General features: G+C 43.0%; 1 protein-coding gene across 2 annotated transcripts; it reads right to left on the reverse strand.

Annotated features, from left to right (window-relative positions):
* Nucleotides 1-18,368: 18,368 nt before the first annotated feature.
* On the reverse strand, nucleotides 18,369-58,765 carry LOC128659172 (zinc finger protein 239). 2 transcript variants are annotated; one of them, XM_053712858.1, is made up of 4 exons: nucleotides 58,706-58,765; nucleotides 35,501-35,630; nucleotides 23,499-23,611; nucleotides 18,369-20,475 (listed from the first exon to the last, which is right to left on the reverse strand). In XM_053712858.1, exons 3-4 carry the CDS (start codon nucleotides 23,578-23,580, stop codon nucleotides 19,397-19,399), a joined length of 1,161 nt encoding a protein of 386 aa, XP_053568833.1. In that variant the 5' UTR covers nucleotides 23,581-23,611; nucleotides 35,501-35,630; nucleotides 58,706-58,765; the 3' UTR covers nucleotides 18,369-19,396. The 2 variants fall into 2 exon arrangements, with proteins under 2 accessions (XP_053568833.1, XP_053568832.1); XM_053712857.1 differs by lacking the exons at nucleotides 35,501-35,630; nucleotides 58,706-58,765 and adding an exon at nucleotides 32,689-32,788.
* Between the last annotated feature and the right edge of the window lie 3,436 nt (nucleotides 58,766-62,201).

A 62,201-nucleotide genomic window follows, 5' to 3' on the forward strand; every position in this document is an offset into this window, starting at 1 on the left:
ATAGGTACTTCCTACTAATACTCACTGTCTGATAGGTGCTTCCTACTAATACTCACTGTCTGATAGGTGCTTCCTACTAATAGCTATTGTCTGATAGGTACTTCCTACAAATAGCTACCGTCTGATAGGTGCTTCCTGCTAATGCTCTTTGTCTGATAGGTACTTCCTACTAATAGCTACTGTCTGATAGGTACTTCCTACTAATACTCACTGTCTGATAGGTACTTCCTACTAATAACTACTTTCTGATAGGTACTTCCTACTAATACTCACTGTCTGATAGGTACTTCCTACTAATAGCTACTGTCTGATAGGTACTTCCTACTAATAGCTACTGTCTGATAGGTACTTCCTACTAATTCTCACTGGCTAATAGGTGCCTCCTGCTAATAGCTACTGTCTGATAGGTGCTTCCTGCTAATAGCTACTGGCTGATGGGTGCTTCCCACTAATACTCACTGGCTGATCGGTACTTCCTACTAATAGCTACTGTTTGATAGGTGCTTCCTACTAATGTTCATTGTCTGATAGGTGCTTCCTGCTAATAGCTACTGTCTGATAGGTGCTTCCTACTAATACTCACTGGCTGATCGGTACTTCCTACTAATAGCTACTGTTTGATAGGTGCTTCCTACTAATGCTCACTGGCTGATAGTTACTTCTTACTAATACTCACCGTCTGATAGGTGCTTCCTACTATTAGCTACTGTATTATATGTGCTTCCTACTATTAGCTACTGTCTGATAGGTACTTCCTACTATTAGCTACTGTCTGATAGGTGCTTCCTGCTAATGCACATTGCTTGATAGGTAATTCCTACTATTGGCCACTGCCTGATGGGTGCTTCCTACTATTAGCTACTGCCTGATAGGTGCTTCCTACTAATAGCTACTGTCTGATAGGTGATTTCTGCTAATGCTCACTGTCTGATAGATGCTTCCTACTAATGCTCATTGTCTGATAGGTACTTCCTGCTAATGCTGATTGTCTGATAGGTGCTTCCTGCTAATAGCTACTGTCTGACAGGCACTTACTGCTAATGTTTATTGTCTGATAGGTGCTTCCTGCTAATAGCTACTGTCTGACAGGCACTTACTGCTAATGCTTATTGTCTGATAGGTGCTTCCTGTTAATAGCTACTGCCTGATAGGTGCTTCCTACTAATAGCTACTGTTTGATAGGTGCTTCCTACTAATAGCTACTGCCTGATAGGTGCTTCCTACTAATAGCTACTGTCTGATAGGTGCTTCCTGCTGATGCTCATTATCTGATAGGTGCATCCTGATAATGCTCATTGTCTGATAGGTGCTTCCTGCTAATGCTCATTGTCTGATAGGTGCTTCCTGCTAATGCTCATTGTCGATAGGTACTTCCTGCTAATAACTACTGTCTGATAGGTGCTTCCTGCTAACGCTTATTGCCTGATAGGTGCTTCCTACTAATAGCTACTGCCTGATAGGTGCTTCCTACTAATAGGTACTGTCTGATAGGTGCTTCCTGCTAATGCTCATTGTCTGATAGGTAGTTCCTGCTAATAGCTACTGTCTGATAGGTGCTTCCTGCTAATAGCTACTGTCTGATAGATGCTTCCTACTAATAGCTACTGCCTGATAGGTGCTTCCTACTAATAGCTACTGTCTGATAGGTACTTCCTACTAATAGCTCCTGTCTGATAGGTGCTTCCTGCTAATGCTCATTGTCTGATAGGTGCTTCCTGCTAATGTTCATTGTCTGATAGGTACTTCCTGCTAATTCTCATTGTCTGATAGGTGCTTCCTGCTAATGTTCCTTGTCTGATAGGTACTTCCTGCTAATGCTCATTGTGTGATAGGTACTTCCTGCTAATAGCTACTGTCTGATAGGTGCTTCCTACTAATAGGTACTGTCTGATAGGTACTTCCTACTAATAGCTACGGTCTCTGATAGGTGCTTCCTACTAATAGCTACTGTCTGATATGTGCTTCCTACTAATAGCTGCTGCCTGATAGGTGCTTCCTGGTAATGCTCATTGTCTGATAGGTGCTTCCTACTAATAGCTACTGTCTGATAGGTGCTTCCTATTAATAGATACTGCCTGATAGGTTCTTCCTACTAATATATACTGCCTGATAGGTACTTCCTACTAATACTCACTGTCTGATAGGTGCTTCCTGCTAATGCTCATTGTCTGATAGGTACTTCCTACTAATAGCTACTGTCTGATAGGTGCTTCCTGCTAATGCTCATTGTCTAATAGGTACTTCCAACTAATAGCTACTGTCTGATAGGTACTTCCTACTTATAACTACTGTCTGCTAGGTACTTCCTACTAATACTTACTGTCTGATAGGTACTTCCTACTAATAGCTATTGTCTGATAGGAACTTCCTACTAATACTCACTGTCTGATAGGTACTTCCTACTAATAACTACTGTCTGATAGGTACTTGCTACTAATACTCACTGTCTGATAGGTGCTTCCTACTAATACTCACTGTCTGATAGGTGCTTCCTGCTAATGCTCTTTGTCTGATAGGTACTTCCTACTGCTACTGTCTGATAGGTACTTCCTACTAATACTCACTGTCTGATAGGTACTTCCTACTAATAACTACTTTCTGATAGGTACTTCCTACTAATACTCACTGTCTGATAGGTACTTCCTACTAATACTCACTGTCTGATAGGTACTTCCTACTAATAGCTACTGTCTGATAGGTACTTCCTACTAAAACTCACTGTCTGACAGGTACTTCCTACTAATACTCACTGTCTGATAGGTACTTCCTACTAATAGCTACTGTCTGATAGGTACTTCCTACTAATACTCACTGTCTGATAGGTACTTCCTACTAATTCTCACTGGCTGATAGGTGCCTCCTGCTAATGCTCATTGTCTGATAGGTACGTCTTGCTAATAGCTACTGTCTGATAGATGCTTCTTGCTAATAGCTACTGTCTGATAGATGCTTCCTACTAATAGCTACTGTCTGATAGGTGCTTCCTACTAATAGCTACTGTCTGATAGGTGCTTCCTACTAATAGCTACTGTCTGATAGGTGCTTCCTACTAATAGCTACTGTCTGATAGGTACTTCCTACTAATAGCTCCTGTCTGATAGGTGCTTCCTCCTAATGCTCATTGTCTGATAGGTGCTTCCTGCTAATGCTCATTGTGTGATAGGTACTTCCTGCTAATAGCTACTGTCTAATAGGTGCTTCCTACTAATAGCTACTTTCTGATAGGTACTTCCTACTAATAGCTACTGTCTCTGATAGGTGCTTCCTACTAATAGCTACTGTCTGATATGTGCTTCCTACTAATATCTGCTGCCTGATAGGTGCTTCCTGCTAATGCTCATTGTCTGATAGGTGCTTCCTACTAATAGCTACTGTCTGATAGGTGCTTCCTATTAATAGCTACTGCCTGATAGGTACTTCCTACTAATACTCACTGTCTGATAGGTACTTCCTACTAATAACTACTTTCTGATAGGTACTTCCTACTAATACTCACTGGCTGATCGGTACTTCCTACTAATAGCTACTGTTTGATAGGTGCTTCCTACTAATGCTCACTGGCTGATAGTTACTTCTTACTAATACTCACCGTCTGATAGGTGCTTCCTACTATTAGCTACTGTATTATATGTGCTTCCTACTATTAGCTACTGTCTGATAGGTACTTCCTACTATTAGCTACTGTCTGATAGGTGCTTCCTGCTAAAGCACATTGCTTGATAGGTACTTCCTACTATTGGCCACTGCCTGATGGGTTCTTTCTACTATTAGCTACTGCCTGATAGGTGCTTCCTACTAATAGCTACTGTCTGATAGGTGATTTCTGCTAATGCTCACTGTCTGATAGATGCTTCCTACTAATGCTCATTGTCTGATAGGTACTTCCTGCTAATGCTGATTGTCTGATAGGTGCTTCCTGCTATTAGCTACTGTCTGACAGGCACTTACTGCTAATGTTTATTGTCTGATAGGTGCTTCCTGCTAATAGCTACTGTCTGATAGGTACTTCCTACTAATAGCTCCTGTCTGATAGGTGCTTCCTGCTAATGCTCATTGTCTGATAGGTGCTTCCTGCTAATGTTCATTGTCTGATAGGTACTTCCTGCTAATGCTCATTGTGTGATAGTTACTTCCTGCTAATAGCTACTGTCTAATAGGTGCTTCCTACTAATAGCTACGGTCTGATAGGTACTTCCTACTAATAGCTACTGTCTCTGATAGGTGCTTCCTACTAATAGCTACTGTCTGATATGTGCTTCCTACTAATATCTGCTGCCTGATAGGTGCTTCCTGCTAATGCTCATTGTCTGATAGGTGCTTCCTACTAATAGCTACTGTCTGATAGGTGCTTCCTATTAATAGCTACTGCCTGATAGGTACTTCCTACTAATACTTACTTTTTGATAGGTACTTCCTACTAATACTCACTGGCTGATCGGTACTTCCTACTAATAGCTACTGTTTGATAGGTGCTTCCTACTAATGCTCACTGGCTGATAGTTACTTCTTACTAATACTCACCGTCTGATAGGTGCTTCCTACTATTAGCTACTGTATTATATGTGCTTCCTACTATTAGCTACTGTCTTATAGGTACTTCCTACTATTAGCTACTGTCTGATAGGTGCTTCCTGCTAATGCACATTGCTTGATAGGTACTTCCTACTATTGGCCACTGCCTGATGGGTGCTTCCTACTATTAGCTACTGCCTGATAGGTGCTTCCTACTAATAGCTACTGTCTGATAGGTGATTTCTGCTAATGCTCACTGTCTGATAGATGCTTCCTACTAATGCTCATTGTCTGATAGGTACTTCCTGCTAATGCTGATTGTCTGATAGGTGCTTCCTGCAAATAGCTACTGTCTGACAGGCACTTACTGCTAATGTTTATTGTCTGATAGGTGCTTCCTGCTAATAGCTACTGTCTGATAGGTGCTTCCTGCTAATAGCTACTGTCTGACAGGCACTTCCTGCTAATGCTTATTGTCTGATAGGTGCTTCCTGCTAATAGCTACTGTCTGATAGGTACTTCCTACTAATACTCACTGTCTGATAGGTACTTCCTACTAATAGCTATTGTCTGATAGGACCTTCCTACTAATACTCACTGTCTGATAGGTACTTCCTACTAATAACTACTGTCTGATAGGTACTTCCTACTAATACTCACTGTCTGATAGGTGCTTCCTACTAATACTCACTGTCTGATAGGTGCTTCCTACTAATAGCTATTGTCTGATAGGTACTTCCTACTAATAGCTACTGTCTGATAGGTGCTTCCTGCTAATGGTCTTTGTCTGATAGGTACTTCCTACTAATAGCTACTGTCTGATAGGTACTTCCTACTAATGCTCACTGTCTGATAGGTACTTCCTACTAATAACTACTTTCTGATAGGTACTTCCTACTAATACTCACTGTCTGATAGGTACTTCCTACTAATACTCACTGTCTGATAGGTACTTCCTACTAATAGCTACTGTCTGATAGGTACTTCCTACTAATACTCACTGTCTGATAGGTACTTCCTACTAATAGCTGTCTGATAGGTACTTCCTACTAATACTCACTGTCTGATAGGTACTTCCTACTAATTCTCACTGGCTGATAGGTGCCTCCTGCTAATAGCTACTGTCTGATAGGTGCTTTCTGCTAATGCTCATTGTCTGATAGGTGCTTCCTGCTAATGCTCATTGTCTGATAGGTACGTCTTGCTAATAGCTACTGTCTGATAGGTGCTTCCTGCTAATAGCTACTGTCTGATAGATGCTTCCTACTAATAGCTACTGCCTGATAGGTGCTTCCTACTAATAGCTACTGTCTGATAGGTGCTTCCTGCTAATGCTCATTGTCTGATAGGTGCTTCCTGCTAATGTTCTTTGTCTGATAGGTACTTCCTGCTAATGCTCATTGTGTGATAGGTACTTCCTGCTAATAGCTACTGTCTAATAGGTGCTTCCTACTAATAGCTACTGTCTGATAGGTACTTCCTACTAATAGCTACTGTCTCTGATAAGTGCTTCCTACTAATAGCTACTGTCTGATATGTGCTTCCTACTAATATCTGCTGCCTGATAGGTGCTTCCTGCTAATGCTCATTGTCTGATAGGTGCTTCCTACTGATAGCTACTGTCTGATAGGTGCTTCCTATTAATAGCTACTGCCTGATAGGTACTTCCTACTAATACTAACTGTCTGATAGGTACTTCCTACTAATAACTACTTTCTGATAGGTACTTCCTACTAATACTCACTGGCTGATCGGTACTTCCTACTAATAGCTACTGTTTGATAGGTGCTTCCTACTAATGCTCACTGGCTGATAGTTACTTCTTACTAATACTCACCGTCTGATAGGTGCTTCCTACTATTAGCTACTGTATTATATGTGCGTCCTACTATTAGCTACTGTCTGATAGGTACTTCCTACTATTAGCTACTGTCTGATAGGTGCTTCCTGCTAATGCACATTGCTTGATAGGTACTTCCTACTATTGGCCACTGCCTGATGGGTGCTTCCTACTATTAGCTACTACCTGATAGGTGCTTCCTACTAATAGCTACTGTCTGATAGGTGATTTCTGCTAATGCTCACTGTCTGATAGATGCTTCCTACTAATGCTCATTGTCTGATAGGTACTTCCTGCTAATGCTGATTGTCTGATAGGTGCTTCCTGCTATTAGCTACTGTCTGACAGGCACTTACTGCTAATGTTTATTGTCTGATAGGTGCTTCCTGCTAATAGCTACTGTCTGATAGGTACTTCCTACTAATAGCTCCTGTCTGATAGGTGCTTCCTGCTAATGCTCATTGTCTGATAGGTGCTTCCTGCTAATGTTCATTGTCTGATAGGTACTTCCTGCTAATGCTCATTGTGTGATAGGTACTTCCTGCTAATGCTCATTGTGTGATAGCTACTCTCTAATAGGTGCTTCCTACTAATAGCTACTGTCTGATAGGTACTTCCTACTAATAGCTACTGTCTGATAGGTGCTTCCTACTAATAGCTACTGTCTGATAGGTGCTTCCTACTAATATCTGCTGCCTGATAGGTGCTTCCTGCTAATGCTCATTGTCTGATAGGTGCTTCCTACTAATAGCTACTGTCTGATAGGTGCTTCCTATTACTAATACTCACTGTCTGATAGGTACTTCCTACTAATAACTACTTTCTGATAGGTACTTCCTACTAATACTCACTGGCTGATCGGTACTTCCTACTAATAGCTACTGTTTGATAGGTGCTTCCTACTAATGCTCACTGGCTGATAGTTACTTCTTACTAATACTCACCGTCTGATAGGTGCTTCCTACTATTAGCTACTGTATTATATGTGCTTCCTACTATTAGCTACTGTCTGATAGGTACTTCCTACTATTAGCTACTGTCTGATAGGTGCTTCCTGCTAATGCACATTGCTTGATAGGTACTTCCTACTATTCGCCACTGCCTGATGGGTGCTTCCTACTATTAGCTACTGCCTGATAGGTGCTTCCTACTAATAGCTACTTACTGATAGGTGATTGCTGCTAATGCTCACTGTCTGATAGATGCTTCCTACTAATGCTCATTGTCTGATAGGTACTTAATGCTAATGCTGATTGTCTGATAGGTGCTTCCTGCTAATAGCTACTGTCTGACAGGCACTTACTGCTAATGTTTATTGTCTGATAGGTGCTTCCTGCTAATAGCTACTGTCTGATAGGTGCTTCCTGCTAATAGCTACTGTCTGACAGGCACTTCCTGCTAATGCTTATTGTCTGATAGGTGCTTCCTGCTAATAGCTACTGTCTGACAGGCACTTACTGCTAATGCTTATTGTCTGATAGGTGCTTCCTGTTAATAGCTACTGCCTGATAGGTGCTTCCTGCTAATAGCTACTGTCTGACAGGCACTTCCTGCTAATGCTTATTGTCTGATAGGTGCTTCCTGCTAATAGCTACTGTCTGACAGGCACTTACTGCTAATGCTTATTGTCTGATAGGTGCTTCCAGTTAATAGCTACTGCCTGATAGGTGCTTCCTACTAATAGCTACTGCCTGATAGGTGCTTCCTACTAATAGCTACTGTCTGATAGGTGCTTCCTACTAATAGCTACTGTCTGATAGGTGCTTCCTGCTGATGCTCATTATCTGATAGGTGCTTCCTGATAATGCTCATTGTCTGATAGGTGCTTCCTGCTAATGCTCATTGTCTGATAGGTGCTTCCTGCTAATGCTCATTGTCGATAGGTACTTCCTGCTAATAGCTACTGTCTGATAGGTGCTTCCTGCTAATGCTTATTGTCTGATAGGTGCTTCCTGCTAATAGCTACTGCCTGATAGGTGCTTCCTACTAATAGCTACTGCCTGATAGGTGCTTCCTACTAATAGGTACTGTCTGATAGGTGCTTCCTGCTAATGCTCATTGTCTGATAGGTGCTTCCTGCTAATGCTCATTGTCTGATAGGTACGTCCTGCTAATAGCTACTGTCTGATAGGTGCTTCCTGCTAATAGCTACTGTCTGATAGATGCTTCCTACTAATAGCTACTGCCTGATAGGTGCTTCCTACTAATAGCTACTGTCTGATAGGTACTTCCTACTAATAGCTCCTTTCTGATAGGTGCTTCCTGCTAATGCTCATTGTCTGATAGGTGCTTCCTGCTAATGTTCATTGTCTGATAGGTACTTCCTACTACTAGCTACTGTCTGATAGGTGCTTCCTATTAATAGCTACTGCCTGATAGGTACTTCCTGCTAATGCTCATTTTCTGATAGGTGCTTCCTACTACTAGCTACTGTCTGATAGGTGCTTCCTATTAATAGCTACTGCCTGATAGGTACTTCCTACTAATACTCACTGTCTTATAGGTACTTCCTACTAATAACTACTTTCTGATAGGTACTTCCTACTAATACTCACTGTCTGATAGGTACTTCCTACTAATACTCACTGTCTGATAAGTACTTCCTACTAATTCTCACTGGCTGATAGGTGCCTCCTGCTAATAGCTACTGTCTGATAGGTGCTTCCTGGTAATAGCTACTGGCTGATGGGTGCTTCCCACTAATACTCATTGGCTGATCGGTACTTCCTACTAATAGCTACTGTTTGATAGGTGCTTCCTACTAATGCTCATTGTCTGATAGGTGCTTCCTGCTAATAGCTACTGTCTGATAGGTGCTTCCTACTAATACTCACTGGCTGATCGGTACTTCCCACTAATAGCTACTGTTTGATAGGTGCTTCCTACTAATGCTCACTGGCTGATAGTTACTTCTTACTAATACTCACCGTCTGATAGGCACTTCCTACTATTAGCTACTGTAATATATGTGCTTCCTACTATTAGCTACTGTCTGATAGGTACTTCCTACTATTAGCTACTGTCTTATAGGTGCTTCCTGCTAATGCACATTGACTGATAGGTACTTCCTACTATTGGCCACTGCCTGATGGGTGCTTCCTACTATTAGCTACTGTCTGACAGGCACTTACTGCTAATGCTTATTGTCCGATAGGTGCTTCCTGCTAATAGCTACTGCCTGATAGGTGCTTCCTACTAATAGCTACTGTCTGATAGGTGCTTCCTACTAATAGCTACTGCCTGATAGGTGCTTCCTACTAATAGCTACTGTCTGATAGGTGTTTCCTGCTAATGCTCATTATCTGATAGGTGCTTCCTGATAATGCTCATTGTCTGATAGGTGCTTCCTGCTAATGCTCATTGTCGATAGGTACTTCCTGCTAATAGCTACTGTCTGATAGGTGCTTCCTGCTAATAGCTACTGTCTGATAGGTGCTTCCTACTAAAAGCTACTGCCTGATAGGTGCTTCCTGCTAATAGCTACTGTCTGAAAGGTGCTTACTGCTTATAGCTACTGCCTGATAGGTGCTTCCTACTAATAGCTACTGCCTGATAGGTGCTTCCTACTAATAGCTACTGCCTGATAGGTGCTTCCTGCTAATAGCTACTGTCTGATAGGTGCTTCCTACTAATAGCTACTGCCTGATAGGTGCTTCCTACTAATAGCTACTGTCTGATAGGTGCTTCCTGCTAATGCTCATTGTCTGAAAGGTGCTTCCTGCTAATAGCTACTGTCTGATAGATGCTTCCTACTAATAGCTACTGCCTGATAGGTGCTTCCTACTAATAGCTAATGTCTGATAGGTGCTTCCTACTAATAGCTACTGTCTGATAAGTACTTCCTACTAATAGCTCCTGTCTGATAGGTGCTTCCTGCTAATGTTCATTGTCTGATAGGTACTTCCTGCTAATGCTCATTGTGTGATAGGTACTTCCTGCTAATAGCTACTGTCTGATAGGTGCTTCCTACTAATAGCTACTGCCTGATAGGTGCTTCCTGCTAATGCTCATTGTCTGATAGGTGCTTCCTGTTAATGCTCATTTTCTGATAGGTACTTCCTGCTAATAGCTACTGTCTGATAGGTGCTTCCTACTAATAGCTACTGTCTGATAGGTGCTTCCTACTAATGCTCATTGTCTCATAGGTGCTTCCTGCTAATAGCTACTGTCTGATAGGTGCTTCCTTATAATAGCTACTGTCTGATAGGTGCTTCCTACTAATAACTACTGTCTGATAGGTGCTTCCTGCTAATGCTCATTGTCTGATAGGTGCTTCCTGCTGATGTTCACTGTCTGATAGGTGCTTCTTGCTAATGCTCACTGTCTGATAGGTGCTTCCTGCTAATGCTCATTTGCTGATAGGTACTTCCTGCTAATGCTCATTGTCTGATAGGTGATTTCTGCTAATGTGCATTGTCTGATAGGTGCTTCCTACTAAGAGCTCCTGTCTGATAGGTGCTTCCTACTAATGCTCACTGGCTGATAGATGCTTCCTACTAATGCTCATTGTCTGATAGGTGCTTTCTGCTAATGTGCATTGTCTGATAGGTGCTTCCTACTAATAGCTACTGTCTGATAGGTGATTCCTGCTAATGCTCACTGGCTGATAGATGCTTCCTACTATTGGCCACTGCCTGATGAGTGCTTCCTACTATTAGCTACTGCCTGATAGGTGCTTCCTACTAACAGCTACTGTCTGATAGGTGATTCCTGCTAATGCTCACTGTCTGATAGATGCTTCCTACTAATGCTCATTATCTGATAGGTGCTTTCTGCTAATGTGCATTGTCTGATAGGTGCTTCCTACTAATAGCTCCTGTCTGATAGGTGCTTCCTACTAATGCTCATTGTCTGATAGGTGCTTCCTACTAATGCTACTGTCTGATAGGTGCTTCCTACTAATGCCCATTGTCTGATAGGTACTTCCTGCTAATGGTCATTGTCTAATAAGTACTTCCTACTAATAGCTACTGTCTGATGGGTGCTTCCTATTAATAGCTACTGTCTAATAAGTGCTTCTTACTAATAGCTACTGTCTGATAGGTGCTTCCTACTAATAGCTATTGTCTGATAGGTGCTTCCTACTAATAGCTACTGTATGATAGGTGCTTACTACTAATAGCTACTGTCTGATAGGTGCTTCCTGCTAATGCTCACTGACTGATAGGTGCTTCCTACTAAAAGCTACTGTCTGATAGGTGCTTCCTGCTAATGCTCACTGGCTGATAGGTGCTTCCTGCTAATGCTGTCTGATAGGTACTTCCTACTAATAGCTACTCTCTGATAGGTGCTTCCTACTAATGCCTATTGTCTGATAGGTACTTCCTAATAATAGCTACTGTCTGATGGGTGCTTCCTACTAATAGCTACTGTCTAATAAGTGCTTCTAACTAATAGCTACTGTCTGACAGGTGCTTCCTACTAATAGCTATTGTCTGATAGGTGCTTCCTACTAATAGCTACTGTATGATAGGTGCTTACTACTAATAGCTACTGTCTGATAAGTGCTTCTTACTAATAGCTACTGTCTGGTAGGTGCTCCCTACTAATAGCTACTGTCTGATAGGTGCTTCCTACTAATGCTCATTGTCTGATAGGTGCTTACTGCTAATAGCTACTGTATGATAGGTGCTTCCTACTAATAGCTACTGTCTGATATGTGCTTCCTACTAATAGCTACTGTCTGATAGGTATTTCCTACGAATAGCTACTGTCTGATAGGTGTTTCCTGCTATTGCTCACTGACTGATAGGTGCTTCCTACTAATAGCTACTGTCTGATAGGTGCTTCCTGCTAATGCTCACTGGCTGATAGGCGCTTCTTGCTAATGCTCACTGGCTTATAGGTACTTCCTGCTAATGCTCACTGACTGATAGGTGCTCCCTACTAATAGCTACTGTCTGATAGGTGCTTCTTGCTAATGCTCACTGTCTGGTAGGTGCTTCCTGCTAATGCTCACTGACTGATAGGTACTTCCTGCTAATGTTAATTGTCTGATAGGTGCTTCCTGCTAATACTTTCTGGCTGATAGGTGCTTCCTGATAATTCTCATTGTCTGATGGGTGTTTCCTGCTAATAGCTACTGTCTGATCGGTGCTTCCTGCTAATAGCTACTCTCTGATAGGTGCTTCCTACTAATAGCTACTGTCTGATAGGTACTTCCTACTAATGTTCACTGTCTGTTAGGTGCTTCCTACTAATGCTCATGGTCTGATAGCTACTGTCTGATAGGTATTTCCTACGAATAGCTACTGTCTGATAGGTACTTCCTACGAATAGCTACTGTCAGATAGGTGCTTCTTGCTAATGCTCACTGTCTGATAGGTGCTTCCTGCTAATGCTCATTGTCTGATAGGTGCTTCCTACTAATAGCTACTGTCTGATAGATACTTCCTAATAGCTACTGTCTGATAGGTGCTTCCTGCTAATAGCTACTGTTTGATAGGTGCATCCTACTAATAGCTACTGTCTGATAGGTGCTTCCTACTAATAGCTATTGTCTGATAGGTGCTTCCTACTAATAGCTACTGTCTGATAGATACTTCCTACTAATAGCTACTGTCTGATAGATACTTCCTACTAACAGCTACTGTCTGATATGTACTTCCTACTAATGCTCATTGTCTGATAGGTGCTTCCTACTAATAGCTACTGTCTGATAGATACTTCCTACTAATAGCTACTGTCTGATAGGTGCTTCCTGCTAATAGGTACTGTCTGATAGGTGCTTCCTACTAATAGCTACTGTCTGATAGGTGCTTCCTGCTAATGCTCACTGACTGATAGGTGCTTCCTACTAATAGCTACTGTCTGATAGGTGCTTACTGCTAATGCTCACTGGCTGATAGGTGCTTCCTGCTAAGGCTCACTGGCTGATAGGTACTTCCTGCTAATGCTCACTGGCTGATAGGTGCTTCCTGCTAATGCTGTCTGATAGGTGCTTCCTACTAATGCCTATTGTCTGATAGGTACTTCCTGCTATTGGTCATTGTCTAATAGGTACTTCCTAATAATAGCTACTGTCTGATAGGTGCTTCCTACTAATAGCTATTGTCTGATAGGTGCTTCCTACTAATAGCTACTGTATGATAGGTGCTTACTACTAATAGCTACTCTCTGATAAGTGCTTCTTACTAATAGCTACTCTCTGGTAGGTGCGTCCTACTAATAGCTACTGTCTGATAGGTGCTTCCTACTAATACTCATTGTCTGATAGGTGCTTCCTGCTAATAGCTACTGTCTGATAGGTACTTCCTACGAACAGCTACTGTCTGATAGGTGCTTCTTGCTAATGCTCACTGTCTGATAGGTGCTTCCTGCTAATGCTCACTGACTGATAGGTACATCCTGCTAATGCTCATTGTCTGATAGGTGCTTCCTGCTAATACTTACTGGCTGATAGGTGCTTCCTGCTAATTCTCATTGTCTGATAGGTGTCTCCTGCTAATAGCTACTGTCTGATAGGTGCTTCCTGCTAATAGCTACTCTCTGATAGGTGCTTCCTACTAATAGCTACTGTCTGATAGGTACTTCCTACTAATGTTCACTGTCTGTTAGGTGCTTCCTACTAATGCTCATTGTCTGATAGGTGCTTTCTACTAATAGCTACTGTATGATAGGTGCTTCCTGCTAATGCTCACTGACTGACAGGTGCTTCCTACTAATAGCTACTGTCTGATAGGTGCTTCCTGCTAATACTCACTGGCTGATAGGTGCTTCCTGCTAATGTTCACTGTCTGATAGGTGCTTCCTGCTAATGCTCACTGGCTGATAGGTACTTCCTGCTAATGCTCACTGGCTGATAGGTACTTCCTGCTAATGCTGTCTAACAGGTACTTCCTACTAATAGCTACTGTCTGATAGGTGCTTCCTACTAATGCCTATTGTCTGATAGGTACTTCCTGCTATTGGTCATTGTCTAATAGGTACTTCCTTCTAATAGCTACTGTCTGATTGGTGCTTCCTACTATTAGCTACTGTCTGATAGGTGCTTCCTACTAATAACTACTGTCTGATAGGTGCTTCCTGTTAATGCTCATTGTCTGATATGTGCTTCCTGCTAATACTCACTGGCTGATAGGTGCTTCCTGCTAATGTTCACTGTCTGATAGGTGCTTCCTGCTAATGCTCATTTGCTGATAGGTACTCCCTGCTAATGCTCATTGTCTGATAGGTGCTTTCTGCTAATGTGTATTGTCTGATAGGTGCTTCCTACTAAGAGCTCCTGTCTGATAGGTGCTTCCTACTAATGCTCACTGGCTGATAGATGCTTCCTACTAATGCTCATTGTCCGATAGGTGCTTCCTGCTAATGTGTATTGTCTGATAGGTGCTTCCTACTAATAGCTACTGTCTGATAGGTGATTCCTGCTAATGCTCACTGGCTGATAGATGCTTCCTACTATTGGCCACTGCCTGATGGGTGCTTCCTACTAATGCTACTGTCTGATAGGTGCTTCCTACTAATGCCCATTGTCTGATAGGTACTTCCTACTAATAGCTACTGTCTGATGGGTGCTTCCTACTAATAGCTATTGTCTGATAAGTGCTTCTTACTAATAGCTACTGTCTGATAGGTGCTTCCTACTAATGCCTATTGTCTGATAGGTACTTCCTGCTATTGGTCATTGTCTAATAGGTACTTCCTTCTAATAGCTACTGTCTGATAGGTGCTTCCTACTATTAGCTACTGTCTGATAGGTGCTTCCTACTATTAGCTACTGTCTGATAGGTGCTTCCTACTAATAACTACTGTCTGATAGGTGCTTCCTGTTAATGCTCATTGTCTGATATGTGCTTCCTGCTAATACTCACTGGCTGATAGGTGCTTCCTGCTAATGTTCACTGTCTGATAGGTGCTTCCTGCTAATGCTCATTTGCTGATAGGTACTCCCTGCTAATGCTCATTGTCTGATAGGTGCTTTCTGCTAATGTGTATTGTCTGATAGGTGCTTCCTACTAAGAGCTCCTGTCTGATAGGTGCTTCCTACTAATGCTCACTGGCTGATAGATGCTTCCTACTAATGCTCACTGGCTGATAGATGCTTCCTACTAATGCTCATTGTCCGATAGGTGCTTCCTGCTAATGTGTATTGTCTGATAGGTGCTTCCTACTAATAGCTACTGTCTGATAGGTGATTCCTGCTAATGCTCACTGGCTGATAGATGCTTCCTACTATTGGCCACTGCCTGATGGGTGCTTCCTACTAATGCTACTGTCTGATAGGTGCTTCCTACTAATGCCCATTGTCTGATAGGTACTTCCTACTAATAGCTACTGTCTGATGGGTGCTTCCTACTAATAGCTATTGTCTGATATTTGCTTCTTACTAATAGCTACTGTCTGATAAGTGCTTCTTACTAATAGCTACTGTCTGATAGGTGCTTACTACTAATAGCTACTGTCTGATAAGTGCTTCTTACTAATAGCTACTGTCTGATAAGTGCTTCTTACTAATAGCTACTGTCTGATAGGTACTTCCTACTAATAGCTATTGTCTGATAAGTGCTTCTTACTAATAGCTACTGTCTGATAGGTGCTTACTACTAATAGCTACTGTCTGATAGGTGCTTACTACTAATAGCTACTGTCTGATAGGTGCTTCCTACTAATAGCTATTGTCTGATAGGTGCTTCCTACTAATAGCTACTGTATGATAGGTGCTTACTACTAATAGCTACTGTCTGATAAGTGCTTCTTACTAATAGCTACTGTCTGATAGGTGCTTCCTACTAATAGCTATTGTCTGATAGGTGCTTCCTACTAATAGCTACTGTCTGATAAGTGCTTCTTACTAATAGCTATTGTCTGATAGGTGCTTACTGCTAATAGCTACTATATGATAGGTGCTTCCTACTAATAGCTACTGTCTGATAGGTATTTCCTACGAATAGCTACTGTCAGATAGGTGCTTCTTGCTAATAGCTACTGTCTGATAGGTGCTTCCTGCTAATGCTCATTGTCTAATAGGTACTTCCTACTAATAGCTACTGTCTGATAGGTGCTTCCTACTAATAGCTACTGTCTGATAAATACTTCCTACTAATAGCTACTGTCTGATAGGTAGTTCCTACTAATAGCTACTGTCTGATAAATACTTCCTACTAATAGCTACTGTCTGATAGGTAGTTCCTACTAATAGCTACTGTCTGATAAATACTTCCTGCTAATAGCTACTGTCTGATAGGTAGTTCCTACTAATAGCTACTGTCTGATAAATACTTCCTGCTAATAGCTACTGTCTGATAGGTGCATCCTACTAATAGCTACTGTCAGACTGTTTTGTTATTCACTGAATCAGTCCTCTTGCCCTTTACCCTACAGGCTGTTTTGTTATTCACTGAATCAGTCCTCCTGCCCTTTTACCGTACAGACAGTTTTGTTATTCACTGAATCAGTCCTCCTGCCCTTTTACCGTACAGACAGTTTTGTTATTCACTGAATAAGTCCTCTTGCCCTTTACCCTACAGACTGTTGTTATTCACTGAATAAGTCCTCCTGCCCTTTACCCTACAGGCTGTTTTGTTATTCACTGAATCAGTCCTCCTGCCCTTTACCCTACAGGCTGTTTTGTTATTCACTGAATCAGTCCTCCTGCCCTTTACCCTACAGGCTGTTTTGTTATTCACTGAATCAGTCCTCCTGCCCTTTACCCTACAGGCTGTTTTGTTATTCACTGAATCAGTCCTCCTGCCCTTTACCCTACAGACTGTTTTGTTATTCACTGAATCAGTCCTCCTGCCCTTTACCCTACAGACTGTTTTGTTATTCACTGAATCAGTCCTCCTGCCCTTTACCCTACAGACTGTTTTGTTATTCACCGAATCAGTCCTCCACCGCTTTACCCAGTTGACTAGCAGAGAACATTACAGCTAGCACAAGCTATTGTAAGCATTGCCTCATGGTGTCCTGTTTCATTCAGTGCTTCTCTATTGTCTGTTCCCCTTTAGAATATAGGCACCTTAGTTACCATAATACTGTCCTTTCCAAAAACGACAAATGTGATATAATGAAATGTTCTAAAATACATACTACGATTCCACTGGTATTTAAGGCACCACTAATAAACAACATTGAAAAGAAAAAAATGCAAAAGTTAGTTTAGTTTCCTTTAAACACAAGGGAGGTTTGCGATTTCTGAAGATATTTCACATGATATATATATATATATTAGAAAGTACAAAGAACCCGGGGGGGGGGGATATTTAAGAGGTGTGTTCTGTGTGTAATTTGTGTGAAATGTTAGTGTTACCGAATAGTTCCTTTTCCACAGGAGGCAAATAATGATTCAGCTGAGTGGATCTTTACAAATGTTCAATGTGATGAATCAGACCGAGGCTGCTCCCCTTGAACCCGGGGTTAGGGAATATCTATAAAAATAAAGCAAAAAGAGGGCGCCTCATAGTATGATATGTCCCGTATGGATCTGTGTGTGTATGTGGTGATAAAGGCTTACCAGATTCCAATGCACCGTACTGTGACCGGTGCTAACAGGCGAGCTACCACTAAGCTAGCATAAAGATTAAAAGGTAAAAAACATTTTATTGACATACGCGTTTCTCGACCGCAACTAAAAGCAAAATGCCTGCCTGAAGAAACGACCAGTTGCGGTCGAGAAACGCGTTGTATGTCAAAGTGTTTTTTATCTTTTAATCTTTTTGGAAGTTGTCCGTTTGCTTGTATCATTCCTTTGATCCCATCTCTCCTGGGACAAGATTTTGGCTGATTTCCCATTGCTGAACATCATTGAGGAGCAGTGTACTAGCCGCTGTACAAGTGCTAGCTCGCCTGTTAGCACCGGTCACAGTACGGTGCATTGGAATCTAGTAAGCCTTTATCACCACATAGACACACGGATCCATATGGGACATATATTAGAAAACATTACAAAACAACAGTTCAGGCACAAACAGTCTGTCTGGAAAAACTTTGTATTGTTACCACCTCACAGGATGCAAATAATGGTGCATTTATATAGTGTTTAGAAACCTCGAGCCAAGAAGCCGAACAAAACAGCTTATAGCCAATGAAAAAGTGCTTTAATAGAAAAGGACACACTGGCTCATAATACAGGGCAAACATAAAACACACACACAAACCCTATGTGGGCAGGATGTTAAGATCTCATATAAAGGTTTTGAAAAGTGTATGAGCAGCTAGGCCAGGAGTGTGTGCCTCATATAGATTGTCCCTGTATTGTGCTTGCATTTACAGGTATCTGTATCAGGGAAAACAAAAGCAGCCCATGGGTCCTTATGATGATGAGATATTAGGGCAGTAAAGACCGCCATTCATTGCTCAGCACCTAGAAACAGAACAACACTGCTGAGGACCATTGCAAATTATATACATAAAGTTTTGCCTATTCTCACACCTTTAGGTTTTATTTCAGCAAAAGTAAAGGATTCATATCTGGTCAGGACGATTCAACATGTCAAGCAACATTCCGGTTTTATGAGTGGTTAGCTCTATAAGTATAATCAGCAGAGCTACCTTACAATACTGCCAAACAAACACCACACAGATACAGATTTCCCATTTACAAACTTTAAAATAAACTGAACTAAAATAACAATCATACAGTTTACAGTAAACAGCTCATGATTGGAGGTAAAGGCATGCAATCAGAGATACATGGACCTATCACTACTGAGCGAGCGGTCAATTACGCCACTTGCATTTCTGAGTAAGATGGGAAAAGGGCAAATTTCAAATCTAGTGATTGTAATGTATAAACAGACAGTGCGACACTGGTGCTTGGATCCAGAAACATACAAGAGGATGACAGGGGGTGCTTGAGATGCCAACAGGCGACATGGCTTGACCTGAAAAGTTAGTACACTACAAGAAACAAAATGGCAGTCACTGTATGTCTCCGCTAGCACCAAGACATTTGTTCCCGCCATGCAGGTGGGGCAGTGCATTAGGCCTTTGGTGCGGGAGCTTTGCTGTGATCTCTTTAGTCATATATACTGATTATCTTTGGAAGGGAGCGTTCAGTATGCCAGTGACCCCACAGGAGAGGCCAGTAATACTGGTCCATGCTCACATCATAGTATGAAGCGCAAGGTGGCTGACCGGTGTGTGGGTTCTCTGGTGTATTAGGAGATGGGAGCTTTGACGGAAGCTCTTCCCACATTCAGCACATGTGTATGGCCTCTCCCCTGTATGGACCCTTTGGTGCGTAACCAATGAGGAGTTGCGGCTAAAACACTTCCCACACTCGTTGCACACAAAGGGCTTTTCCCCAGTGTGGATACGCTGGTGGATGACCAGGTAGGAGCTCTGGCTAAAACTCTTTCCGCAATCCTTGCAGGTATACCGCTTTTCCCCTCTGTGGACACGGTGGTGCCGGTTGTAGTCAGAACTGTGGATAAAGCCCTTTCCACACTCGAAACATGTATACGGTTTCTCTCCTGTGTGGGTTCTCTGGTGAGTGACAAGTGTGGAGTTGCAGCTGAAGCTTTTTCCACAGCGCATGCAGGTGTAGGGCTTTTCTCCGGTGTGAATTCTTTGATGTGTCACCAGCTGGGAGCTTCTACGGAAGCATTTACCACACTCAGGGCAGCTAAACGGTTTCTCCCCTGTGTGTGTTCGCTTGTGTCTTAGATAAGCAGACTTATAACGACTAGTTTTCCCACACTCCACACAAATATATTTTTTGTCTTTTGCATCTGTGTCTTGCAGAATTTTTATAGCTTTAAAAGCCTTTAAACGCTGCTCTGAGGAATGGGAGCGGCCTCCAGTAGAGACAAGGTCTTCTCCATGCTCCTGGAAAGCTATATCCCCATTGTCAAATGTGTATGAACTCTCTCCAATTGGAAACGTTACCTCTTCCACCTCCGATTCTCGGCGCGTGGACTCCCTTTCGTTGGCCAAGTTCTGAAGGTGAGCGATGATGTTGCTGAGCTTTCTGGCACCTTTGCTACTTGATCCTGGTTTTATTGGAGAACTTATGGGTGTGCTGCTCTCTTTTTTGTCAATCTCGAACATGCTTTCCTCACTCTCCTCTTCTTGTCCGCACTGGAAGCTGTCATCATGGCACTGGAGCAGTACACCACTCTGCTGAAGGTAGCATGAGGCACCGTCTACATCCAAATGCCCGTTCATAAACCCATAGGCTTCTGTAAGAGACAGAACAGCATTTCTTACAGCTACTGATAAACTTAAGGGACAGAAAGTCAGAAGCACATAATGGGCAGGCAGGAAAATCACAAAGTGGCATAGAATGGGTGTGAGGGCAGGAACAACCTACTGTATCATAATAAAATCTAACAATATATGTAGGATTGTTTCTGCTTATAGTAAGCGCGCAGTTATTTATTTGCGTGTTTATGGATCTACTCTACGATGATTAGAGAGCCCCCTGAGCTTTAGAGTTCACCAAGCTTTACATACTTTGCAAACAAATCCTACATCCCATGCTCAGAGCTAAAATGGACATGAGGCATCTAGCACTTGCTATCTCTGGAGTAGCGCATTCATTTTAGTGACCAGACCATACTCTGCTTGCTAAACAGTAGCGTCACCTGATGCGAGTTTGACTGAATTTGTTGTAACGCTGGCACAAATTACTATTAGTAGTAGAATTAAATGAAGCCCCTATAAATAAAGACTCACTCACAGTCAGAAGCGCTCTGTCTTCATGCAGGAGAAGAGTTACACACCACCTGGTTACTACATGGTGAACAATTTATAAAACTCAAAGTGAAGCCATGGGCGCTCAGTGCCATAGTTCACCCTACTTTATGTAAATTGGTGGCTGCACATAGCCCAGTCCCTTCTTATATAAACAGGAGGCGCCTTGTGCTGGGGAACTGCATGAAGAAAGTGAGTGAATGGCTGGTAATTGTTTTATTTATGGGGGCTTCATCTACATTTCAAAATGTTTTTTTATTTTAGTTAGAATTATTGGGTTTAGGTATTTTGGTAATTAAAATGGGTGGTTTATGGTGGGGGTTGAAACCTAGACTGCAGTTTTTGATACCTGAGTAGTTAAACCACAGTCAATTCTCCTTTACTCTCTCATTTTCTAACTAATTCTTCTCCCAGTGTGCCCCTCTCTGTCCTGTTATAGTCTGTGCTATATTCCCTGTCTTGGCCTTGCGTTACTTCTGCTGCACATGCTCCCTGGCATCTTGTGGAACTAATTCTTCTCCCAGTCTGCCCCTCTCTGTCCTGTTCCAGTCTGTGCTATATTCCCTGTCTTGGCCTTGCGTTGCTTCTGCTGCACATGCTCCCTGGAGTCTTGTGGAACTAATTATTTTCCCAGTCTTCCCCTCTCTGTCCTGTTCCAGTCTGTGCTATATCCCCTGTCTCGCCCTTGCGTTACTTCTGCTGCACATGCTCCCTGGCGTCTTGTGAAACTAATTCTTCTCCCAGTTTGCCCCTCTCTGTCCTGTTCCAGTCTGTGCTATATTCCCTGTTTGGCATTGCGTTACTTCTGCTGCACATGCTCCCTGGCGTCTTGTGGAACTAATTCTGCTCCCAGTCTGCCCCTCTTTGTCCTGTTCCAGTCTGTGCTATATCCCCTGTCTCGGCCTTGCGTTACTTCTGCTGCACATGCTCCCTGGCGTCTTGTGAAACTAATTCTTCTCCCAGTCTGCCCCTCTCTGTCCTGTTCCAGTCTGTGCTATATTCCCTGTTTGGCATTGCGTTACTTCTGCTGCACATGCTCCCTGGCGTCTTGTGGAACTAATTCTGCTCCCAGTCTGCCCCTCTCTGTCCTGTTCCAGTCTGTGCTATATCCCCTGTCTCGGCCTTGCGTTACTTCTGCTGCACATGCTCCCTGGCGTCTTGTGAAACTAATTCTTCTCCCAGTCTGCCCCTCTCTGTCCTGTTCCAGTCTGTGCTATATTCCCTGTTTGGCATTGCGTTACTTCTGCTGCACATGCTCCCTGGCGTCTTGTGAAACTAATTCTTCTCCCAGTCTGCCCCTCTCTGTCCTGTTCCAGTCTGTGCTATATTCCCTGTTTGGCATTGCGTTACTTCTGCTGCACATGCTCCCTGGCGTCTTGTGGAACTAATTCTGCTCCCAGTCTGCCCCTCTCTGTCCTGTTCCAGTCTGTGCTATATCCCCTGTCTCGGCCTTGCGTTACTTCTGCTGCACATGCTCCCTGGCGTCTTGTGAAACTAATTCTTCTCCCAGTCTGCCCCTCTCTGTCCTGTTCCAGTCTGTGCTATATTCCCTGTTTGGCATTGCGTTACTTCTGCTGCACATGCTCCCTGGCGTCTTGTGGAACTAATTCTGCTCCCAGTCTGCCCCTCTCTGTCCTGTTCCAGTCTGTGCTATATCCCCTGTCTCGGCCTTGAGTTACTTCTGCTGCACATGCTCCCTGGCGTCTTGTGAAACTAATTCTTCTCCCAGTCTGCCCCTCTCTGTCCTGTTCCAGTCATTGCTATATTCCCTGTTTGGCATTGCGTTACTTCTGCTGCACATGCTCCCTGGCGTCTTGTGGAACTAATTCTGCTCCCAGTCTGCCCCTCTCTGTCCTGTTCCAGTCTGTGCAATATTCCCTTTCTTGGCCTTGCGTTACTTCTGCTGCACATGCTCCCTGGCGTCTTGTGGAACTAATTCTGCTCCAAGTCTGCCCCTCTCTGTCCTGTTCCAGTCTGTGCTATAGTCCCTGTCTTGGCCTTGCGTTACTTCTGCTGCACATGCTCCCTGGCTTCTTGTGGAACTAATTCTGCTCCCAGTCTGCCCCTCTCTGTCCTGTTCCAGTCTGTGCTATATTCCCTGTCTTGGCCTTGCGTTACTTCTGCTGCACATGCTACCTGGCGTCTTAAGGAACTAATTCTTCTCCCAGTCTGCCCCTCTCTGTCCTGGTCCAGTCTGTGCTATATACCCTGTCTTGGTCTTGCGTTACTTCTGCTGCACATGCTCCCTGGTGTCTTGTGGAACTAATTCTGCCCCACACTCCTATCACTCTATCCTCGTCTGACTAATGTACTACTTACTCAATACTTCCTGCCATCTATTGCATTTCACTCTGACTTTCCCCTGGCAGAGACCTTCTATCATTTCCTTCCTGTGTCCAGCTGCCTTCTCCTTCCTTGGTCTCCTCCTCTTTACAAATCTTGTTCTCCTTCTGGTTTTCCTCTTTACCCACCACGCAACATTCCAGCATCTCTTTCAGCCTCAACGTACCTGTGTAAGGTGCCTCACAATCATCATCTAGATCTGATCCTGGTGGGTCCCAACTGTAGTTCTCCTCCCTCTGCTCACTCATGGCCTTGTCCTCACCAGATGTGTCACTTTGCCTAAGGAAAAGGAGATTGGTATGTTAAGAGGAATGAAGAAAACAAAGAAGAAGCTATGGGAAATAAGTTTTGTCCCTTCCCTTCTTGTGACACAGACAGGAGGGAGCTATAGGACATGGGGTCTTTCCGTACCCTGCAGGTGACACAGTGACACAGACAGGAGGGAGCTATATAGGGCATGGGGTCTGTCCTTCCCTTGCAGGTGACACAGACAGGAGGGAGCTATAGGACATGCGATTGGTCCCTCCCCTGCAGGTGACACAGACAGGAGGGAGCTATAGGACATGAGGTCTGTCCCTCCCCTGCAGGAGACACAGTGACACAGACAGGAGGGAGCTATAGGACATGGGGTCTGTCCCTCCCCTTCAGGTGACACAGACAGGAGGGAGCTATAGGACATGAGGTCTGTCCCTCCCCTTCAGGAGACACAGTGACACAGACAGGAGGGAGCTATAGGACATGTGATCTGTCCCTCCCCTGCAGGTGACACAGACAGGAGGGAGCTATAGGACATGGGGTCTGTCCCTCCCCTTCAGGTGACACAGACAGGAGGGAGCTATAGGACATGAGGTCTGTCCCTCCCCTGCAGGAGACACAGTAACACAGACAGGAGGGAGGTATAGGACATGGGGTCTGTCCCTCCCCTGCAGGAGACACAGTGACACAGACAAGAGGGAGCTATAGGATATGGGGTCTATCCCTCCCCTTCAGGTGACACAGACAGGAGGGGGCTATAGGACATGAGGTCTGTCCCTCCCCTTCAGGAGACACAGTGACACAGACAGGAGGGAGCTATAGGACATGTGATCTGTCCCTCCCCTGCAGGTGACACAGACAGGAGGGAGCTATAGGACATGGGGTCTGTCCCTCCCCTTCAGGTGACACAGACAGGAGGGAGCTATAGGACATGGGGTCTGTCCCTCCCCTGCAGATGACACAGTGACACAGACAGGAGGGAGCTATAGGACATTGGTCTATCCCTCCCCTGCAGGTGACACAGTGACACAGACAGGAGGGAGCTATAGGATATGGGGTCTATCCCTCCCCTGCAGATGACACAGTGACACAGACAGGAGGGAGCTATAGGACATGGGGTCTGTCCCTCCCCTGCAGGTGACACAGATAGGAGGGAGCTATAGGACATGGGGTCTGTCCCTCCTCTGCAGGAGACACAGTCAGGAGGGAGATATAGGACATGGGGTCTGTCCTACTGCAGGTGACACAGACAGGAGGGAGCTATAGGACATGGGGTCTGTCCGTACCCTGCAGGTGACACAGTGACACAGACAGGAGGGAGCTATAGGACATGTGATCTGTCCCTCCCCTGCAGGAGACACAGTAACACAGACAGGAGGGAGATATAGGACATGGGGTCTGTCCCTCCCCTGCAGGAGACACAGTGACACAGACAGGAGGGAGCTATAGGATATGGGGTCTGTCCCTCCCCTGCAGGTGACACAGACAGGAGGGAGCTATAGAACATGGGGTCTGTCCCTCCCCTGCAGGTGACACAGTGACACAGACAGGAGGGAGCTATAGGATATGGGGTCTGTCCCTCCCCTGCAGATGACACAGTGACACAAACAGCAAAATCCAAAAAGTGGAAAACAGCACACCTGAATCTTTCTTTTATGGGGCACGGAGCAGCAGACTTGCCAGGTCCACAGCACAATCACAAACTTCAAAAAACTCCAGCCACCATATCAGTTAAAAGACCTTTATTTTCTTATCCTGGGTCCAAACATACAACGTTTCAAGCCAATGTGGCTCTTAGTCATGTACATCTTAATTATACAGGTTCATGCTTTTTATACCCTCACCTGTTAATTGTTCATCAACTGTTCATTAACCCATTGTGTGAAAAAACATGTATTGCAACATGCAATAGTGACACCTGTTGGTTGTAAAATATAGTACACTCTTTTTTACTTTTGATGTCTCTTTGTTTTTCAATAGAATGGGTGAACAGTATACATATCATTTAAAATATAAACATAAAACCTATATACAATATTAAAACAGGAGCATAAAATCCAAACATCCACAATGTCTGCACAGTCTACAGAGTATGTTTACATTAATCAAGATTTATTCCTTTGCAGAATGTATTTTTATTGAGAAGAATTCTTTCACTTTAATTGATTCATTTATCCTTTATTTTACCATTATAACACCCTGCTATTCACAAGCCATTTTTATGCGCCCATGATCAACCAGAAAATATACAAACAATCCTAACCTTATCCATGTATGATTCCCTTTAGTAAAATAGACTCCAATCAAAGTCTTTATTGAGGCCCTTGGGGATAAGGCAATCCAGTTTGTGAATCCAGAACATCTCCCTAACTTTTAGGAGATGCTCTCTATCGCCCCCCCTCCTTGGTTTCATCACCTGGTCTATAACTAAGAATCTAAGCTGACTTATGTTGTGACCTGCAGAGAGGAAGTGAGAGGATACTGGTGCTTCTTTATTACACCTTATGTTAGATTTATGTTCCGTTATCCTCTCCCTTACCTCTCTGCAGGTCTCGCCAATATAAATAAATACACACGGACATTTAATCATGTAAATAGCATATGTTGCTCTGCATGTAAAATGTTTGTTTATTGTAAACTTCCTACCACTCGTAGGATGGTAGAAGTATTTGCCTTTTATCATTGAGCTACAATGGCTACAGTTTAAACATGGATAGCAGCCATTATTGCTACTACCAATTGTTGATTGTATACTTCTCTTTCCAGGGCCTATGTCTGTGTGTATGATCCAATCCCTAATTCTTTTATTTCTCTTGCGTACAAGAGAAATAAAAGAATTAGGGATTGGATCATACACACAGACATAGGCCCTGGAAAGAGAAGTATACAATCAACAATTGGTAGTAGCAATAATGGCTGCTATCCATGTTTAAACTGTAGCCATTGTAGCTCAATGATAAAAGGCAAATACTTCTACCATCCTACGAGTGGTAGGAAGTTTACAATAAACAAACATTTTACATGCAGAGCAACATATGCTATTTACATGATTAAATGTCCGTGTGGATTTATTTATATTGGCGAGACCTGCAGAGAGGTAAGGGAGAGGATAACGGAACATAAATCTAACATAAGGTGTAATAATAAAGAAGCACCAGTATCCTCTCACTTCCTCTCTGCAGGTCACAACATAAGTCAGCTTAGATTCTTAGTTATAGACCAGGTGATGAAACCAAGGAGGGGGGGCGATAGAGAGCATCTCCTAAAAGTTAGGGAGATGTTCTGGATTCACAAACTGGATTGCCTTATCCCCAAGGGCCTCAATAAAGACTTTGATTGGAGTCTATTTTACTAAAGGGAATCATACATGGATAAGGTTAGGATTGTTTGTATATTTTCTGGTTGATCATGGGCGCATAAAAATGGCTTGTGAATAGCAGGGTGTTATAATGGTAAAATAAAGGATAAATGAATCAATTAAAGTGAAAGAATTCTTCTCAATAAAAATACATTCTGCAAAGGAATAAATCTTGATTGATGTAAACATACTCTGTAGACTGTGCAGACATTGTGGATGTTTGGATTTTATGCTCCTCTTTTAATATTGTATATAGGTTTTATGTTTATATTTTAAATGATATGTATACTGTTCACCCATTCTATTGAAAAACAAAGAGACATCAAAAGTAAAAAAGAGTGTACTATATTTTACAACCAACAGGTGTCACTATTGCATGTTGCAATACATGTTTTTTCACACAATGGGTTAATGAACAGTTGATGAACAATTAACAGGTGAGGGTATAAAAAAGCATGAACCTGTATAATTAAGATGTACATGACTAAGAGCCACATTGGCTTGAAACGTTGTATGTTTGGACCCAGGATAAGAAAATAAAGGTCTTTTAACTGATATGGTGGCTGGAGTTTTTTGAAGTTTGTGACACAGTGACACAGACAGGAGGGAGCTATAGGACATGGGGTCTGTCCCTCCCCTGCAGGTGACACAGATAGGAGGGAGCTATAGGACATGTGGTCTGTCCCTCCTCTGCAGGAGACACAGTCAGGAGGGAGCTATAGGACATGGGGTCTGTCCTACTGCAGGTGACACAGACAGGAGGGAGCTATAGGACATGGGGTCTGTCCGTACCCTGCAGGTGACACAGTGACACAGACAGGAGGGAGCTATAGGACATGGGGTCTGTCCCTCCCCTGTAGATGACACAGACAGGAGGGAGCTATAGGACATGCGGTCTGTCCCTCCCCTGCAGGAGACACAGTGACACAGACAGGGGGGAGCTATAGGACATGCGGTCTGTCCCTCCCCTGCAGGAGATACAGTGACACAGACAGGGGGGAGCTATAGGACATGGGGTCTGTCCCTCCCCTGCAGTTGACACAGTGACACAGACAGGAGGGAGCTATAGGACATGTGATCTGTCCCTCCCCTGCAAGTGACACATTGACACAGACAGGAGGGAGCTATATAGGGCATGAGGTATGTCCCTCCCCTGCAGGTGACACAGACAGGAGGGAGCTATATAGGGCATGAGGTATGTCCCTCCCCTGCAGGTGACACAGACAGGAGGGAGCTATAGGACATGGGGCCTGTCCCTCCCCTGCAGGTGACACAGTGACACAGACAGGAGGGAGCTATAGAACATGGGTCTGTCCATCCCCTGCAGGTGACACAGACAGGAGGGAGCTATATAGGACATGAGGTATGTCCCTCCCCTGCAGGTGACACAGTGACACAGGCATGAGGGAGCTATAGGACATGGGGCCTGTCCCTCCCCTGCAGGTGACACAGACAGGAGGGAGCTATAGAACATCGGTCTGTCCCTCCCCTGCAGGTGATACAGACAGAAGGGAGCTATAGGGCATGGGTCTGTCCCTCCCCTGCAGGTGACACAGTTACAAAGACATGAGGGAGCTATAGTACATGGGGCCTGTCCCTCCCCTGCAGGTGACACAGTGACATAGACAGGAGGGAGCTATAGAACATGGGTCTGTCCCTCCCCTGCAGGTGACACAGTGACACTGTGAAAGACTTTGGCTCCATGGCAATTGAACTGTATTTCTCTGCCTGTGATAATTACATCAACCATTGTGTAAGGTAATTGTATCAACCATTGTGTAAGGGAATTGCATCAACCATTGTGTAAGGGAATTGCATCAACCATTGTGTAAGGTAATTGTATCCCAGGCAGAGGGGAGGATTTTGTGTGGGAGTGTCAGAGTATTGTATGTGTTTATTGGTTGTTTTAAAAAACCTGTGGGTGGTACTAATGTGTAAGAATGTGTATATAAGAACAATAAACCCATAGATCTGGCTGTTCACTGTTTTACCCTCAAGACGGAGCTTGGTCTCGTGTTTGGGGGGGAAGTGCTACTTTGAATTATTCTTTTGCCTGTTCCAGGAGAGAAGGATTTTGTGTATTTTCCCCGTTCAGTGTATTAACTGGGTTTGTATGTTGCTATTCCCGTATTAAGGGCATCTTTCATCTGGTATTAACCCTCGATATCCGGGCTATACCGTTACAGACACAGACAGGAGGAAGCTATAGGACATGTGAACTGTCCCTCCCCTGCAGGTGACACAGTGACACAGACAGGAGGGAGCTATAGGACATGAGGTCTGGTTTATAGCTGGTTACGTCGGCATCAGTTGGGGGTATGCAGACAGGTTTCACAAAGATGAAAAAAGGAAAATAAAAAACACACACACGAAAAAGAACTGCTACACGTTTCGGGCATGTATACGGGCCTTTGTCAAGCATGCATGTTCAAAACAATTTGGAAAATAACTCACGCCAAAGCCGAAAATTTTAAAAATAATTGCAAGAATAGAATAACTCCACACCAAGGTTCTGTTCCTTTAGGAAACACATCAGACGAGATTGAAAGAAACCTAAGAACCTCAATACACACTCGATCAATGAAATCCACCAAACCACAGAAGAAGAAAAAACTTACAAGTAATAAATCTTTATTCTAAAGTGCTTAATGATCAACATATCAAGGTACTTAAAAAGGGTCTGTCCTTTGTCCCCACTCAACCCATTGATAAGTTTGATACTGTTAAAGAAGTTCACTTATTTGCCAGGAAATTACTTTTGAAAAAATACTTTGGTGCCAATAACTTGGTTTCCTCCCTAAGTAATTAAAAATACATCAGAGCGCCAACTTTGAAGGCTGGGTTTTGTTGCACTTATGTATAAAACTCCACAAATTTAAAAATTATAACAGTTTATTGGTTCTAACAGTATTTTTAAAAAAGGTTACAATCAAAATTCATGGATCCATGTAATTAACAATTGATATTAAAAAATAAAATTAAAAGTCGCAAACAGTACACAAACTTGCTAATTGATGATTAAATTTGCAATCTGTATAATGGCTAATATTGCACAAATTTGATAATATACAATAAATAATAAAACCAATGTTGATAACGGCGTGCAAGCTTGGAAAAAATCAGTTGTACATATATTTCATAATAAAAAAGCGAATATCAATGCGTTTAAAATTGCATTAAAAGCGTAAGGAGCAATCCTAACAAACCTATTTTGGGCTTCAGCAAAGATATGTGTGCGGTTATTCCTACTCCAAAATGAATTGAATGCAATCCGCTCAAACTGGGTTGTAGAGACAGAAAGATTCTGGGTGTGTTGTAACAATATTTATGTGCCGGTACTTATGACCAGGTGAAAGTGCTAGGCGAAAATTGTTTTGTTTGTAGTGTGCCTGTGATTGAGTAGTCAATGTCTCTAATGTTTAAAGTTGATTCCTAGGGTGTGGGGCAAATCTAAAAACTTCACTTGTATAACCAAATGTCGGTGGCTTGTGTAACCGTACGTCTCAGCTGGTATTCGGCAATTTAGAAGCTGTCACTGTTTTGACCTTTGATATACCCTGTATATCAAAGGTCAAAACAGTGACAGCTTCTAAATTGCTGAGACGTACGGTTACACAAGCCGCCGACATTTGGTTACAAACAATGCTGCTATGAGAGAGCAGCTGAGGAGGTGAACTTTACAAACAGAGATCTAAGACGGGATTTTAAGTTTTAATCGGCTTCTGGTGAATAACGGACAATTGCTGCCACTTATATGAAAGGCGTTTTTAACACTACAATCTTGTAAGTGTGAATTTTTTACTTTATGCGCACAAATAAATTGTTTTAAAACTATCTTGAATCGGTGGGCGCTGTGTGTCTGTTTTTTTCAGTTACTTCCTTCTACCGGGACCAGGACATCCGGACCACACACTGAGCAGCAACCGGCCAAAGGATAAAGGACAGAAAGGATTTTCGTTCAATTTGAACTAAGAATCATCAGTCTTTGGAATATTTATCCATTAGGATTTGGACCTTTTATATGTACATTTGGTAACTAAATATTTTATGATTTTTACTGTTACTATTATTTGTTTCGTTTTTAGAAATGATGATTTAGAGTTTTTTCAAAAAAATTAAGATTATTAAGTGCCACTGTTTTTCCATCAATTCATTTAATAATAATTCATTATAGCTGAGTATTTTTAGGGGAGTTTTTATAAATTCTTTTAAAAATGTTCTTGCTATCAAATACCGGAATATTTTTTTGTATCCAGGGAGCGCTGAGATTTATTTTGTAATAATGAATGGAGGCAGGTTATCAAAAACAAATCCTCATTTGTTCCCCCTAGTGTAGTCTCCCCTCAAATTGCCACATTCCTTCATTTAGTATGTGACGACTTCAAATAGAAACAACTTTAACTAATCATAATCTATCTTATAAGAAGAGAAAGGCTTTATTGGAAATACAGAAATGGGATGATGTTCTCATAAAGGGGGGCAATATAGTAATCTGGCCCTAATATTTGTATATTGCTCAATCTTTAAAACAGTTAAATAATGAATATAACTATAGATTATTCTCAGACCCCACCAGTGATTTTGGCACCAAATACAACAATCTTATACAAAATGCCTTTACATTGGGCGTAATTGACAACAAATATTTTTTTTTCAGTTTGTACATAAACCAAGGGTAGCTACACTACATTTACTAACAAAAATAAATAAGAATAGACTTAACCCACCGGGTCACCTTATCATATCTGGAAATCAATCCATGTGCGAAAATGCCAGCAAATATTTAGATGCACGACTAAGAAAATATGTGATAGAGTTGCCTTCATACACCAGAGACACTATGCGCATATTGAACAAATTAGAAAAGGGTTAATGAGAATACATATTTGGTAACATGCGACGTTGAATCCCTATATACAAGTATAAAAATGGAATATGGATGTAAGGCCAAAGGTCATTTTTTAAAAGGGAACCAAAGAATAAGCGATGAAACCAAGGAATTTCTACTAACACTACTTAAGTTTGTACTCAGACACAATTTCTTTACCTTTGATGATAAATTCTTTTTGCGAATATGTGGTACCACCAAGGGGACGGCCTGCGCCCCCACGTACGCAAATTTATATCTAGGATGGTGGGAGGCGTTTTCTGTCACCAAATGCAAAAATATCATCCGTACATATCTCTGTGGGCCCGCTACATAGATGATATTCTGATTCTATGGGAAGGCCCAATAGAGCTACTAAAGGAATTTATCTCAGAGTTAAATACCAACCAGATGGGTTTATTCCTTACGTACTCTGAGCAAAGAAAAAGTGGATTTGTTGGACATATCCATTATTAAAACCTCTGATAAAAAGTTATTCACAATTATTCAGAAGAGCTACAGCCACCAATAATATGTTACATGCCACTAGTGCCCATGCACCTACAGTTACACAGAATATCCCAACAGGGGAATGCTTAAGAATTAGGAGGAATTGCTCCACTGTAGATGGCTTTGAAGAGGCTGCCAAAGATCTCAGAGCATTTCTTGGGAGAGGTTACTCTAAAAAATGTCTATCTATAGCCTATAAAGGAGCTATAAACACAGATAGAAACATATTATTAGCCCCAAAAGCGAGATCTGAAGATAATGTTAGATTCATTTCAACTTATAATAGGCAATCCAAAGAGGTGAGGAAAATCTTTGAAAAGTATTGGTACATCCTAGAATCAGATGAATACTTAAAAGGTATCTTACCCAACAGGCCTGCAATTACTTTTAAAAGGGCACGTAACATGCAAGATTCCTTGGTGAGAAGCCATTTTGACCGTTAGGCGAAAAGAAGACCACCATGTTCTACCTGCCAACACATGGTCAAAAAAACTGAGAATATAGGCCGTTTTGGGAAAACACATATGTACAAAAATTACATTAATTGCAAAACCAAAAACGTAATCTATTGTTTGAGCTGTGATTGTAACATTTACTATGTGGGTATGACCACCCGTACCCTTGCTACTAGAATAACTGAACATCTCAGTAACATCCGTAATGCCAGAAAGGCTTTAGAAAAGGAAAATTAATAAGTAGGGATGCACCGAAATTTCGGCCACAGAAAGTTTCGGCCGAAAATGGCATTTTTGGTTATTTCGGTTTTCGGTTATTTTGCCTTTTATTTTCGGTAAAATTATTGTGTAGCATATATCAAATTTGATGCCAGCTTAGAGCTGCTGTTTGAGTTCATTACTTGACTTACTGTTTAGCATATAATAGTCTTTTAGGACTATACTTTATTTTGATAATTGGTAAAAAAAAAAATGGTTAAGTCTGATTCTGTTACACAGAACTAAATATAGAATAATACTAGTGATGCACCAAAGTTTGGGCCGCCTAAAATGTGCTATTCCAATTTCGGCACAAAGAGGACCAAAATGGTACACACACACTGTAGTTTAAAAAAGAAAAAAATAATTTCGGTTTCGTTTCGGTTTTCAGCCAGGGGCATCCTTTCGGTATCGGTTTCGATCCAGAATTTTCATTTCGGTGCATCCCTATTAATAAGCACTGTGGCCAAACACTTTCTGACACATCACAATGCTAATCCCAAAGCACTAAAATGCTAAGGACTTGATAGAATTAAATGTGGTATCAGAGGGGGAGATGCAAAGAAATCACTTCTACAAAAAGAGGCAAAATGGAAATTCTTTATGAATAGTGAGTTTCCCAATGGAATGAATGACAGTAACAATTACTGGGTATATTTATAAATCAGAGATCTTGAAATAAGCGATTATGCTGTGTAAAAGGTGTATTCTATGTGCACTAGGTTAACATGTTTATTAATCAAATCTGTAAATCCTTTTTGCTAAGAAACAGTCAAGTGGCTTTATTTAACAACTCAGTACAATAGTATAAACATCTTAATCCTACAGCGTAACACGTTGTATTAGTATCCTTGTATTTGCCCAAAAGAGTATAATAGGGGAGTAGGCTCTGATGTGAATGGTTAATATTATCCACATGACCGGGCGGTCTATACTTCCTTAGTCCTCGATCAGGTAGCCTAATCACATAAGTGCTGTTTTAACTTTGGTCATAAAGTTATAATGGAGGAGTAGGCACTGACGTGATTGGTCAGTTACTGTCACGTGATCGGACTTTGTATATACTGCTTCAGTCCTCAATCAGGTAGCCCTGTAACGCACACATCTTTGCACTTGTTGCCATTAGGATACAATATCCATGTAGGTGATATTGGGATTGGCCAACAACAGTCACATGATATAGCTGAGAAAGGAAATCACAGCCAGCCAATAGGAAATCTATAAGCCCTTAGTCCCCTTTCAGGTAGCAATTAACCGGACCAATGGGCGGGAATAGATGGTAGGCACTGATTGGTCGCCTCTGGTTTTTAAATTTCCGGCTTTGGCGTGAGTTATTTTCCCAAATTCTTTTGAACATACATGCTTGACAAAGGTCCATATACGGGTCAAAACGCGTAGCAGTTCTTTTTCATGTGTGTGTTTTTTATTTTCCTTTTTCATCTTTGTGAAACCTGTCTGCATAACCCCAACTGATGCCGACGTAACCAGCTATTAACCAGGGGCATTGCTGTAAGCTACCTATTTTCTTTTTTTGGAGCTTACCAGTACAGGCTTCTTAGTGTGTTGTTTGGTGTTTAAATAAATGTAGGTTCATAGAACCGAGGTATCCACCATCTATTATGGTGTTTGACTGTGTGTAGGTTCTTAAAACCGAGGTATCTACCATTTTTAACAAATTTAATTAAAGATTCAGTTTTAAATCTTATATATCCTAAGGGAGGGAGCTATAGGGCATGGGGTCTGTTCCTCTACTGCAGGTGACACGGACAGGAGGGAGCTATAGGAAATGAGGTCTGTCCCTCCCTTGTAGGGTGACAGGACAGGAGGGAGCTATAGGAAATGAGGTCTGTCCCTCCCTTGTAGGGTGACACGGACAGGAGGGAGCTATAGGAAATGAGGTCTGTCCCTCCCTTGTAGGGTGACACGGACAGGAGGGAGCTATAGGAAATGAGGTCTGTCCCTCCCCTGTAGGGTGACACGGACAGGAGGGAGCTATAGGAAATGAGGTCTGTCCCTCCCATGTAGGGTGACACGGACAGGAGGGAGCTATAGGAAATGAGGTCTGTCCCTCCCATGTAGGGTGACACGAACAGGAGGGAGCTATAGGAAATGAGGTCTGTCCCTCCCATGTAAGGTGACACGAACAGGAGGGAGCTATAGGAAATGAGGTCTGTCCCTCCCTTGTAGGGTGACACGGACAGGAGGGAGCTATAGGAAATGAGGTCTGTCCCTCCCCTGTAGGCTGACACGGACAGGAGGGAGATATAGGAAATGAGGTCTGTCCCTCCCATGTAGGGTGACACGAACAGGAGGGAACTATAGGACATGGGTTCTGTCCTTCTTCTGCAGGTGACAAAGTGACAGTAAAGACAGCAAACTGACACAAACTTGTTGTGAACAAAGTAAAATAATACAAATTACACCTTTGCGTCACTTCATAATAATAATGACATTCATGAAGTTACCTGGGAGACTAGAGTTCGAGCCCAAGGTAAGTGACGCAGAACCAAGTGCCAGACCCAGGATAAAGGCGTGCGGGGGCAGTCACAGCTTTCAGACACAGTGCAGAGAGTTGTAGGTACCGGAGGACAGAGGCTGTGTGCAAAGCAGATATTGCTGGTTAGATTTGCTAATAAGGCTGGGACAGGAACAGGTAATTAACAACAACAACAACAACAACGGGCACATAAGTAATTCCCAGTTGTTATGCAGCATATCCTGCTAGCAATAACCTTTACTTAAGTATGAACAGTGCTGTACCATGTAACTCTACACACTGCGCCCTCTGTATCCCTCTCCGCTGCCGCTACACACTGCGCAATCTGTATCCCTCTCAGGTGCCGCTACACACTGCGCCATCTGTATCCTTCTCAGGTGCCGCTACACACTGCACCATCTGTATCCCTCTCAGGTGCCCCTACACACTGCGCCCTCTGTATCCCTCTCCGGTGCCCCTACACACTGCACGATCTGTATCCCTCTCAGGTGCCCCTACACACTGCACCATCTGTATCCCTCTCAGGTGTCGCTACACACTGCACCATCTGTATCCCTCTCATGTACCCCTACACACTGCGCCATCTGTATCCCTCTCAGGTGCCCCTACACACTGCGCCATCTGTATCCCTCTCAGGTGCCCCTACACACTGCACCATCTGTATCCCTCTCATGTGCCCCTACACACTGCACCATCTGTATCCCTCTCAGGTGCCGCTACACACTGCACCCTCTGTATCCCTCTCCGGTGCCCCTACACACTGCACCCTCTGTATCCCTCTCAGGTGCCCCTACACACTGCACCATCTGTATCCCTCTCAGGTGCCCCTACACACTGCACCATCTGTATCCCTCTCAGGTGCCCCTACACACTGCACCATCTGTATCCCTCTCAGGTGCCCCTACACACTGCACCCTCTGTATCCCTCTCAGGTGCCACTACACACTGCACCATCTGTATCCCTCTCAGGTGCCACTACACACTGCACCATCTGTATCCCTCTCAGGTGCCACTACACACTGCACCATCTGTATCCCTCTCATGTGCCCCTACACACTGCACCATCTGTATCCCTCTCATGTGCCCCTACACACTGCACCCTCTGTATCCCTCTCAGGTGCCCCTACACACTGCACCCTCTGTATCCCTCTCAGGTGCCCCTACACACTGCACCATCTGTATCCCTCTCATGTGCCCCTACACACTGCACCATCTGTATCCCTCTCATGTGCCCCTACACACTGCGCCATCTGTATCCCTCTCAGGTGCCCCTACACACTGCGCCCTCTGTATCCCTCTCATGTGCCCCTACACACTGCACCATCTGTATCCCTCTCAGGTGCCCCTACACACTGCACCATCTGTATCCCTCTCAGGTGCCCCTACACAGTGCGCCCTCTGTATCCCTCTCAGGTGCCCCTACACACTGCGCCCTCTGTATCCCTCTCAGGTGCCCCTACACACTGCACCATCTGTATCCCTCTCAGGTGCCCTTACACACTGCACCATCTGTATCCCTCTCATGTGCCCCTACACACTGCACCATCTGTATCCCTCTCATGTGCCCCTACACACTGCACCATCTGTATCCCTCTCATGTGCCCCTACACACTGTACCATCTGTATCCCTCTCATGTGCCCCTACACACTGCACCATCTGTATCCCTCTCAGGTGCCGCTACACACTGCACCATCTGTATCCCTCTCAGGTGCCCCTACACACTGCGCCATCTGTACCCCTCTCCGGTGCCACTACACACTACACCATCTGTATCCCTCTCCGTTGCCACTACACCATCTGTATCCCTCTCAGGTGCCCCTACACACTGCGCCATCTGTACCCCTCTCAGGTGCCCCTACACACTGCGCCATCTGTATCCCTCTCAGGTGCCCCTACACACTGCACCATCTGTATCCCTCTCAGGTGCCCCTACACACTGCACCATCTGTATCCCTCTCAGGTGCCCCTACACACTGCACCATCTGTATCCCTCTCATGTGCCCCTACACACTGCACCATCTGTATCCCTCTCAGGTGCCCCTACACACTGCGCCCTCTGTATCCCTCTCAGGTGCCCCTACACACTGCACCATCTGTATCCCTCTCATGTGCCGCTACACACTGCACCATCTGTATCCCTCTCAGGTGCCCCTACACACTGCACCATCTGTATCCCTCTCAGGTGCCCCTACACACTGCACCATCTGTATCCCTCTCAGGTGCCCCTACACAATGCGCCATCTGTATCCCTCTCAGGTGCCCCTACACACTGCACCATCTGTATCCCTCTCCGGTGCCCCTACACACTGCGCCATCTGTATCCCTCTCAGGTGCCCCTACACACTGCACCATCTGTATCCCTCTTATGTGCCCCTACACACTGCACCATCTGTATCCCTCTCAGGTGCCGCTACACACTGCACCATCTGTATCCCTCTCATGTGCCCCTACACACTGCACCATCTGTATCCCTCTCCAGTGCAACTACACACTGCACCATCTGTATCCCTCTCAGGTGCCCCTACACACTGCACCCTCTGTATCCCTCTCAGGTGCCCCTACACAATGCACCATCTGTATCCCTCTCAGGTGCCGCTACACACTGCACCATCTGTATCCCTCTCATGTGCCCCTACACACTGCACCATCTGTATCCCTCTCAGGTGCCCCTACACACTGAACCATCTGTATCCCTCTCAGGTGCCCCTACACACTGCACCATCTGTATCCCTCTCAGGTGCCCCTACACACTGCACCATCTGTATCCCTCTCATGTGCCCCTACACACTGCACCATCTGTATCCCTCTCAGGTGCCCCTACACACTGCACCATCTGTATCCCTCTCCGGTGCCCCTACACACTGCACCATCTGTATCCCTCTCATGTGCCCCTACACACTGAACCATCTGTATCCCTCTAATGTGCCCCTACACACTGCACCATCTGTATCCCTCTCATGTGCCCCTACACACTGCACCATCTGTATCTCTCTCATGTGCCCCTACACACTGCACCCATCTGTATCCCTCTCCGGTGCCCTACACACTGCGCCATCTGTATCCTCTCATGTGCCCCTACACACTGCACATCTGTATCCCCTCTCATGTGCCCCTACACACTGCACCATCTGTATCCCTCTCATGTGCCCCTACACACTGCACCATCTGTATCCCTCTCATGTGCCCCTACACACTGCACCATCTGTATCCCTCTCCTCCGGTGCCCCCTACACACTGCGCCATCGTATCCCTCTCATGTGCCCCTCCACTGCACCATCTGTATCCCTCTCCGGTGCCCCTACACACTGCACCATCTGTATCCCTCTCAGGTGCCGCTACACACTGCACCATCTGTATCCCTCTCAGGTGCCGCTACACACTGCACCATCTGTATCCCTCTCAGGTGCCCCTACACACTGCACCATCTGTATCCCTCTCAGGTGCCCCTACACACTGCACCATCTGTATCCCTCTCAGGTGCCCCTACACACTGCACCATCTGTATCCCTCTCAGGTGCCCCTACACACTGCACCATCTGTATCCCTCTCAGGTGCCCCTACACACTGCACCATCTGTATCCCTCTCAGGTGCCCCTACACACTGCACCATCTGTATCCCTCTCAGGTGCCCCTACACACTGCACCATCTGTATCCCTCTAAGGTGCCCCTACACACTGCGACCATCTGTATCCCTCTCAGGTGCCCCTACACAACTGCACCATCTGTATCCCTCTCATGTGCCCCTACACACTGCACCATCTGTATCCCTCTCAGGTGCCCCTACACACTGCACCATCTGAATCCCTCTCAGGTGCCCCTACACACTGCGACCATCTGTATCCCCTCTCAGGTGCCCCTACACACTGCACCATCTGTATCCCTCTCAGGTGCCCCTACACACTGCACCATCTGTATCCCTCTCAGGTGCCCCTACACACTGCACCATCTGTATCCCTCTCATGTGCCCCTACACACTGCACCATCTGTATCCCTCTCATGTGCCCCTACACACTGCACCATCTGTATCCCTCTCATGTGCCCCTACACACTGCACCATCTGTATCCCTCTCAGGTGCCCCTACACACTGCACCATCTGTATCCCTCTCAGGTGCCCCTACACACTGCTCCATCTGTATCCCTCTCAGGTGCCCCTACACACTGCACCATCTGTATCCCTCTCAGGTGCCCCTACACACTGCACCATCTGTATCCCTCTCATGTGCCCCTACACACTGCGCCATCTGTATCCCTCTCAGGTGCCCCTACACACTGCGCCATCTGTATCCCTCTCAGGTGCCCCTACACACTGCACCATCTGTATCCCTCTCAGGTGCCCCTACACACTGCACCATCTGTATCCCTCTCATGTGCCCTACACACAGCACCATCTGTATCCCTCTCAGGTGCCCTACACATGCAACATCTGTACTCCCTCTCCGGTGCCACTACTATCGAAACCATCTGTTTTAGAAGGACACAGGTGCACTAACTGATCATGCCTCACACACATACCTAACATAGTGACACAGCTAATGTATTAGACACAGGTGCACTAACTGATCAGCTCACACACATACTAACATAGTGGACACAGCTAATGTATTAGACACAGGTGCACTTACTGATCAGCTCACACACATACTAACATAGTGACACCAGCTAATGTATTAGACACAGGTGCACTTACTGATCAGCTCACACACATACTAACATAGTGACACAGCTAATGTATTAGACACAGGTGCACTTACAGATCAGCTCACACACATACTAACATAGTGACACAGCTAATGTATTAGACACAGGTGCACTTACAGATCAGCTCACACACATACTAAACATAGTGACACAGCTAATGTATTAGACACAGGTGCACTTACTGATCAGCTCACACATATACTAACAAACATAGTGACACAGCTAATGTATTAGACACAGGTGCACTTACAGATGAGCTCACACACATACTAACAAACATAGTGACACAGCTAATGTATTAGACACAGGTGCACTTACTGATCAGCTCACACATATACTAACATAGTGACACAGCTAATGTATTAGACACAGGTGCACTTACAGATCAGCTCACACACATACTAACATAGTGACACAGCTAATGTATAGACACAGGTGCACTTACTGATCAGCTCACACACATACTAACATAGTGACACAGCTAATGTATTAGACACAGGTGCACTTACTGATCAGCTCACACACATACTAACATAGTGACACAGCTAATGTATTAGAAACAGGTGCACTTACTGATCAGCTCACACACATACTAACATAGTGACACAGCTAATGTATTAGACACAGGTGCACTACTGATCAGCTCACACACATACTAACATAGTGACACAGCTAATGTATTAGACACAGGTGCACTTACTGATCAGCTCACACACATACTAACATAGTGACACAGCTAATGTATTAGACACAGGTGCACTTACTGATCAGCTCACACACATACTAACATAGTGACACAGCTAATGTATTAGACACAGGTGCACTTACTGATAGCTCACAAACATACTAACATTGACACACAGCTAATGTATTAGACACCGGTGCACTTACTGATCAGCTCACACACATACTAACATAGTGACACAGCTAATGTATTAGACACAGGTGCACTTACTGATCAGCTCACACACATACTAACATAGTGACACAGCTAATGTATTAGACACAGGTGCAACTTACAGTATCAGCTCACACAACATACCTAACATAATGACACAGCTAATGTATTAGAACATACAGGTGCACTTACTGATCAGCCACACACAATCTAACATAAGTGACACCAGCTAATGTATTAGACACAGGTGCACTTACAGATTCAGCTCAAACACACACTACTTACAAAGTGACACAGCTAGTTAATGTATAGGACACAGGTGCAACTTACTGATCAGCTCACCCACATACTAACAGATGACCCGCAAATGTATTAAGACACAAGGTTGCACTTACTGATCAAGCTCACACACATACTAACATAGTGACACAGCTAATGTAATAGACACAGGTGCACTTACTGATCAGCTCACACACATACTAACATAGTGACACAGCTAATGTATTAGACACAGGTGCACTTAACTGATCAGCTCACACACATACTAACTTAGTGACACAGCTAATGTATTAGACATACAGGTGCACTTACTGATCAGCTCACACACATACTAACATAGTGACACAGCTAATGTATTAGACACAGGTGCACTTACTGATCAGCTCACACACATACTAACATAGTGACACAGCTAATGTATTAGACACAGGTGCACTTACAGATCAGCTCACACACATACTAACATAGTGACACAGCTAATGTATTAGACACAGGTGCACTTACTGATCAGCTCACACACATACTAACATAGTGACACAGCAAATGTATTAGACACAGGTGCACTTACAGATCAGCTCACACACATACTAACATAGTGACACAGCTAATGTATTAGACACAGGTGCACTTACTGATCAGCTCACACACACATACTACATAGTGACACAGCTAATGTATTAGACACAGGTGCACTTACTGATCAGCTCACACACATACTAACATAGTGACACAGCTAATGTATTAGACACAGGTGCACTTACTGATCAGCTCACACACATACTAACATAGTGACACAGCTAATGTATTAGACACAGGTGCACTTACTGATCAGCTCACACACATACTAACATAGTGACACAGCTAATGTATTAGACACCAGGTGCACTTACAGATCAGCTCACACACACACTAACATAGTGACACAGCTAATTGTATTAGACACAGGTGCACTTACTGATCAGCTCACACCACATACTAACATAGTGACACAGCTAATGTATTAGACACAGGTGCACTTACAGATCAGCTAACACACATACTAACATAGTGACACAGCTAATGTATTAGACACAGGTGCACTTACTGATCAGCTCACACACATACTAACATAGTGACACAGCTAATGTATTAGACACAGGTGCACTTACTGATCAGCTCACACACATACTAACATAGTGACACAGCTAATGTATTAGACACAGGTGCACTTACTGATCAGCTCACACACATACTAACATAGTGACACAGCTAATGTATTAGACACAGGTGCACTTACTGATCAGTCACCACACATACTAACATAGTGACACAGCTAATGTATTAGACACAGGTGCACTTACTGATCAGCTCACACACATACTAACATAGTGACAAAGCTAATGTATTAGACACAGGTGCACTTACTGATCAGCTCACACACATACTAACATAGTGACCAAGCTAATGTATTAGACAAGGTGCACTTACTGATCAGCTCACACACCATAAACATAGGACAAGCTAAATGTATTAGACACAGGTATGCCACTTATCTGATCAGCTCACCAATACTAACATAGTGACACAGCTAATGTATTAGACACAGGTGACATACTGATCAGCTCACACAATACTAACATAGTGGACACAGCTAATGTATTAGACACAGGTGCACTTACTGATCAGCTCACACAACCATACTAACATAGTGACACAGCTAATGTATTAGACACAGGTGCACTTACTGATCAGCTCACACACATACTAACATAGTGACACAGCTAATGTATTAGACACAGTGCACTTACTGATCAGCTCACACACATACTAACATAGTGACACAGCTAATGTATTAGACACAGGTGCACTTACTGATCAGCCTCACACACTATACTACACTAGTGACACCAGCTAATGTATTAGACCACAGGTGCACTTACTGATCAGCTCCACACATACTACCTAAAAGTGACACACGCCTAATGTATTAGACACAGGTGCACTTACTGATCAGCTCACACAACATACTAACATAGTGACACAGCTAATGTATTAGACACAGGTGCACTTACTGATCAGCTCACACACACATACTAACATAGTGACACAGCTAATGTATTAGACACAGGTGCACTTACTGATCAGCTCACACACATACTAACATAGTGACACAGCTAATGTATTAGACACAGGTGCACTAACTGATCAGCTCACACACATACTAACATAGTGACACAGCTAATGTATTAGACACAGGTGCACTTACTGATCAGCTCACACACATACTAACATAGTGACACAGCTAATGTATTAGACACAGGTGCACTTACTGATCAGCTCACACACATACTAACATAGTGACACAGCTAATGTATTAGACACAGGTGCACTTACAGATCAGCTCACACACATACTAACATAGTGACACAGCTAATGTATTAGACACAGGTGCACTAACTGATCAGCTCACACACATACTAACATAGTGACACAGCTAATGTATTAGACACAGGTGCACTTACTGATCAGCTCACACACATACTAACATAGTGACACAGCTAATGTATTAGACACAGGTGCACTTACTGATCAGCTCACACACATACTAACAGTGACACAGCTAATGTATTAGACACAGGTGCACTTACTGATCAGCTCACACACATACTAACATAGTGACACAGCTAATGTATTAGACACAGGTGCACTAACTGATCAGCTCACACACATACTAACATAGTGACACAGCTAATGTATTAGACACAGGTGCACTTACTGATCAGCTCACACACATACTAACATAGTGACACAGTAATGTATTAGACACAGGTGCACTTACTGATCAGCTCACACACATACTAACATAGTGACACAGCTAATGTATTAGACACAGGTGCACTTACTGATCAGCTCACACACATACTAACATAGTGACACAGCTAATGTATTAGACACAGGTGCACTTACTGATCAGCTCACACACATACTAACATAGTGACACAGCTAATGTATTAGACACAGGTGCACTTACAGATCAGCTCACACACATACTAACATAGTGACACAGCTAATGTATTAGACACAGGTGCACTTACTGATCAGCTCACACACATACTAACCTAGTGACACAGCTAATGTATTAGACACAGGTGCACTTACTGATCAGCTCACACACATACTAACATAGTGACACAGCTAATGTATTAGACACAGGTGCACCAACTGATCAGCTCACACACATACTAACATAGTGACACAGCTAATGTATTAGACACAGGTGCACTTACTGATCAGCTCACACACATACTAACATAGTGACACAGCTAATGTATTAGACACAGGTGCACTTACTGATCAGCTCACACACATACTAACATAGTGACACAGCTAATGTATTAGACACAGGTGCACTTACAGATCAGCTCACACACAAACTAACATAGTGACACAGCTAATGTATTAGACACAGGTGCACTTACTGATCAGCTCACACACACATACTAACATAGTGACACAGCTAATGTATTAGACACAGGTGCACTTACTGATCAGCTCACACACATACTAACATAGTGACACAGCTAATGTATTAGACACAGGTGCACTTACTGATCAGCTCACACACATACTAACATAGTGACACCGCTAATGTATTAGACACAGGTGCACTTACTGATCAGCTCACACACATACTAACATAATGACACAGCTAATGTATTAGACACAGGTGCACTTACTGATCAGCTCACACACATACTAACATAGTGACACAGCTAATGTATTAGACACAGGTGCACTTACTGATCAGCTCACACACATACTACATAATGACACAGCTAATGTATTAGACACAAGGTTGCACTTAACTGATCAGCTCACACACATACTAACATCGTGACACAGCTAATGTATTAGACACAGGTGCACCTAACTGATCAGCTCACACACATACTAACATAGTGACACAGCCTAATGAATTAGACACAGGTGCACTTACTGATCAGCTCACACCACATACTAAACTAGTGACACAGCTAATGTATTAGACACAGATGCACTTACTGATCAGCATCACACACATTACTCACAGTGACACCAGCTAATGTATTAGACACAGGTGCCATTACTGATCAGCTCACACACACATACTAACATAGTGACACAGCTAATGTATTAGACACAGGTGCACTTAATGATCAGCTCACGCCATACTTAATAACATAGTGAGCACCGCTAATGTATTAGACACAGGTGCACTTACTGATCAGCTCACACACATACTAACATAATGACACAGCTATTGTACTAGACACAGGTGCACTTACTGATCAGCTCCACACCCCCCACATACTAACATAGTGACACAGCTAATGTATTAGACCAGGTGCACTACAGATCAGTCTCACACCACATACTAACATAGTGACCACCGCTAATGAATTAGACACAGGTGGACTTACTGATCAGCTCACACACATACTATCATAGTGACACAGCTAATGTATTAGACAACTGGTGCACTTACTGATCAGCTCAACACACATACTAACATAGTGACACCGCTTAATGTATTAGACACAGGTGCACTTACAGATCAGCTCACACCACATACTACAAGTGACACAGCTAATGTATTAGACACAGGTGCACTTACTGATCAGCTCCACCAACATACTAACATAGTGACACAGCTAATGTATTAGACACAGGTGCACTTACAGATCAGCTCACACACATACTAACATAGTGACACAGCTAATGTATTAGACACAGGTGCCCTTACTGATCAGCTCACACACATACTAACATAGTGACACAGCTAATGTATAAGACACAGGTGCCCTTACTGATCAGCTCACACACATACTAACATAGTGACACAGCTAATGTATTAGACACAGGTGCACTTACTGATCAGCTCACACACATACTAACAGTGACACAGCTAATGTATTAGACACAGGTGCACTTACTGATCAGCTCACACACATACTAACATAGTGACACAGCTAATGTATTAGACACAGATGCACTTACTGATCAGCTCACACACATACTAACAGTGACACAGATAATGTATTAGACACAGGTGCACTTACTGATCAGCTCACACACATACTAACATAGTGACACAGCTAATGTATTAGACACAGGTGCACTTACTGATCAGCTCACACACATACTAACATAGTGACACAGCTAATGTATTAGACACAGGTGCACTTACTGATCAGCTCACGCACATACTAACATAGTGACACAGCTAATGTATTAGACACAGGTGCACTTACTGATCAGCTCACACACATACTAACATAGTGACACTGCTAATGTATTAGACACAGGTGCCCTTACTGATCAGCTCACACACATACTAACATAGTGACACAGCTAATGTATTAGACACAGGTGCACTTACAGATCAGCTCACACACACACTAACATATGACACAGCTAATGTATTAGACACAGGTGCACTTACTGATCAGCTCACACACATACTAACATAGTGACATAGCTAATGTATTAGACACCGGTGCACTTACTGATCAGCTCACACACATACTAACATAGTGACACCGCTAATGTATTAGACACAGGTACACTTACAGATCAGCTCACACACATACTAACATAGTGACACAGCTAATGTATTAGACACAGATGCACTAACTGATCAGCTCACACACATACTAACATAGTGACACCGCTAATGTATTAGACACAGGTACACTTACTGATCAGCTCACACACATACTAACAGTGACACAGCTAATGTATTAGACACAGGTGCACTTACAGATCAGCTCACACACATACTAACATAGTGACACAGCTAATGTATTAGACACAGGTGCACTTACTGATCAGCTCACACACATACTAACATAGTGACACAGCTAATGTATTAGACACAGGTGCACTTACTGATCAGCTCACACACATACTAACATAGTGACACAGCTAATGTATTAGACACAGGTGCACTTACTGATCAGCTCACACACATACTAACATAGTGACACAGCTAATGTATTAGACACAGGTGCACTAATAGATCAGCTCACACACATACTAACATAGTGACACCGCTAATGTATTAGACACAGGTGCACTTACTGATCAGCTCACACACATACTAACATAGTGACACAGCTAATGTATTAGACACAGGTGCACTTACAGATCAGCTCACACACATACTAACATAGTGACACAGCTAATGTATTAGACACAGGTGCACTACAGATCAGCTCACACAACATATCTAACATATGACACAGCTATGTATTAGACACAGGTTGCACTTACTGAACAGCTCACACACATACTATCATAGTGACCCAGCTAATGTATATAGACACAGGTGTCACTTTACTGATCAGCTCACACACATACTACATAGTGACACAGCTTATGTATTAGACACAGGTGCACTTACTGATCAGCTCACACCATACTAACATAGTGACACTCGCTAATGTATTAGACACAGGTGCACTTACAGATCAGCTCACACACATACTAACATAGTGACACAGCTATGTATTAGACACAGGTGCACTTACTGATCAGCTCACACACATACTAACATAGTGACACAGCTTATGTATTAGACACAGGTGCCACTTACTGATCACGCTCAGCACATACTAACATAGTGACACAGCTAATGTATTAGACACAGGTGCACTTACTGATCAGCTCACACACATACTAACATAGTGACACCGCTAATGTATTAGACACAGGTGCACTTACTGATCAGCTCACATACATACTAACAGTGACACAGCTAATGTATTAGACACAGGTGCACTTACAGATCAGCTCACACACATACTAACATAGTGACACAGCTAATGTATTAGACACAGGTGCACTTACAGATCAGCTCACACACATACTAACATAGTGACACAGCTAATGTATTAGACACAGGTGCACTTACAGATCAGCTCACACACATACTAACATAGTGACACAGCTAATGTAATAGACACAGGTGCACTTACAGATCAGCTCACACACATACTAACATAATGACACAGCTAATGTATTAGACACAGGTGCACTTACTGATCAGCTCACACACATACTAACATAGTGACACAGCTAATGTATTAGACACAGGTGCACTTACAGATCAGCTCACACACATACTAACATAATGACACAGCTAATGTATTAGACACAGGTGCACTTACTGATCAGCTCACACACATACTAACATAGTGACACAGCTAATGTATTAGACACAGGTGCACTTACCTGATCAGCTCACAACATACTACATAGTGACACCAGCTAATGTATTAGACAACAGGTGCACCTTACAGATCAGCTCACACACATACTAACATAGTGACACAGCTAATGTATTAGACACAGGTGCACTTACTAGATCAGCGCACACACATACTAACATAGTGACACAGCTAATGTATTAGACACAGGTGCACTTACTGATCAGCTCACACACATACTAACATAGTGACACAGCTAATGTATTAGACACATGTGCACTTACTGATCAGCTCACACACTATAATCGTGACACGAATTATTAGACCAGGTGCACTTATGCAGATACAGCTCACCCACACATACTAACATAGTGACACAGCTACTGTAATTAGACACAGCGTGCACTTACTGATCAGCTCACACACATACTAACATAGTGACACAGCTAATGATCTTAGACACAGGTGCACTTACAGATCAGCTCACACACATACTAACATAGTGACACAGCTAATGTATTAGACACAGGTGCCACTTACTGATCAGCTCACTACACACCCCTACTAAACAGAGTGACACAAGCCTAATGTATTAGACACAGGTGCACTTACTGATCAGCTCACACACATACTAATGTATTAGACACAGGTGCACTAACTGATCAGCTCACACACATACTAACATAGTGACACAGCTAATGTATTAGACACAGGTGCACTTACTGATCAGCTCACACACATACTAACATAGTGACACAGCTAATGTATTAGACACAGGTGCACTTACTGATCAGCTCACACACATACTAACAGTGACACAGCTAATGTATTAGACACAGGTGCACTTACTGATCAGCTCACACACATACTAACATAGTGACACCGCTAATGTATTAGACACAGGTGCACTAACTGATCAGCTCACACACATACTAACATAGTGACACAGCTAATGTATTAGACACAGGTGCACTTACTGATCAGCTCACACACATACTAACATCGTGACACAGCTAATGTATTAGGACACAGGTGCACTTACAGATCAGCTCACAACATACAACATAGTGACACAGCTAATGTATTAGACACAGGTGCACTTACTGATCAGCTCACCACATACTAACATAGTGACAAGCTAATGTAATTAGACACAGGTGCACTTACTGATCAGCTCACACACATACTAACAGTGACACAGCTAATGTATTAGACACAGGTGCACTTACTGATCAGCTCACACACATACTAACATAGTGACACAGCTAATGTATTAGACACAGGTGCACTTACTGATCAGCTCACACACATACTAACATAGTGACAAAGCTAATGTATTAGACACAGGTGCACCAACTGATCAGCTCACACACATACTAACATAGTGACACAGCTAATGTATTAGACACAGGTGCACTTACTGATCAGCTCACACACATACTAACATAGTGACACAGCTAATGTATTAGACACAGGTGCACTTACTGATCAGCTCACACACATACTAACATAGTGACACAGCTAATGTATTAGACACAGGTGCACTTACAGATCAGCTCACACACACACTAACATAGTGACACAGCTAATGTATTAGACACAGGTGCACTTACTGATCAGCTCACACACACATACTAACATAGTGACACAGCTAATGTATTAGACACAGGTGCACTTACTGATCAGCTCACACACATACTAACATAGTGACACAGCTAATGTATTAGACACAGGTGCACTTACTGATCAGCTCACACACATACTAACATAGTGACACAGCTAATGTATTAGACACAGGTTGCACTTACTGATCAGCTCACACACATACTAACATAGTGACACAGCTAATGTATTAGACACAGGTGCACTTACTGATCAGCTCACACAACATACTAAATCAGTGACACAGCTAATGTATTAGACACAGGTGCACTTACAGATCAGCTCACACACATACTAACATAGTGACACAGCTAATGTATTAGACACAGGTGCACTTACAGATCAGCTCACACACATACTAACATAATGACACAGCTAATGTATTAGACACAGGTGCACTTACTGATCAGCTCACACACATACTAACATAGTGACACAGCTAATGTATTAGACACAGGTGCACTTACTGATCAGCTCACACATACTAACATAGTGACACAGCTAATGTATTAGACACAGGTGCACTTACTGATCAGCTCACACACATACTAACAGTGACACAGCTAATGTATTAGACACAGGTGCACTTACTGATCAGCTCACACACATACTAACATAGTGACACAGCTAATGTATTAGACACAGGTGCACTTACTGATCAGCTCACGCACATACTAACATAGTGACACAGCTAATGTATTAGACACAGGTGCACTTACTGATCAGCTCACACACATACTAACATAGTGACACCGCTAATGTATTAGACACAGGTGCACTTACTGATCAGCTCACACACATACTAACATAGTGACACAGCTAATGTATTAGACACAGGTGCACTAATAGATCTGCTCACACACATACTAACATAGTGACACCGCTAATGTATTAGACACAGGTGCACTTACTGATCAGCTCACACACATACTAACATAGACACAGCTAATGTATTAGACACAGGTGCACTTACTGATCAGCTCACACACATACTAACATAGTGACACCGCTAATGTATTAGACACAGGTGCACTTACAGATCAGCTCACACACATACTAACATAGTGACACAGCTAATGTATTAGACACAGGTGCACTTACTGATCAGCTCACACACATACTAACATAGTGACACAGCTAATGTATTAGACACAGGTGCACTTACAGATCAGCTCACACACATACTAACATAGTGACACAGCTAATGTATTAGACACAGGTGCCCTTACTGATCAGCTCACACACATACTAACATAGTGACACAGCTAATGTATTAGTATTAGACACAGGTGCCCTTACTGATCAGCTCACACACATACTAACATAGTGACACAGCTAATGTATTAGACACAGGTGCACTTACTGATCAGCTCACACACATACTAACAGTGACACAGCTAATGTATTAGACACAGGTGCACTTACTGATCAGCTCACACACATACTAACATAGTGACACAGCTAATGTATTAGACACAGGCACTTACTGATCAGCTCACACACATACTAAGTGACACAGATAATGTATTAGACACAGGTGCACTTACTGATCAGCTCACACACATACTAACATAGTGACACAGCTAATGTATTAGACACAGGTGCACTTACTGATCAGCTCACGCACATACTAACATAGTGACACAGCTAATGTATTAGACACAGGTGCACTTACTGATCAGCTCACACACATACTAACATATAGTGACACTGCTAATGTATTAGACACAGGTGCCCTTACTGATCAGCTCACACACATACTAACATAGTGACACAGCTAATGTATTAGACACAGGTGCACTTACAGATCAGCTCACACACACACTATCATATGACACAGCTAATGTATTAGACACAGGTGCACTTACTGATCAGCTCACACACATACTAACATAGTGACATAGCTAATGTATTAGACACAGGTGCACTTACTGATCAGCTCACACACATACTAACATAGTGACACAGCTAATGTATTAGACACAGGTACACTTACAGATCAGCTCACACACATACTAACATAGTGACACAGCTAATGTATTAGACACAGATGCACTTACTGATCAGCTCACACACATACTAACATAGTGACACCGCTAATGTATTAGACACAGGTACACTTACTGATCAGCTCACACACATACTAACAGTGACACAGCTAATGTATTAGACACAGGTGCACTTACAGATCAGCTCACACACATACTAACATAGTGACACAGCTAATGTATTAGACACAGGTGCACTTACTGATCAGCTCACACACATACTAACATAGTGAAACAGCTAATGTATTAGACACAGGTGCACTTACAGATCAGCTCACACACACATACTAACATAGTGACACAGCTAATGTATTAGACACAGGTGCACTTACTGATCAGCTCACACACATACTAACATAGTGACACAGCTAATGTATTAGACACAGGTGCACTTACTGATCAGCTCACACACATACTAACATAGTGACACAGCTAATGTATTAGACACAGGTGCACTTACTGATCAGCTCACACACATACTAACATAGTGACACAGCTAATGTATTAGACACAGGTGCACTAATAGATCAGCTCACACACATACTAACATAGTGACACCGCTAATGTATTAGACACAGGTGCACTTACTGATCAGCTCACACACATACTAACATAGTGACACAGCTAATGTATTAGACACAGGTGCACTTACTGATCAGCTCACACACATACTAACATAGTGACCAGCTAATGTATTAGACACAGGTGCACTTACAGATCAGCTCACACACATACTAACATAGTGACACAGCTAATGTATTAGACACAGGTGCACTTACTGATCAGCTCACACACATACTAACATAGTGACACAGCTAATGTATTAGACACAGGTGCACTTACAGATCAGCTCACACACATACTAACATAGTGACACAGCTAATGTATTAGACACAGGTGCACTTACAGATCAGCTAACACACATACTAACATAGTGACACAGCTAATGTATTAGACACAGGTGCACTTACTGATCAGCTCACACACATACTAACATATGACACAGCTAATGTATTAGACACAGGTGCACTTACTGATCAGCTCACACACATACTAACATAGTGACACAGCTAATGTATTAGACACAGGTGCACTTACTGATCAGCTCACACACATACAAACATAGTGACACAGCTAATGTATTAGACACAGGTGCACTTACTGATCAGCTCACACACATACTAACATAGTGACACAGCTAATGTATTAGACACAGGTGCACTTACTGATCAGCTCACACACATACTAACATATGACACAGCTAATGTATTAGACACAGGTGCACTTACTGATCAGCTCACACACATACTAACATAGTGACACAGCTAATGTATTAGACACAGGTGCACTTACTGATCAGCTCACACACATACTAACATAGTGACACAGCTAATGTATTAGACACAGGTGCACTTACTGATCAGCTCACACACATACTAACATAGTGACACAGCTAATGTATTAGACACAGGTGCACTTACTGATCAGCTCACACACATACTAACATAGTGACACCGCTAATGTATTAGACACAGGTGCACTTACTGATCAGCTCACACACATACTAACATAGTGACACAGCTAATGTATTAGACACAGGTGCACTTACTGATCAGCTCACACACATACTAACATAGTGACACAGCTAATGTATTAGACACAGGTGCACTTACTGATCAGCTCACACACATACTAACATAGTGACACAGCTAATGTATTAGACACAGGTGCACTTACAGATCAGCTCACACACACACTGACATAGTGACACAGCTAATGTATTAGACACAGGTGCACTTACTGATCAGCTCACACACATACTAACATAGTGACACAGCTAATGTATTAGACACAGGTGCACTTACTGATCAGCTCACACACATACTAACATAGTGACACAGCTAATGTATTAGACACAGGTGCACTTACAGATCAGCTCACACACATACTAACATAGTGACACAGCTAATGTATTAGACACAGGTGCACTAACTGATCAGCTCACACACATACTAACATAGTGACACAGCTAATGTATTAGACACAGGTGCACTTACAGATCAGCTCACACACATACTAACATAGTGACACAGCTAATGTATTAGACACAGGTGCACTTACTGATCAGCTCACACACATACTAACATAGTGACACAGCTAATGTATTAGACACAGGTGCACTTACAGATCAGCTCACACACTACTAACATAGTGACACAGCTAATGTATTAGACACAGGTGCACTACTGATCAGCTCACACACATACTAACATAGTGACACAGCTAATGTATTAGACACAGGTGCACTTACAGATCAGCTCACACACATACTAACATAGTGACACAGCTAATGTATTAGACACAGGTGCACTTACAGATCAGCTCACACACATACTAACAGTGACACCGCTAATGTATTAGACACAGGTGCACTTACAGATCAGCTCACACACATACTAACATAATGACACAGCTAATGTATTAGACACAGGTGCACTTACTGATCAGCTCACACACATACTAACATAGTGACACAGCTAATGTATTAGACACAGGTGCACTTACTGATCAGCTCACACACATACTAACATAGTGACACAGCTAATGTATTAGACACAGGTGCACTTACAGATCAGCTCACACACACACTAACATAGTGACACAGCTAATGTATTAGACACAGGTGCACTTACAGATCAGCTCACACACATACTAACATAGTGACACAGCTAATGTATTAGACACAGGTGCACTTACAGATCAGCTAACACACATACTAACATAGTGACACAGCTAATGTATTAGACACAGGTGCACTTACAGATCAGCTAACACACATACTAACATAGTGACACAGCTAATGTATTAGACACAGGTGCACTTACTGATCAGCTCACACATATACTAACATAGTGACACAGCTAATGTATTAGACACAGGTGCACTTACTGATCAGCTCACACATATACTAACATAGTGACACAGCTAATGTATTAGACACAGGTGCACTTACTGATCAGCTCACACACATACTAACATAGTGACACAGCTAATGTATTAGACACAGGTGCACTTACTGATCAGCTCACACACATACTAACATAGTGACACAGCTAATGTATTAGACACAGGTGCACTTACAGATCAGCTCACACACATACTAACATAGTGACACAGCTAATGTATTAGATACAGATGCACTTACTGATCAGCTCACACACATACTAACAGTGACACAGCTAATGTATTAGACACAGGTGCACTTACAGATCAGCTCACACACATACTAACATAGTGACACAGCTAATGTATTAGACACAGGTGCACTTACAGATCAGCTAACACACATACTAACATAGTGACACAGCTAATGTATTAGACACAGGTGCACTTACAGATCAGCTAACACACATACTAACATAGTGACACAGCTAATGTATTAGACACAGGTGCACTTACTGATCAGCTCACACACATACTAACATAGTGACACAGCTAATGTATTAGACACAGGTGCACTTACTGATCAGCTCACACACATACTAACATAGTGACACAGCTAATGTATTAGACACAGGTGCACTTACTGATCAGCTCACACACATACTAACATAGTGACACAGCTAATGTATTAGACACAGGTGCACTTACTGATCAGCTCACACACACATACTAACATAGTGACACAGCTAATGTATTAGACACAGGTGCACTTACTGATCAGCTCACACACATACTAACAGTGACACAGCTAATGTATTAGACACAGGTGCACTTACAGATCAGCTCACACACATACTAACATAGTGACACAGCTAATGTATTAGACACAGGTGCACTTACTGATCAGCTCACACACATACTAACATAGTGACACAGCTAATGTATTAGACACAGGTGCACTTACTGATCAGCTCACACACATACTAACATAGTGACACAGCTAATGTATTAGACACAGGTGCACTTACTGATCAGCTCACACACATACTAACATAGTGACACAGCTAATGTATTAGACACAGGTGCACTTACTGATCAGCTCACACACATACTAACATAGTGACACAGCTAATGTATTAGACACAGGTGCACTTACTGATCAGCTCACACACATACTAACATAGTGATACAGCTAATGTATTAGACACAGGTGCACTTACTGATCAGCTCACACACATACTAACATAGTGACACAGCTAATGTATTAGACACAGGTGCACTTACTGATCAGCTCACACACATACTAACATAGTGACACAGCTAATGTATTAGACACAGGTGCACTTACTGATCAGCTCACACACATACTAACATAGTGAAACAGCTAATGTATTAGACACAGGTGCACTTACTGATCAGCTCACACACATACTAACATAGTGACACAGCTAATGTATTAGACACAGGTGCACTTACTGATCAGCTCACACACATACTAACATAGTGACACAGCTAATGTATTAGACACAGGTGCACTTACTGATCAGCTCACACACATACTAACATAGTGAACAGCTAATGTATTAGACACAGGTGCACTTACTGATCAGCTCACACACATACTAACATAGTGATACAGCTAATGTATTAGACACAGGTGCACTTACTGATCAGCTCACACACATACTAACATAGTGACACAGCTAATGTATTAGACACAGGTGCACTTACAGATCAGCTCACACACATACTAACATAGTGACACAGCTAATGTATTAGACACAGGTGCACTTACAGATGAGCTCACACACATACTAACACAGCTAATGTATTAGACACAGGTGCACTTACTGATCAGCTCACACACATACTAACATAGTGACACAGCTAATGTATTAGACACAGGTGCACTTACTGATCAGCTCACACACATACTAACATAGTGACACAGCTAATGTATTAGACACAGGTGCACTTACAGATCAGCTCACACACATACTAACATAGTGACACAGCTAATGTATTAGACACAGGTGCACTTACTGATCAGCTCACACACATACTAACATAGTGACACAGCTAATGTATTAGACACAGGTGCACTTACTGATCAGCCAACACACATACTAACATAGTGACACCGCTAATGTATTAGACACAGGTGCACTTACAGATCAGCTCACACACACACTAACATAGTGACACAGCTAATGTATTAGACACAGGTGCACTTACTGATCAGCTCACACACATACTAACATAGTGACACAGCTAATGTATTAGACACAGGTGCACTAACTGATCAGCTCACACACACATACTAACATAGTGACACAGCTAATGTATTAGACACAGGTGCACTTACTGATCAGCTCACACACATAGTGACACAGCTAATGTATTAGACACAGGTGCACTTACAGATCAGCTCACACACATAGTAACATAGTGACACAGCTAATGTATTAGACACAGGTGCACTTACAGATCAGCTCACACACATACTAACATAGTGACACAGCTAATGTATTAGACACAGGTGCACTTACTGATCAGCTCACACACATACTAACATAGTGACACAGCTAATGTATTAGACACAGGTGCACTTACTGATCAGCTCACACACATACTAACATAGTGACACAGCTAATGTATTAGACACAGGTGCACTTACAGATCAGCTCACACACATACTAACATAGTGACACAGCTAATGTATTAGACACAGGTGCACTTACAGATCAGCTCACACACATACTAACATAGTGACACAGCTAATGTATTAGACACAGGTGCACTTACTGATCAGCTCACATACATACTAACGTGACACAGCTAATGTATTAGACACAGGTGCACTTACTGATCAGCTCACACACATACTAACATAGTGACACAGCTAATGTATTAGAAGGACACAGGTGCACTTATATTTGTGACAGTAATGAGATAGTTATGAATAAGTGGGACCTTGTAGCATAAAAAGTTGATTATTCTGTTGTCCATCACACAGCGACAAACTGTATCTGCGCGGTCATGATCTGTCCAGCAACGGCTTACCCACAGTACCCGAGTACTACCTGGAACACGCAGGGCACGGTAATGTGTTGGCTGCAGTGCACTTAAGCAAACACACATTATATAACGCAATACATTTCTCTGGATTTCTCAGCTATAAGGTCTAGAAAGTATCCAGTTGAACAAGCTAATATGTAGGTGTGGCTGGTTGAGGAGGGCGACATCAGGGTGCCTGGGTTTGTCAAGCCCTGGGTTACACAAATACAACTCAATAGGATAACAGTGCTCTTGGATCACTGTTGCAGGGATTTAAACCCCTTTATATATATAACGACACCACTGCATCACGTGGCAGCTGGAAACTTTGTTCAGAATAAAATCCAAAAGGGTCTCACCTCCATGGTCTCTGCAATCTCCAGTTAGCAGCAGCTCATCTCCCACCACACAGTAATCATCTGCACAACAAAACACAAAACGCGTTAGTTTAGCCAAAGCGTCTACTTTATACTCCCTGTGTAATAATGGCTAGTACAATGCACACTCATCACTTATATTAACTGCACTCTCCAGTTAGCAGCAGCTCATCTCCCACCACACAGTAATCATCTGCACAACATAACGCGTCAGCTCGGCCAAAGCTCCTACTTTATACTCCCTGTGTAATAATAATGACTAGTACAATGCACACTCATCACTTATATTAACTGCAATCTGTAGTTAGAAGCAAACTCATCTCCCACCCCACAGTAATCATCTTCACAACAAAACGCGTCAGCTCAGCCAACGCTCCTACTTTATACTCCCTGTGTAATAATGACTAGTACAATGCACACGCATCACGTATATTAACTGCAATCTGTAGTTAGAAGCAAACTCATCTACCACCCCACAGTAATCATCTGCACAACAAAACGCGTCAGCTCAGCCAACGCTCCTACTTTATACTCCCTGTGTAATAATGACTAGTACAATGCACACGCATCACTTATATTAACTGCAATCTGTAGTTAGCAGCAGCTCATCTCCCACCCACAGTAATCATCTGCACAACAAAACGCGTCAGCTCAGCCAAAGCTCATACTTTATACTCCCTGTGTAATAATAATGACTAGTACAATGCACACACATCACTTATATTAACTGCAATCTGTAGTTAGACGCAAACTCATCTCCCAACCCACAGTAATCATCTGCACAACAAAACACGTCAGCTCAGCCAACGCTCCTACTTTATACTCCCTGTGTAATAATAATGACTAGTACAATGCACACGCATCACTTATATTAACTGCAATCTGTAGTTAGCAGCAGCTCATCTCCCACCCACAGTAATCATCTGCACAACAAAACGCGTCAGCTCAGCCAACGCTCCAATTTTATACTCCCTGTGTAATAATGACTAGTACAATGCACACGCATCACTTATATTAACTGCACTCTCCAGTTAGCAGCAGCTCATCTCCCACCACACAGTAATCATCTGCACAACAAAACGCGTCAGCTCAGCCAAAGCTCCTACTTTATACTCCCTGTGTAATAATGACTAGTACAATGCACATGCATCACTTATAGTAACTGCACTCTCCAGTTAGCAGCAGCTCATCTCCCACCACACAGTAATCATCTGTACAACAAAACGCGTCAGCTCCGCCAAAGCTCCTACTTTATACTCCCTGTGTAATAATGACTAGTACAATGCACACTCATCACTTATATTAACTGCAATCTGTAGTTAGCAGCAGCTCATCTCCCACCCACAGTAATCATCTGCACAACAAAACGCGTCAGCTCAGCCAACGCTCCTATTTTATACTCCCTGTGTAATAATAATGACTGGTGCAATGCACACGCATCACTTATATTAACTGCAATCTGTAGTTAGAAGCAAACTCATCTCCCACCCCACAGTAATCATCTGCACAACAAAACGCGTCAGCTCAGCCAAAGCTCCTATTTTATACTCCCTGTGTAATAATGACTAGTACAATGCACACTCATCACTTATAGTAACTGCACTCTCCAGTTAGCAGCAGCTCATCTCCCACCCACAGTAATCATCTGCACAACAAAACGCGTCAGCTCCGCCAAAGCCCCTACTTTATACTCCCTGTGTAATAATGACTGGTGCAATGCACATGCATCACTTATATTAACTGCAATCTGTAGTTAGCAGCAAGCTCATCTCCCATCCACAGTAATCATCTGCATAACAAAACTGCCTTTCCTGTAATTTAACACTGAAACACATCCCAGGGAAGTTAAAGGACATCCTGTGTACCCAAGTATGTTTCATTTCATGACTCTGCAACATGCTACAATGATTTAGTGCTCAGGAGCTCATCTATATCTGCACCAAATAGAAACAACAAAACGAGAAACAGAATTTAAAGCAGTTTATACTTGGACTGCAAAACAATGCACGCTATGCTAACAAAATGAATAACATACAGAGAGAAGTGCACTCACAGGAATGAACAACCGGCTCAATACCATTGTTAGCCTGTTCTATGGCGATTTACCACCTGGGTGCAACTTCTTTTAGCCCAGTAATGCTTTTCACAGAGAAGAACTTTCCTGTAGTATATCAGTCTGATCCCGCCTATTACGGTCAGTCCAGCGCCGAAATACCAGGCAACTCCTCTCTGAACAAATGAGTCCTGTAGGAGCAGGGAAACAAAGAGGCGCCACATAGGGATTCCTCTCTGAACAAATGAGTCCTGTAGGAGCAGGGAAACAAAGAGGCGCCACATAGGGATTCCTCTCTGAACAAATGAGTCCTGTAGGAGCAGGGAAACAAAGAGGCGCCACATAGGGATTCCTCTCTGAACAAATGAGTCCTGTAGGAGCATGGAAATAAAGAGGCGCCACATAGGGATTCCTCTCTGAACAAATGAGTCCTGTAGGAGCAGGGAAACAAAGAGGCGCCACATAGGGATTCCTCTCTGAACAAGGAACACAGCAACCCCAGACTATCGTTTCAGCCTTCATTGGGCCTCGTCAGTGAGGTGTAGCCATATTCCTCTAAGCACACTGAGCAAGGAGTCCATGTCTGGTTTCCCCTTTTTCCCATAGGGAGACTAAATACATACAGCGAGAAGTGCGCTCACAGGAACAAACAACCGTCTCAATACCATTGTTAGCCTGTTCTATGGCGATTTACCACCTGGGTGTGCTAAAAGATTATGCACCCTGAGTGGCACTGAAAATGAACAGGCATGGAAGTTATTCTAGCTTTTATTCTGCGTCTCTCTCCCTTTTGGTAAAAGAATAACAGATCAGACGAGTCAATGTTTTTAAAACAAATTAACATCCTTTTTTACAGCAATTATTTTTCAATAGTCAAACTCCACTCATTATTTGTCTTATTTGTAGCCAATCTGGGCTTTAGTCTGCAGACAACAAGGCTAGAGATATAGATATATATATAAATGACTAAATAAGGGAGGGCACTCACAGGACTTATATAGAAGTACAAAAAAGTGCAATTTTATTTCCAAAATAAGCTTCATATTGATTTCAAATGTCAACGTTTCGACCCATATGTGGGCCTTCTTCAAGACAATTTATGATCTTATGTTTCTCTGTGCAGTCTTGACGTGCCAAATAACCAAGGATCAAATGCTGAAGACCAAATGGACTACAACACCCAGCAGTCCTTGTGGTACACTGTAGTAGTTTTGGTGTAATCTTTATTGCTGTAGTAGAGAAAGTCAGAATCTCCGCTCCCTTACACTGCTTCTGTGCTAGTTAGTTACAACGTTGTGTGGCGTTTTTTTGTACTTCTATATAAGTCCTGTAAGTGCCCTCCCACATTTAGTCATTTCTACATACTTATTTGAGGATAGCACCCAGGCTGCGATTACACCGGTGTGGAAGAGTGCTGGGCTACCG

This window comes from Bombina bombina, chromosome 5 (assembly GCF_027579735.1).
Source record: "Bombina bombina isolate aBomBom1 chromosome 5, aBomBom1.pri, whole genome shotgun sequence".
Classification (NCBI taxonomy): Eukaryota; Metazoa; Chordata; class Amphibia; order Anura; family Bombinatoridae; genus Bombina; species Bombina bombina.

Bases quoted from the DNA above. Each gene is read 5' to 3' on its own strand.
- LOC128659172 (XM_053712857.1), bottom strand. From the start codon at position 32,753: ATGGCTTCTCACCAAGGAATCTTGCATGTTACGTGCCCTTTTAAAAGT. The intron at 23,612-32,688 runs GTAAGATACCTT...CCTTTTCCTTAG, and splicing joins AGTAATTGCAGGCCTGTTGG to GCAAAGTGACACATCTGGTG. The intron at 20,476-23,498 runs GTACGTTGAGGC...TGTCTCTTACAG, and splicing joins TTGTGAGGCACCTTACACAG to AAGCCTATGGGTTTATGAAC.